Source organism: Dendrobates tinctorius, unplaced genomic scaffold, assembly GCF_039654945.1.
Source record: "Dendrobates tinctorius isolate UK_male_01 unplaced genomic scaffold, ASM3965494v1 ptg000014l, whole genome shotgun sequence".
Taxonomy (NCBI): domain Eukaryota; kingdom Metazoa; phylum Chordata; class Amphibia; order Anura; family Dendrobatidae; genus Dendrobates; species Dendrobates tinctorius.
Window position 1 is genome coordinate 7,025,873 of NW_027361682.1, and position 64,092 is coordinate 7,089,964.

At 42.1% G+C, this 64,092-nt stretch overlaps 1 protein-coding gene across 1 annotated transcript; it reads left to right on the top strand.

Annotated features, from left to right (window-relative positions):
* The first annotated feature begins 16,416 nt into the window (after positions 1-16,416).
* On the top strand, positions 16,417-43,560 carry LOC141070647 (uncharacterized). Its single transcript, XM_073559569.1, has 9 exons — positions 16,417-16,590; positions 28,614-28,877; positions 35,454-35,717; positions 40,838-40,987; positions 41,117-41,296; positions 41,379-41,502; positions 41,591-41,688; positions 43,215-43,305; positions 43,481-43,560. The coding sequence occupies exons 4-9, from the start codon at positions 40,931-40,933 to the stop codon at positions 43,558-43,560; spliced, it is 630 nt and encodes a 209-aa protein (XP_073415670.1). The 5' UTR covers positions 16,417-16,590; positions 28,614-28,877; positions 35,454-35,717; positions 40,838-40,930.
* Positions 43,561-64,092: the final 20,532 nt, after the last annotated feature.

The window sequence follows — 64,092 nt, forward strand, 5'->3', positions numbered from 1 at the left end:
CCTCATGCGTTGTTTTGACGGTGCGGGTACCTGCGCCAAACACAGCGTGTTGGATTTTGTTGCAGTCGCCGCACCGTCAGAACGACGCATGCAGAGGCATCCACATACATCGGCATGGCCTGCATACCCAATGCTAAAGATAGGGTACGCAGGCCACATGCCGACGTAGGCGGAGCTGAACAGAGGAGGCGCGGCAGGAGGCGGAGCTTCATGGAGGAAGTCCACATCCCTCCGCAGCTCCTCCATACGCTAGTGTGAAGCTAGCCTAAGTCTGCAGGATATGATTTAACAACTTACCCATTGTAAAGCTTAGATATTTTTTTAAAAAGGGTTAGTTACTACTTTATAAATGCCTTTCCTGTGAACAAACTGCAATAGGTAAAATCTTTTCTAAATACCTTACTTTACCAAATCTTTCTGTAAGCTGAGATGTTCTCCAGGTAACATGATGCCACAGGCGGGAATCTCATGACTTTCTGTGATGTCCCATAAGAATTTCATTGAGACACTGGCTCAATTATCTGAACTGACATCACAATTCTGTAACTTTGTATGTTGAGTGGGTGGGCAGGGCTCTATACACCAGTGTTCTGTGCATGCTGCTGCAAACACAACTCCCTGAAACATTTCACACTACAAAGCTCTCCCTTGTATCTATATGTACACATCACAGTGTATTGAGCCAAAAGTAGGTACACAGCTGAGTCCATGACATTTACAACAACAGATTATGGGCAAAGATACACAACAAAATAAGTTTATTTGCATTCTATTATATTTAAATTTTGTTTAACACTGTTTAATCTAATTTCATCTGATCTGTTTAATCTAAGTGCTCAAACTGTCTTTTATCAATGATTTAACATTCCTATACCTAATTTTAGGGTACCGTGTCTATGTGGTGGATATATGTGTGCATATGTATATACATCGGGGAAAATAAGTAATTGATACTTATTTTTGACTATTCTGCAAGTTCTGTAACCTTCAAAGAATGGAGAGGTCTATAATTTTTATCGTAGGTACACTAGAACTGTGAGAGACAGAATCTAAAATTAAAAAAACAAACAGAAAATCACATTGTATGATTTTTAAATAATTAATGCATTTTATTGCATGAAACAAGTATTTGATCACCTATCAGCCAGCAAGAATTCAGGCTCTCACAGACTTGTTAGTTTTTGTTTAACCCCTTAACGACCGCCGATACGCCTTTTAACGGCGGTAGTTAAGGGTACTAAAACCACAGCGCCGTTAATTCACGGCGCTGTGATTTAAGTGAATAGCGCCCCCCAGTGTCGGATTTTCTCCGGGGTCTTGGCTGCCAGGGGTAGCCGAGACCCCAGAGAACATGAATCGGTCGGTTTTTACCGACCCCCGCTTTTGCGATCGCCGTTATTAACCCTATAACGGCGACCGCAAAAAAAAATGGCGCGATTTTACATTTAATTTCTCTCTCCTCTGATGTGATCGCACATCAGAGGAGAGAGAAATAGGGTCCCCGATCCCCTCCGGTACCTCTCCGTGGCCCTCCGTCCCCTCCCGGTGGTCCCACGTCCCGCTGGCATCCTCCGATGGGCGCCGCCATTTTGAAAATGGCGGGCGCATGCGCAGTGCGCCCGCCGGGAATCTGCCGGCTCCGGCTGGCAGATTCCATTCATTATTTTGATCACTATGATAAACGATCATAGTGATCAAAATAAAAAAAATAGTACATAACCCCCCCGTTTATCACTCCCTTATATAAACAAATATAATGAAATAAAGAAAATATTTTTTTTTTCAGTTTTCCATTAGGGTTAGGGTTAGGGTTGGGCTAGGGTTAGGGTTGGGCTAGGGTTAGGGTTAGGGTTGGGCTAGGATTGGGGTTGTGCTAGGGCTAGGTTTGGGCTAGGGTTAGGTCTCTGGTCACGGCTAGGGTTAGAATTAGGGTTAGGGCGAACTAGGATTAGGGTTAGAATTAGGATTAGGGATTAGGGTTGGGATTAGGGTTAGGGTTGGGATTAGGGTTAGGGGTGTGTTGGGGTTAGGGTTGGAGCAAGAATTGAGGGGTTTCCACTATTTACCAACTTTGGGGGTCTAAAAATTGGGGTCTAAAAAATCACTTTTGTGGAAATAAAAAAGACTTTTTATTTTCACGGCTCTGCGTTTATAAACTTTTGTGAAGTGCTTGGGGGTTCAAAGTGCTCACCACACATCTAGATAAGTTCCTTAGGGGGTCTAATTTCCAAAATGGGGTCACTTGTGGGGGGTTTCCACTGTTTAGGCCCATCAGGGGCTCTGCAAGAGCAACATGATGCCCGCAGACCATTCCATCAAAGTCTGCATTCCAAAATGGCACTCCTTCCCTTCCGAGCTCTCCCATGCGCCCAAACAGTGGTTCCCCCCCACATATGGGGTATCGGCGTACTCAGGACAAATCGCATAACAACTGTGCAGGTATGATTTCTCCTGTTACCCTTGTAAAAATAAAAATTTGGGGGCGAAAAGATCATTTTTGTGGAAAAAAATAGATTTCTTATTTTCACGGCTCTACGTTATAAACTTCTGTGAAGCACTTGAAGGTTCAAAGTGCTCACCACACATCTAGATAAGTTCCTTAATGGGTCTAGTTTCCAAAATGGGGTCACTTGTTGGAGGTTTCCACTGTTTAGGCACATTAAGGGCTCTCCGAACGCAACATGGCATCCGATCTCAATTCCAGCCAATTCTGCGTTGAAAAAGTCACGGCGCTCCATCCCTTGCGAGCTCTGCCGTGTGCTGAAAAAGTGGTTTACCCCCACATATGGGGTATCGGCGTATTCAGGAGAAATTGTACAACAAATTTTGTGGTTGATTTTCTCTTTTAACACTTGTGAAAATAAAAAAAATTGGTTCTGAAGTAAATTTTTTGCAAAAAAAAGTTAAATGTTAATTTTTTCCTTCCACATTGCTTTAGTTCCTGTGAAGCACTTAAAGGGTTAATAAACTTCTTGAATGTGGTTTTGAGCATCTTGAGGGGTCTAGTGTTTAGAATGGTGCCACTTTTGGGTATTTTCTGTCATGTACACCCCTCAAAATGACTTTAAATATGATGTGGTCCCTAAAAAAAATGGTTTTGTAAATTTTGTTGTAAAAATGAGAAATTGCTAGTCAACTTTTAACCCTTATAACTTCCTAACAAAAAAAAATTTTGCTTCCAAAATTGTGCTGATGTAAAGTAGACATGTGGGGAAATGTTATTTATTAAGAAATTTGTGTGACACATCTCTCTGATTTAAGGGCATAAAAATGTAAAGTTTTAAAATTGCAAAATTTTCTAAATTTTCGCCATATTTCCATTTTTTTCATAAATAAACACAAGACTTATCGAGGAAATTTTACCACTAACATGAAGTACAGTATGTCACGAAAAAACAATCTTAGAATCAGCGGGATCCATTAAAGCGTTCCAGAGTTATAACCTCATAAAGGGACAGTGGTCAGAATTGTAAAAATTGGCCTGGTCATTAAGCTGCAAACTGGCTCTGTCGCTAAGGGGTTAACCCCTTCACGACCAATGACGCCACATAGGCGTCAAGAAAACTGGTGCAAATCTGACCAGTGACGCCTATGTGGCGTCATGACTTTAAAGCCCCCCTGCGTGTCGGGTGACCTAGGTCACTGAAAGGTCACCCGACCCGCAGATACAGGGGGCTTTGTTCTTCAGCATAGGGGGCGTGGCTTCGCCCCCACGTGACTACGATTGCTCTGATTGGCTGTTAAAAGTGAAACAGCCAATCAGAGCGATAGTAATATTTCATCAATGAAAATTGATGAAATATTACAATCCAGCCATGTCCGATGCTGCTGTAGCATCGGACATGGCTGGTGACAGTGATCCGACCCCCCCACCCGTTAACGGGGGCGATCTGCCCCCCGCCACTGAATGACAGCGGTGATGTGCCGCCGCTGTCATCATCTCCCCCCCGCCTTCCCTCCGCTCCCCCCGGCTTCCGATTGCCCCCCCTCCCACCTCTCGGTACTCACCGAGTGCCGTTATGGCTCCCAGTGTCCCGCGGGCCATGGGCGCCGCCATATTGGAAAATGGCGGGCGCATGCGCAGTGCGCCCGCCGGCTCCAATTTCCATTCATTCATTTTGATCACTTTCACAGTGATCAAACTAGAATGAAATGTAAATAAACCCCCCGTTTATCACCCCCATAGGCAGGATCAACTGATAAAATAAAGAAATTATTTTTATTTTTCCATTAGGGTTAGGGTTGGAAAGAGGGTTAGAGTTGGAAAGAGGGTTAGGGTTGGAAAGAGGGTTAGGGTTGGAAAGAGGGTTAGGGTTGGAATTAGAATTAGGGTTAGGATTGGAATTAGGGTTAGGCTTGTCGTTAGGGTTATGGTTAGGGTGGGGATTAGGGATAGGGGTGTGTTGGGGTTAGGGTTGGGATTAGGGTTAGAGATGTGTTGGGGTTAGGGCTGTGGTTAGGGGTGTGTTGGGGTTAGGGTTGAAGTTAGAATTGAGGGGTTTCCACTGTTTAGGCACATCAGGGGGTCTCCAAACACGACATGGTGCAACCATTGATTCCAGCCAATTTTGCGTTCAAAAAGTTAAACGGTGCTCCCTCCCTTCCAAGCCCTGACGTGTGCCCAAACAGTGGTTTACCCCAACATATGGGGTATCAGTGTACTCAGGAAAAATTGCACAACAACTTTGGGGGTCTAATTTCTCCTGGTACCCTTGGGAAAATAAAAAATTGGGGGCTAAAAAAATATTTTTGTGGAAATTTTTTTTTTGTATTTTCACGTCTCTGCGTTATAAACTTCTGTGAAGCACTAGGGGGTTCAAAGTGCTCACCAGGCATCTAGATAAGTTCCTTGGGAGGTCTAGTTTCCAAAATGGGGTCACTTGTGGGGGGTTTCTATTGTTTAGGCACATCAGGGGCTCTGCAAACGTAACGACGACCGCAGACCATTCCATCAAAGTCTGCATTTCAAAACGTCACTACTTCCATTCCGAGCCCTTATGTGTGCCCAAACAATGGTTCCCCCCATAAATGGGGCACCAGCGTACTCAGGACACACTGTACAACAACTTTTGGGGTCCAATTTATCCTGCTACCCCTGTGAAAATAAAAAATTGCTGGCTGAAAATCTTTTTTTTGAGGAAAAAAAATATTTTTTATTTTCGCGGCTCTGCGTTATAAACTTCTGTGACACGCTTGGGGGTTCAAGGTGCTCACCACACATCTAGATAAGTTCCTTGGGGGATCTAGTTTCCAAAATGGTGTCACTTGTGGGGGGTTCCACAGTTTAGGTACATCAGGGGCTCTGCAAATGTTACATGATTCCCGCAGACCATTCCATCAAAGTCAGCATCTCAAAATGTCACTACTTCCCTTCCGAGCCCCGACGTGTACCCAAACAGTGGTCCCCACCCACATATGGGGTACCAGCGTACTCAGGACAAACTGGACAACAACTTTTGGGGTCTAATTTATCCTCGTACCCTTGTGAAAATAAAAAATTGCGCACTAAAAGATAATTTTTTGAGGAAAAAAAAATATTTGTTATTTTCATGGCTCTGCGTTATAAACTTTTGTGAAGCACTTGGGGGTTCAAAGTGCTCACTATGCATCTAGATAAGTTCCTTAGGGGGTCTAGTTTCCAAAATGGGGTCATTTGTGGGGGAGCTCCAATGTTTAGGCACACAGGGGCTCTCCAAACACGATATGGTGTCCGCTAACGATTAGAAGTAATTTGCATTTCAAAAAGTCAAATGGCGCTCCTTCCCTTCTGAGCCCTGCCGTGTGCCCAAACAGTGGTTCCCCCCCACATATGGGGTACCAGCATATTCAGGACAAACTGGACAACAACTTTTGTGGTCCAATTTCTCCTGTTAGCCTTGTGAAAATTAAAAATAGTGTGCTAAAAAATCATTTTTGAGGAAAGCAAACATTTTTTTATTTTCACTGCTCTGTGTTATAAACTTTTGTCAAGCACTTGGGGGTTCAAAGTGCTCACTACACATCTAGATAAGTTCCTTAGGGGGTCTAGTTTCCAAAATGGGGTCACTTGTGGGGGAGTTCCAATGTTTAGGCACACAGGGGCTCTCGAAACGCGACATGGTGTCCGATAACGATTGGAGCTAATTTTCCATTCAAAAAGTCAAATGGTGCTCCTTCCCTTCCGGACCCTGCCGTGCGCTCAAACAGTGGTTTATGACCACATATGAGGTATCGGTGTACTCAGGAGAAATTTTTTAACAAATTATAGGATCCATTTTATCCTGTTGCCCATGTGAATATGAAAAAACTGAGGCTAAAAGAAAATTTTTGTGAAAAAAAGTACTTTTTTTTTTTACAGATCAATTTGTGAAGTACCTGGGGGTTCAAAGTGATCATTATGCATCTAGATAAGTTCCTTGGGGGGTCTAGTTTCCAAAACGGGGTCACTTGTGAAGGAGCTCCAATGTTTATGCACACAGGGGCTCTCCAAACGTGACATGGCAACCGCTAAATATTCCAGCATATTTTCCATTCAAAAAGTCAAATGGTGCTCCTTCCCTTCTGAGCCTTGCCGTGCGCCCAAACAGTGGTTTATGATTTTTTATTTTCACTGCTCTGCCTTATAAACTTCTGTGAACCACTTGGGTGTTCAAAGTGCTCACCACACATCTACTGTAGATAAGTTCCTTCTGGAGTCTAGTTTCCAAAATAGGGTCACTTGTGGGGGCGCTCCAGTGTTTAGACACACAGGGGCTCTCCAAATGCGACATGGTGTCCACTAAGGATTGGAGCTAATTTTCCATTCAAAAAGTCAAATGGCGCTCCTTCCCTTCCGGGCCCTGCCATGTGCCCAAACAGTGGTTTATGACCACATATGAGGTATCGGTGTACTCAGGAGAAATTGCCCAACAATTTTTAGGATCCATTTTATCCTGTTGCCGATGTGAAAATGAAAAAATTGATGCTAAATGAAAATTTTTGTTGGAAAAATTAAAATGTCCATTTTTTCTTTCCACGTTGCTTTAGCTCCTGTGAAACACCTGAAGGGTTAATAATCTTCTGGTTAATAATCTTCTTGAATGTAGTTTTGAGTAGCTTGAGGGGTGCAGTTTTTAGAATGGTGTCACTTTTGGGTATTTTCTGCCATATAGACCCCTCAAAGTGACTTCAAATGTGAGGTGGTCCCTAAAAAAATGGTTTTGTAAATTTTATTGTAAAAATGAGAAATCGCTGGTCAACTTTTAACCCTTATAACTTCCTAACAAAAAAATATTTTGTTTCCAAAATTGGGCTGATGTAAAGTAGACATGTGGGAAATGTTATTTAGTAACTATTTTGTGTCACATAACTCTCTGGTTTAACAGAAAAAAAATTCAAAATTTGAAAATTGCGAAATTTTCTAAATTTTCGCCAAATTTCTGATTTTTTCACAAATAAACGCAAAAATTATCGACCTAAATTTACCACTAACATGAAGCCCAATATGTCAGTAAAAAACAATCTCAGAATCGCTAGGATCCGTTGAAGCGTTCCTGAGTTATTACCTCACAAAGGGACACTGGTCAGAATTGCAAAAAATGGCCTGGTCATTAAGGTCAAAATAGGCTTGGTCATGAAGGGGTTAAAAAACACCAATACCCCGTAATACATTCAAATATAGAATAAAAAATACGTATATATATCTTTTTGCATTAAGAAATGAATATGCACACCACACACCACCAGACACCTGTAATAGTAACATAGTTATTAAGGTTGAAGGAAGACTTTAAGTCCATCTAGTTCAACCCATATCCTATCCTAACTTGCCCTAACATGTTGATCCAGAGGAAGGCAAAAAAAACCCCATGTGGCAAACAGTAAGCTTCACATTGGGGAAAAAAATTCCTTCCCGACTCCACATACGGCAATCAGACTAGCTCCCTGGATCAACGCAATATTAAGGAAACTAGTGTATATACCCTGTGATATTATACTTTTCAAGAAAGGCATCCAGTCCCTTCTTAAATTTTAGTAGGTAATCACTCATTACAAAATCATATGGCAGAGAGTTCCATAGTCTCACTGCTCTTACAGTAAAGAATCTGCGTCTGTGATTATGCTTAAACCTTCTTTCCTCCAGATGTAGAGGATGCCCCCTTGTCCCCGTCACAGGTCTAAGAGTAAAAAGATCATTAGAAAGGTCTTTGTACTGTCCCCACATATATTTATACATTGTAATAAGATCACCCCTAAGCCTTCGATTCTCCAAACTAAATAACCCCAAGTGTAATAACCTGTCTTGGTATTGCAGACCCCCCAGTTGCCTAATAACCTAGCTCTTCTCTGCACCAGCTCCAGTTCAGCTATGTCTTTCTTATACACCGGAGACCAGAACTGTACACAGTATTCTAAGTGTGGTCACACTAGTGACTTAAATAGAGGTAAAATTATGTTCTCCTCATGAGCATCTATGCCTCTTTTAATGCATCCCATTATTTTATTTGCCTTTGCAGCAGCTGCCTGACAATGGCCACTAAATGTGAGTTTGTCGTCCACCCATATACCCAGGTCTTTTTCAGTGACGGTTTTGCCCAGTGTTTTACAATGAAGCACATAATTATACATCTTATTCGTTCTACCCAAGTGCATGACCATACATTTATCCACATTAAAGCTCATTTGCCATTTATCAGCCCAAGCTTCTAGTTTACATAAATCCTCCTGTAATATAAAATTATCCTCCTCTGTATTGATTACCCTGCAGAGTTTCGTGTCATCTGCAAATATTGAAATTCTACTCTCTATGACCCCTACAAGGTCATTAATAAATATGTTAAAAATAATTGGGCCCAAAACTGACCCCTGTGGTACCCTACTGCCAACCGTGACCCAGTCGGAGTGTGCTCCATTAATAACCACCTTTTGGTTACTGTCACGGCTATACTTAGGCGCTCGCCTCCCCGCTCTGTGCCCGCCTCCTCCTCCTCTGTCCGGCGCGTGCCTGCTTCCTGCGGGCGCCTTAGGCCGCTGGCGCGCGCTCTCCAGGTCTCTTAACCCTGGAGCGCCCGCCCAGAAGTCTAGGTGCCCAATCAGCCGGCAGCACAGGTTATATCAGGCGTCTCCAACATGGTGGAGACGCCTGATTATCGTGTGCCTTTCTACGGTATCCTGACCAAGTGTTTAGGGGTTCCCCTTCACACTCTCTGTCGCCGTCCTATACTCCGTGTCTCCGTCCTGTACTCCAGTGCTCCGTCCTGTACTCCAGTGCCCAGTCCTATACTCCGTGTCTCCGTCCTATACTTTGTGTCTCTGTACTGTACTCCAGTGCCCCGTCCTGTACTCCGTGTCTCCGTCCTATACTCCGTGTCTCCGTCCTGTACTCCAGTGCCCCGTCCTGTACTCCGTGTCTCCGTCCTGTACTCCAGTGCCCAGTCCTGTACTCTGTGTCTCCGTCCTGTACTCCAGTGCCCTGTCCTGTACTCCGTGTCTCCGTCCTATACTCCGTGTCTCCGTCCTGTACTCCAGTGCCCCGTCCTGTACTCCGTGTCTCCGTCCTGTACTCCAGTGCCCAGTCCTGTACTCTGTGTCTCCGTCCTGTACTCCAGTGCCCCGTCCTGTACTCTGTGTCTCCGTCCTGTACTCCAGTGCCCAGTCCTGTACCCCGTGTCTCCGTCCTGTACTCCAGTGCCCAGTCCTGTACTCTGTGTCTCCGTCCTGTACTCCAGTGCCCTGTCCTGTACTCCATGTCTCTGTCCCGTATTCCCCTCTCAGTGCCTGGTCCTATACTCCGTGTTTCCGCCCTGCTCCCACTCCGTACTTCCTACTCCCTTCAGCATTCCGTGCCTCAGTCCTGCACCCCTCACTCAGTCTTGTGAGCCGCCCCTCTTGGGTCTAGCAGTCGCGGCATCTGTCTTCCGAGGGCCTGCCCCTAACGGCCCCTGTATAGGGGTCGGCACCACCTGGCGCGCTTGCCCCTGGGAGCTCCAGTGCTGCGATCCAGAGGGTCCACTCTCGGGCGTAACCTACCCGTGGTCAGTATACGTCACAGTTACTATCCCTGAGCCAGCTCTTAACCCACTTACACATATTTTCCCCATCCCCATTGTTCTCATTTTATGTATCAACCTTTTGTGTGGCACCATATCAAAAGCTTTTGAAAAGTCCATGTACACCATGTCCACTTCATTCCCTTGGTCCAGTCTGGAACTTGCCTCTTCATTAAAGCTTATCAGATTAGTCTGACAGGAACGGTCCCTTGTAAACCCATGTTGATATTGGGTCATGAGGTTATTCTTCTCCAGATACTCCAGTATAGTATCTCTTAGAAAACCCTCCAGAATTTTACCCACAGTTGAGGTTAAACTTACTGGCCTATAATTTCCAAGTTCAGTTTTTGTCCCCTTTTTGAATATTGGCACCACATTTGCCATACGTCAGTCCTGTGGTACAGACCCTGTTATTATGGAATCTTTAAAGATTAAAAATAATGGTCTATCTATGACTGTGCTTAATTCCTGCAGTATTCGGGGGTGTATCCCATCCGGGCCCGGGGATTTGTCAATTTTAGTGATTTGTAGATGCCGCCGTACTTCCTGCTGGGTTAAGCAGGTGACATTTAATGGAGAATTTTTTATCCCTGATCATGTTATCCGTCATGGGATTTTCTTGTGTAAATACTGTTGAAAAAAAGTCATTTAGCATATTGGCTTTTTCCTCATCCTCATCCACCATTTCACCCAGACTATTTTTAAGGGGACCAACACTATCATTTTTTAGCTTCTTACTATTTATATAGTTAAAGAATATTTTGGGATTATTTTTACTTTCTCTGGCAATGAGTCTCTCTGTCTCAATCTTTGCTGTCTTGATTTGCTTTTTACAGAATTTATTTAATTTTCTGTATTTATTTAATGCCTCATCACTACCTACTTGCTTTAATTCTCTAAATGCTTTATTTTTGTCACTTATTGCGCCCCTTACAGCCGTATTTAACCATAGTGGTTTCCTCCTATTTCTCGCATGTTTATTCCCATACGGTATATATTGTGCACAGGTCCTATTCAGGATGCTAATAAACGTCTCCCATTTTCTTTGTGTATTATAATGTCTCAGGATTTCGTCCCGTTGGAAATTTGCTTTCCTGAAGTTTAGTGTCCTTGTAACCCCTCTACTACACATCTTATTAAAGGATACATGAAAACGTATTATTTTGTGATCACTATTACCCAAGTGACCCTCAACCCTTATAATTGATATGCGGTCTGGCCTGTTGGTTAATATTAGTAATGCCCTCTTGAAATGCCTGATACTGGTACTACCTAACCGCGGAGGTTGGCACTAGAGATGAGTCAACCTTTTAGGCTATGTGCACACGTAGATTTTGGTCCTGCGGATTTTTACGCGCGGATTTGGAAAAATCTGCAGGTAAATTCTCAAGTCAAAAGACCTGCAGATTAGCCTGCGGTTTAGCCCTGCAGTTTCACACCTCTAGAATGGAGAAGGTGTGAAACCGCTGCGGAATCCACACAAAGAATTGACATGCTGAGAATTTGAACCCGCAGCAAATCTGCCTGGAAAAATCCTCAGCATGTGCACAGCGTTTTCCAGTTTACCATTGAAAACAATGGTACTGTACACCGCACCTAAATCTGCTGCGGACCCGCAGAGCCTGAAACGCTGCGGATCCGCAGCAGAATCCGCACCGTGTGCACATAGCCTTAAGGTTTGGTTCTGCTATGTTTGGCAAACTTCCCAATCTTCACACAATATAACCGAACCCCATTGAATTTAATGGGAGGCAAAACCAAATGCATAGATAACACCTTCAGGGGGGCCCAAAAGCTGACAAAAGAACTTGAATTAGGGGCAGACACCAGGAAGAATGGCATCAATTGACCAATCAATTGCGCTATAAATAATAATAAAAAATAATAATTTAAAAAATCAACATGGGTTCCCCTGTATTTCTGATAACCAGCCAGTCAAAACTGACAGCTTCGGGCTGCAATCCTCAGAAGTCATCTTTAGCAAAGCCGGTTATCAAGGATTTAGGGCTCACCACACTGTTTTTTTAATTATTTAAATAATTAAAAAAAACGGTGTGGAGTCCCCTTCATTTTTAACAACTAGCTAAGCTAAAGCTAACAGCTAGGGGCTGGCATTCTCAGGCTGGTAAGGGACCATGGATATTGCCCCCCAGCCTAAAAATAGCAGCCCGCATCTGCCCCAGAAAAGGCGCATCTTTGCCTGGCTCTTCCCTCTTGCTCTGTGGGCTTGGTGTCACCTTTGTATTGTCCGATGACATCAAGCCCAGAGTTTAGTAATGGAGAGGTGTCTATAAGATGCCCCCATTACTAAGCTCATAGTGATTTTATATAAAAAAATCACACCCAGTATTATGTTCTTTATTTGAAATACTGACACAGACTCCTTTATTGACTCTAAATTAAACCACAATCACTTAGTCGCCCACTCCAGTGAAGCCAATGTCCCCTGCAAATGAACTAAAATTATAAATAGCCATATTCCTCACCTGTTCAAAGTGAAAAGATAATCCATAATCTCCTGTTATGATCCTGATTACTTTGAGCAACCAGTGACAAACTGACAGGAGTGTATAATCACTCTTGCATTGTGTAGCGCTGAGCTACGATGAGAAAGCTCACCAGAGTTCATCTGCTGATGAGCCCCAGTGATCTCACGGCACCTCTGCAAGAGACACAGTGGGTCACAGTCACAACTGCGGGGTCTGACATTTGACAGCATGACCTCACAGCACTTTGACTTTAGTTTTGTGCCATGTCTGTGATCTGCTTTTTTTCTACAAAATTAAACAACTAAATGAACATCCTCCAAGGCCGATGATTCCATAATTTTTGCCAGGGGTTGTATATATTAGATATACATATACACACACACATATATATATATATATATATATATACACACATATATGTATATACATATATACGCACATTAAACAAAACGTGTTTAATGTCAAAAACTCACACAGTGCACAGCGCGCTGTATCTTCCGGATCGCGGCAGGGGACCGGTTGCCATGAGTGGCTGCACTGCCATGTACGAAGGGATGCCAGACCCTTTGGCTCTGCTCGACCCTGTGTTGCCTGACACAGGGAGTGCTCTGCAGACCAACTGCTCTGTCTGTTTGCAAGACCAAAACTGACACACCCAAACTCTTCCTGCAGGTTTTTTTTTACCTTTCACTCTACTCTGTGACCCCACTACCTTCCTGCAGTCCATTTCAAAATAAAGCCCATACTGGGTTTTCCTGAACAAGCTCCTTGGTCAAAATAACTTGACCAGGTTCAAACTAAAGGCCCTCTCACACTAAGCGATATTGCTAGCAATATCGCTATAACATCACTGGTTTTTGTGACGTTATAGCGATATCGCTATGTCTGATACCTCCGACCGCTCCCCGCTGGTTATCGCTGATCGCGCGAGAACGTCCTGGACCGTTTCTCGTCGGGCGCTTCCTGCTGGGATTCCTGTGATGCCGATGAGCAACGCGTGGACGCGGGCGGGAGGACGTCAGGATCTCCTTGTCTGACAGGTAAGTAGCGACCCCCGACCCCTGCTATGTCGCTGGTGAGATCTGCCTGTGTGGCAGCTCACTAGCGACCACTTAGCGATGCACCAGCAATCCTGACCGCATCATATCGCTGGTCGGGATCGCTGGTGCATTGCTAAGTGTGACAGTACCTTTACTTTTATTCTGCCTTGTGACTCACAGGCACCCTGCTGTGACCACAAGGCACTACAACGGATCTAATATGCTTCTGAGCGCATCCTGGGGGACACATAGCGATCCTTACATATGACTCCGTTCCAGTGGCGTAGCAACTGTTTGTGGCGCCCAGGGCGGTCGAAAAATTTGCCGCCCGTTTGGCATCCAAAGAGCCCACACTACACTCAAAGATCTAATTTTTAGTCTGCTACTAACTCTGCTGTTATTATTTCTACTTTTCTAGATTTTCATCTTCTTGCAGTTCTCTATATATATGTAAGAGATCTCTGGGCGCATATACATCTACAGTGACACCCCAGGACCAGGTGGGCAGAGATCTCTGGGCAGTGCCCAGTGGGCACTTACACATCTACAGTCCCTGCCCAGGCACATAGTCCAGAATCCTGGTGGCCATTCCATAAGACTATTCATTCCTTGTAGCCAGATGTGCCCATCAGCCCGGGTCAGCACAGAGCCCACCCACACCAGTGCCACACCACACACCCACATAGACAGCGTCAATGTGACATGCACACAATGGATGTACGTACACAGTCAGGCAGGCACTGACTCCTGTGCCCTCTTACCTAAAAGCGGGCGGGTGGATCCGGTGCCCTGATCGATGGCCCCCCGACCCAGGACAAGTCTGTTGGTAACTTGGTAGCTGCCATCAGCGGTGTTCGCCGGGCCGGAAGTGCACTGCCACGCCCACGGTGGAGACACACAGAGACAGGTCCTGCTGGCTGCTGCTGCTGCTGCACTGTCCCTCCACGCTTCTCCCACAGAGGAAAAGAATTGCTGCTGCTGCCGCGCCGCCCCCACACACGTGCCGCCTGGGGCGGACCGCCCCCCCACGCTACCCCCCTGGGCTGCTGTATAGACATCACAGGAGACATGGGGCTGCTGTATAGAAGTCACAGGAGACATGGGGCTGTGGTATATACATCACAGGAAACATGGGGCTGCAGTATAGAAGTCACAAGAGATATGGGGCTGCGGTATAGATGTCACAGGAGACATGGGGCTGCGGTATAGATGTCACAGGAGACATGGGGCTGTGGTATAGACGTCACAGGAGACATGGGGCTGCGGTATAGATGTCACAGGAACTGCTGCTGTCTTCTTCTTTGGGACAGGAGAGTACAAAGTATTTCCTTGCACTGACATTGGTTAGCTGTCAAATCGTAGCTGCTGACCAGAGCACTGCCATCTGGCGGTATCTGCCTGGGGTCCGGTGAAAAGATCATATACAGCCTGTGGGGATCCCCAGCCCTGGGCTAGATAGTCATAAATACCAGACTGACCAAACATCATGGACCACTGTGATAAATCTGGGACATTTAGCCTGCCTATTCTGCAGCTGTTATCATTCCACCAGCTTCACTCCCTCACTAGGTTGAGGCTGGAGCTACATGGGACTTTAGATCGCTCTGCGCTGCAGCTACATTGCGGTGCCTTACAGGTGAATGGAGTCAGATTCCCGGCTTTAATAAAATGCCAAGATCAAAAATAAAAAAAAGTGTGGTAGTTTGCTCCTTTCATTAGAAGTTACATTGTCTCCACAGCTGATTCCTGTGATGGTGAGCTTATCCTCTTATCCTTCCACTAAAGAAAATTAATAAACGTGGCCGAGCAGCAAAGCACAGACGAGAGAGCTGTGTGCGTCCGCCATGTTTGTGAAGCCACTAAGTAAAAGCAGACACAGCTCAGTTCACTTTTCCCTCTAGCGACAACTTCCTGAAGTGGAAACTAGCAATCTCGGCTCCTGTTTGAGCATGCGTGGTAGAGACTTACCTTTACAGCGGGACAGTTTGAAAGGAGGAAGCGGCTGTATCTCCAAGGTAACGGTGCAAGAAAGCCTGCAGGAGCATTAGGAGCTCAGACGTCAGAAGCCGCTTATGTATCAGGAGGAGACGTGTCAGCAGTGCGCACGTTGGGGAACCTTCTGCTGCTGTAAGTCCGGCATTGCCTCTATGATACATACGGAGAACATTTGTGCAATTCTCGGCCGAGAAAATCAGACCGATTTTTCATACGGCAAATGTGACTCCGGCCTAATCCAGGGTGTATCGGAGTCCCTCTTCCTTCTGGCAGTTCTTGCATTGTCCGCATAGGCTTTGTGAGTTACAGAGTCCTTCTGTCATAAATGAAATAGGTTGTGTCCATGTCACACACACTACCTGCCCAAATAAGATATGAAAATGTTAAAATTACATTCACAGGTGACTACCGGTGCGTATAGTTTTATTTCCCCCTCTACCATGTCATCTACTGTAGTCATAACAACAAGCAACGGGGAAATACGGTTAGGGATGGCCCCGGCTATTAAGGGGTGGAGGATTCAGGTTTTTTCTCTTTTTTTATTTTGCCTTATATACAAGTCATTATACCAGAATGTTTCCTGATATTTTTTCCTGTAAAATCCATTTTATCTTCGGTTTTGTATGTTTTATTGTCAGTCCGTAAAAATAGAGTAATACAACATTGTTCCTAGCAGCGACCTGGGAGTCAGAGGGGCAGCCAAGCAGCTTCCCATGCTTTTCTCTTTCCAGTTCAGCGATTTTCCTGTCTTCTCAACCCTTCTGTTAGGATTTTCCAGAAAAATGCTCTAATTTCCCATTGACTTCCATTATATTCATTACTCAAGTCAAGACTGTCTGAGCGTCCGTCCTGCTCGATTCGAGTAATGAGTACTCGGGCATTTTAGCGTTCACTTATCACTACTCCAGACCCCACACATGACAACCAGCACAGCAGAGTCCTGCACACACACTGAGGCCCTGATCATGTGACCCCTGACTCCTCCCCTCCTGTGACCTCATCCCAGGTCCTGTGCACACAGAACAGCCATATATGTGGTGTGCGGCTCTGCAGGTGGAGGTAGGTGCTGGAGATTCCCCATTACTGGGGACATTAACCCCCTCAGTGCTGCGACCCCGCCTGTGTCGCTATATCAGGGTCTCTGTCTGTGTTGGATTACATTGAGTCACTTCCCTCCTGACGGCGCTCGCTGCTCTGTTACTCTACAGTCTCCATTATGGCCATCGCCCGCTCCATGTTGTCACTGTCAGGGGACATTAGCCCCTTTCCAACATCGGGTGTAATAGTACTCCAATGTCAAACTCCCCTTGACTCCCTCTCCCCCCGCTGAGCTCGCACCATTTCGGGCACATGACAGCTGACGTGTGCCCACAACAGCCTCGGCTGGAGTCTCGATCTGCTGTTAGTTAAATGCCACTGTAAATTTCTGACAGCAGCATTAAACTCGCGCTTACTGTAATCGAGTCACTAGTCCTGCTCATCGGTGACCCTGTCACATGATCGCGGGTCACCGATGGGTTGGCATGACAACCAGAGGTCTCCAGAGGTCTCCAGCAGACCTCTATGGTTGTCATAGCCAGATTGATATGAGCACCACCCCGTAAGGCTACGTTTCCACGATGATCTGGACACCTCACATCTATGGCACAGCTAGGTTCCTATCGGGCCTCCTAATGAACCGCATGGAAGGGGAAACGCGTCGAGGCTAGAGCTAAGTTTGGGCTAACCCCATGCTTGTTTTCTGACTAATCATGCTGTGAATCTTGCTAGTTTTGCTCTCTATATGTGGCCATTTCTTTGGGTATAGGGATATCTCATGCGATATTATCATAACCCTACTGTTGGCTCTCTTTTGAATCATGTTATTTTGTTAGAGCTACTTACCTTTAATCTATGAGAAGCTAGAGCTGATCTTTGTATTGGGACTAACCCCCACTGATTTTGGATTCTAATCATACTATGAGTCTTATCTATTATTAGCTTGGCTCTGGATATATGGCCATATTTATGATTATATGAATAATTTATGCTGTGTGATCCTAACCCTATTGTTGGCTCTTTCCAGAATTACGCTGTATTTTTAGAGCTACATACCTTTGTTTATAAAGGTTTTTTTGACAAATTATGTCATTGTTGACAGGGAAAGATCTATTTTTTGACACATAAGAGCATTACTATATTATACTAACCTGAGGTCCTTTTTAGCCTATTAATCAAGTAGTCTCTAATTTCTATCCTTTCATCTCTTTTTATCGCTTATTGTTTTCTGCATCATAAGGAAAGTTTGGGACAGCCGTCGCGGAGTTAGGCACCAGAAAGCTGTCTCTTTATAGGACGCCTACCTTCACAGTCAGGCAGGGATAGTAGGGCATTGTCAAGGTGAGGAGACTTAAAGCCGCAATGCTTCTCTGGGAAATATGCTAATTATGCAAATTGTCTCTTCAGAGAGGAAGAGGACTAGAACTCTAGTGCTGCCGATTGGAAGTAGCAATCCTAAAAGTCAATGGACATCAACCCTTTAACGAGCCTTGTTACATGACTTAGGATAAAAGCCAGGCCAGATTCTCAATTTGCAAATACTGTGTTTTGGGGTACTGCCCCTCATCAGTGCATGACTTAGGCTTTTATCCTGTAACAAGGCTCGTTAAAGGGTCAACATTGATTTCTAGGATTGCTACCTCCAATAGGTGGCACTAGAGTTCTAGTCCTCTTCCTCTCTGAAAAGACAATTTGCATAATTAGCATATTTCCCAGAGAAGCATTGCGGCTTTAAGTCTCCTCACCTCGAAATGCTTAGCATGTCATTCTCCGCAAGGAGAAATGATACTTCTTGGATATCGATCAGACGCCTCTCACACAGCCAAACCAGATCTCACACTTTGCACTGACGAGGGGCAGTATCCCGAAACACAGTGTCTGCAAATTGAGAATCTGGCCTGGCTTTTATCCTAAGTCATGTAACAAGGCTCGTTAAAGGGTCAACATTTACTTCTAGGATTGCTACTTCCAATCGGTGGCACTAGAGTTCTAGTCCTCTTCCTCTCTGAAGAGACAATTTGCATAATTAAGAATTCTCTAATAAAGTTTTATGCTTTTATGGGAATATATGTTTACACTACAAGTGGACAAATTGACCTCATAAAGTGAGGTAATATCTCAACAGATCCTACTGATTCCCAAACTGTTTTTTTGCGTGCTTCATGATAGTGTTAAAATTTCTTTGATATGACTTGCATTTATTTAGTTAAAAAAATGAAATTTGGCAACAATATTCAAAATTTGGTAATTTTCAAACTTTTAATGTTTGTGCCCTTAAATCAGAGTTATGTTACGTCTTCCATAGCGTGTCCACATCGGACGTTGCCTGCTTGAATCCTGCTTATACAGGGACTATACACCTGGTCAGGCTTTTAAATACATCAGTTAGAACTGCCCTAAGATGGGTATACCTTGTCATTTGGTAGAGCAGCTTAGTATACATTTTTTTGCAAAAAAACGTATCAACCAAATACCCTGTTTTGTTATCATCTTTTTACTAGCACTTGATGTTTACTGTTACTTTTTTACAACAGAGTATTTTTACGTTTGTTTTACTGTGTTTTTCTGTGCTTCAGTCTTTTGGTGGTGTGAACACTGTCCTACAGACTTGTTTGCTGTGTGCATGGCCCATGGGTTTTTGTGTCTAATTGGTTTCTTGCTTTTGCAAGTTTGGGGAGGTTCCACCCCTCCCTTATGGGCCATGCACACAAAAGCCGTCTTCCATAGCGTGTCCACATCGGATGTTGCCTGCTGGAATCCTACTTATACAGGTACTATACACATGATCAGACTTTTAAATACATCAGTTAGGACTGCTCTAGGATGGGTATACCTTGACGTTTGGTAGAGTGGCTTAGTGTTTTTTTGTACTTTAGTCTTTTGGTGGTGTGAACACTGTCATACAGACTTGTTTGCTGTGTGCATGGCCCATGCGTTTTTGTGTCTTATGTTACACAAAGTAGTTAATAAATAACATGCCTCACATGCCTACTTTTACATCAGCACAATTTTGGAAACAATTTTTTTTAGTTAGGAAGTTAGAAAGGTTAAAAGTTGACCAGCGATTTCTCAGTTTCCAACGAAATTTATAAAACCATTTTTGTGCATGCGACCACCATCTTTTTCCATGAAAATGATGCTGAGGGCAGGGGACGAAGCAGGAGGGACTGGGGGATGGCCCCATTTTGTTAGATCATATCAGAGGAGAGAGAAATTAATTTTAAATCAGACTTTTTTTTAATGTGATCACCTTTATTTGATGAGGACAGTAAAAACCAGCCATGATCATGTTTTAGCTCAGACCCTGGAGGTTTTCCCACGCTGGGGAGTGCTATACCCTTATTTCTCAGCGCATTGCCATCATTAAAAGGAGTATTGCCTGTCATTAAAGGGTTAAAAGGTTTTCCAAAATGGTTGCCATCACATAACTGAAAACAGAACCCTTCTTATTCACACAATGGGTCAGATTGTAAAAGTGGAACAAGGTGGCACAGGGTGGTAGTTGTGGGCGAGTCCATTAAGCAACAGTCATTGAGCACCCTGGCACCTTGTACATGAAAAGATAAAGTCCTGGTACTGCTATACAGTTGGTTACCTCTGTTACTTCAGCTTCTTGCTCCTAGGTTCCTTGAAACACCACAAAGTTACAGTTGTTTTTCAACAGTTGAACTTTACTAAACAACAAGGCATCCATCACATCAGCAGCACAGTTCACACAGGGCAACGTTTCCTGTACTTTCACTTCTTCTGCCACACGGGCAATCCTTTTGACAGTCCATGTCCCATCTGTACCTTCAGTTTCACCAGCTCTTTGTCAGCCCCTTGTCCAGTTCCAAGGGGGAAAGGTGCTGGGAATGCCATCTCAGATTCTCCTGTCCCGGTCTTAGACCACAAATCCTTCCTGGGGATGATTCCTTTAAGCTGGTGCCCGTTCACAGTATTCTTCACCTGGAGCCCCTTAATGCCATCCGCAGACTTATCCCCACAGCTGGCTACTGTCCACAGCATACTTCCTGCCCAGGCGTCTGATTCTGAACAGGATGTGCCTTTTCCCTTTCTGTGCTGCGTGTGACTCATCGATGGCGTCGGGTCATCGCAATTAGACCAATCGGCCCCACTGGGCATGCGCCGCTTTGATTATCAACACCGGGGATGCCGCAGTTATATATGGGTAGATGACATAAGACAAGCACCTCCCCTTGAGAAAGCCGTGGCGAAACGCGCTTCTGGGTCGGGCGAAGTGTCTCCCCTCCTTTGTAATCCCGTTATGGGTAAGTGACATTGGCGTTATGTGCACCGGGTTTTGATCCCAGTATCTATTGAGAAGCTTTTTGGAGCCGCATTTTGTTGCTATGGATTGGCACTTAATTTTATGGAGCACCTTTTGTGTCCTGTAGATGGATATATTCCTGTGATAACTAGATAGTGCACTTGGGTAATCTGTCTGCAATAACCTTATATTACCTATTCGTTTCATTGCCTATTGTCAGTGTTATTATGTGTGGGGGTGACACTTTGCTCTCTGGAATGCTTTTTTCCTATTTTCACCTCATATATGTACTTACAAATGTCTGATACTTTTTTAATGTAAGATAATAAAGGTTGTTTTTATCTTTTCCTTACCTTTGTTTGTGGTTGATGGTTACTCCACTTTTTCTTGAAAATCGCATGCTATTGGGAGTACTCCACTATTATTAAATTAGTCCTTATGGCTGGTGGGGGAACTACTATTGTTTTTGTTAAACTGGTTCCTGGCCACGTATGATAATTATGAAGGTTTTGAATTTTTTCTCAATATTGTTATTTACTGTGTTATTCACAGCTGGCGATTCAAAACAGATGGACTTTCGTGCCAGCGACCAATCTTGGCTGACGTGGCTTAATGAGGTGTTTAAGGAATAATCTCCGGTGGTTTTAGATTCACAGTTAAAGGACACTAAGGAACAGACTACACATTTAAAAAGTCTTTTATTAAAAAGAACAAAGTCATGGTGGAAGAGAGCATTTTTGGAAAAATATCTCAGTAAAGGGTTGATACCTAGGGGATTGTGTATTCAATTGTTCCCCGCCTTCCCTGTAGATGACGTTTCCTATAGAGAAAACTGGGAAACGATCTCTACAAGATCCTCCAAGGAATGTATGGAGCTACTAATTAAACTTGATAGTGCCAAACTAAGTACACTTGAGACTGAGATTGAGACCCTTCAATCTGAATTAAAAAAGAACCTTTCCTCCGAAGCCCTTATCAAACTCCAGGAGGAATTAGATGGAGATTTTGTTAATTGGGAACAAGATATTTGTACAAATAAATCTAAAATATTCCAGAGGGATATTCTTGATTTTCAGGACAATAGAGTGTACAGGTGGAAGGCGACACCTAAACGCGACCGGTCACCATCTGTTGCCAGGTCCGAATCTATGTCCTCTTTTACCTCAGTTGAAGATTCAAGACAGAAATCAAAATTTGAAGCGAGTACTAAGGATAAAAACACGCATAGTAGAAGTACACGCAATACCAGAAGTCGGCATGCAGGGAGGAGGAAGGTGAATTCATCACCCTCTTATGTTAAATCCAAGCCCAAAACCACGGAGGTAATAAATCTTTCAAATCATATTATTTCTGATGATCAACGTGACCTCCTGAGTTTGGGCTTGTCTTTTGCGCCTAGTAACGACTTTAATTTCTTTACAGCCGTAAAAGATATACATCTTTTTTGTCAGCAATTAATACTCACCAAGTTGCATAATGCACGTCGGTCGCACACAAATTTGGATGATGTTATTGAGCACCAAGCACTTTTGGCCCTTGAGGACCTTTTAAGAGAGCAACAGGCCGAAACTACAGGTATGTTTCCCGAGAGTGTGATGCCCAGATCTACGACTTTTCCTGCCCTGTCTGTATGCCTTCAGGTTGAGATATTCTGCAAAATGGTGATTGAGGAATTTAAAAAGATCCCTACCAATATCTATAGGGACAATCTGTCACCTAAGCAGAGGAAAGCATTAAAAGAGCTACAACAAATTAATGATGTGGTAATTAAGGCAGCAGATAAGGGTGGAAATGTTGTGATCTGGTCCATTGAAAAGTATGAAAAGGAAGCCTTTAGGCAGCTGAAAAACAAGAAAACATATCAGCAGCTAGCCAACAATCCTACTGCGGTATTTACTCAGTCTTTGGAAAAGATTTTGTATAGTGCATTTGAGGCGGGTTTAATTCCCCAAAAAAATCTTGATGGACTTATGACTAGGAATCCAAGGGTACCAACCTTTTATTTGCTGCCCAAGGTCCACAAGGATCCGGTCAATCCCCCCGGGTCATCCCATTGTTGCTGGCATAGGGGGGCTGTGTGATATGACATGCAAATTTATTGATTATTATTTGAAACCTATTGCCGAGACATTGCCCTCCTATGTCAGGGATACCACTGATTTGTTGAACAAAATCAATGGGATCACCCTGGAGGATGACATGATCCTTGTGGCCATTGACATAGAATCTCTGTACACATCCATCAACCATGTGGATGGACTGGCAGCAGTACATTTTTATCTGGAGATGACGAGTCGGGATGGCCACTGGTGCGAATTCCTTGTGGAACTCCTGGAATTTGTTTTGTATCACAATTATTTTGTTTTTAAAGACCGTTTTTTTTTTTGCAGAAGCGCGGCACTGCCATGGGTGCGGCCTGCGCACCGTATTACGCTAACCTGTTTATTGGTTTCTGGGAGAGGCAGGTTTTTCTAGGGGACGGGCTGACCATGTGCAGTGCTGGCACCGTTATATTGATGATGTCTTCGTCATTTGGCAAGGGTCATCATCTGGACTCCAGGAGTTTATGTGCCACTTAACCCCTTTCTGACATCAGACGTACTATCCCGTCCATGGGACTCGGGCCCCTATGCCCATGGATGGGATAGAACGTCTAGCGTGATCAGCGGCACCCACGTGGAGAGCGCCGCTGATCGCGGCCGGGTGTCAGCTGATTATCACAGCTGACACCGGGCACAATGTGTCAGGGGCGGTCACGGACCGCCCCTGACACGTTAACCCCTTGCACACAGCAATCAAACATTATCGCGGTGTACCGGGGGTTAAAGGGAAGCATCGGCAGGGAGGGGGCTCCCTCCGTGCTTCCCTGAGCCCCCCACGGCAGTGCAATGTGCAGCGCTGCTGCGGGGGGCTCCTTCCCTGCAGGCCCCCGAATCCAAGATGGCGACGGGGGCCTTTGGGGGCCTGCAGGGAGCTGACTTCCTCAGTGCCTGCAAAGCGCAGGCATGAGGAAGTCTGCAGCAGTGCCTGTGACAGATCGCTGATCTGTCACAGTGATCTGTGATGTGACAGATCAGCGATCTGTCACAGGACAGTGATGTCCCACCTGGGACTATGTAATAAAGTTAAAAAAAAGTGTTAAAATAATTTTTAAAAAATCGCCAAATTAGAAAAAAAAAAAAATTCCAATAAATCCATTTTTTGGAAATAAAAAAAAAACAATAAAAGTACACATATTAGGTATCGCCGCGTCCGTAACGACCTGCCTTATAAAACTGTCCCATTAGTTAATCCCTATAGCGAACCCCTTAAAAAATAAAAAACGAAGCAAAAAATAATGATTTATTATCATACCACCAAACAAAAAGTGCAATAACGCGCGATCAAAAAGACACATATAAATATCCATGGTACCGCTGAAAACGTCATCTTGTCCCGCAAAAAACGAGCTGCCATACAGCATCATCAGCGAAAAAATAAACAAGTTATAGCTCGCAGAATAAAGCAATGCAAAAATAATTATTTTTTTATATAAAATAGTTTTCATTGCATAAAACCGACAAAACAAAAAAACGACCTAAATGAGGTATCGCTGTAACCGTACCGACCCGAAGAATAAAACCGCTTTATCAATTTTACCGCACGCGGAACGGTGTAAACGCACCCCCCCAAAAAGAAATTCATGAAACGCTGGCTTTTGTTCATTCTGCGTCCCAAAAATCGGAATAAAAAGCGATCAAAAAATGTCACGTGCCCGAAAATGGTACCAATAAAAATGTCAACTCGTCCCGCAAAAAATTAGACCTCACATGACTCGGTGGATCAAAATAAGGAAAAACTATGCAAAAACTATTTTTACAATAAAAAGTGTCTTTTAGCATATGACAGCTGCCAAACATAAAAACCCGCTATAAATAGTAAATCAAACCCCCCGTTATCACCCCCTTAGTTAGGGAAAAATAATAAAATTAAAAGAAAATGTATTTATTTCCATTTTCCTGTTAGGGTTAGGGCTAGGGTTAGGGCCAGGGCTAGGGCTAGGGTTAGGGCTCAGATTAGGGTTAGGGGTGTGTTGGGGTTAGGGTTGGAGTTAGAATTGGGGGTTTCCACTGTTTGGGCACATCAGGTGCTCTCCAAATGCAACATGGCGTCTGATCTCAATTCCAGCCAATTCTGAGTTGAAAAAGACAAATGGTGCTCCTTCCCTTCCAAGCTCTGCCATGTGCCCAAACAATGCTTTACCCCCACATATGGGGTATCAGCCTACTCAGGACAAATTGCAAAATAACTTTTGGGGTCCAATTTCTCCTGTTACCCTTAGGAAAATAAAAAATTGGGGCAAAAATATCATTTTTGTGGAAAAAAAATGATTTTTTTATTTTCACGCCTGGGCATTATAAACTTCTGTGAAGCACTTGGGGGTTCAAAGTGCTCAACACACATCTAGATAAGTTCCATGGGGGGTCTAGTGTCCAAAATGGGGACACTTGTGGGGAGTTTCAATAGTTTAGGTACATCAGGGGCTCTCCAAACGCACATGACACCCGCAGACCATTCCATCAAAGTCTGCATTCCTAAACATCACTACTTCCCTTCCGAGCCCCGACGTGTGCCCATACTGTAGTTTTCTCCCACATATGGGGTGTCAGCGTACTCAGGACAAATTGGACAACAACTTTTGGGGTTCAATTTCTCCTGTTACCCTTGGGAAAATAAAAACATTGGGGACTAATTGATTATGTTTGTGGAAAAAATACGATTTTTTTATTTTCATGCCCTGGCATTATAAACTTCTGTAAAGCCCTTGGGGGTTCAAAGTGCTCACCACACATCTAGATAAGTTCTTTAGGGGGTCTAGTTTCCAAAAGGGGGTCATTTGTGGGGGTTTTCCACTGTTTAGGTACATTAGGGGCTCTCCAAAGGCAACATGACACCCGCAGACCATTCTATCAAAGTCTGCATTCCAAAACATCACTACTTCCCTTCCGAGCCCCGAGATGTGCGCATACAGTAGTTTTCTCCCACATATGGGGTATCAGCATACTCAGGACATATTGGAAAACAACTTTTGGGGTCCAGTTTCTCCTGGTACCCTTGGGAAAATAAAAAAAATTGGTGACTAAAAGATCATGTTTGTGGAAAAAATACGAATTTTTTATTTTCACGCCCGGGCGTTATAAACTTCTGTGAAGCACTGGGGGGTTCAAAGTGCTCACCACACATCTAGATAAGTTCCTTGGGGGATCTATTTCCAAAATGGTGTCATTTGTGGGGGGTTTCCACTGTTTTGGTTCATCAGGGATTTTCCAATCGCAACATGGTGTCCGATCTCAATTCCAGCCAAAAACGTCAGATGGCGCTGCTTCCCTTCCGAGCTCTGCCTGGCGCCCAAATAGTGGTTTACCCCCACATGTGGGGTATCAGCGTACTTAGGACAAATTGCACAATAACTTTTAGGGTCCTGTTACCCTTGGGAAAATAAAAATTGGGGGTGAAAAGATCATTTTTGTGGAAAAAATATGATTTTTTAATTGTACTGCTGTACGTTATAAACGTCTGTGAAGCCCTTGTGGGTTCAAAGTTCTCACCACATATCTAGATAAGTTCCTTGGGGGGTCTAGTTTCCAAAATGGGGTCACTTGTGGGGGTTTCCACTGTTTAGGTACATCAGGGGCTCTCCAAACGTGACATGGCGTCCGATCTGAATTCCAGCCAATTTTGCATTGAAAAAGTCAAACGGCGCTCCTTCCCTTCTGAGCTCTGCCATGCGCCGAAACAGCGGTTCCCCCCAACATATCAGGTATCAGCATACTCAGGACAAATTGCACAATAACTTTTGCAGTCCAATTTCTCCTGTTACCCTTGGTAAAATAAAAAAAAATTGAACCTGAAGTATTTTTTTTGTGAAAAAAAGTTAGATGTTCATTTTTTTTTAAATATTCAAAAAATTCCTGTGACGCACCTAAAGGGATAATAAACTTCTTGAATGTGGTTTTGAGCACCTTAAGGGGTGCAGTTTTTAGAATGGTGTCACTTTTGGGTATTTTCTATGATATAGACCCCTCAAAGTGGCTTCAAATGTGATGTGGTCCGTAAAAATAAAATGGTGTTGCAAAAATGAGAAATCGCTGGTCAATTTTTAACCCTTATAACTGCCTAACAAAAAAAAAAATTTTGGTTCCAAAATTGTGCTGATGTAAAGTAAACATGTGGGAAATGTTACTTATCAATTTTTTTGTGTGCCGTATCTCTGTGATTTAAGGGCATAAAAATTCAAATTTGGAAAATTGCGAAATTTTCAAAGTTTTCGCCAAATTTCCATTTTTTTCACAAACGCAAGTTATTTGAATGAAATTTTACCACTATCATGAAGTACAATATGTCACGAGAAAACAATGTCAGAATCCCCGGGATCCATGGAAGCGTTCCAGAGTTATAACCTCATAAAGGGACAGTGGTCAGAATTGTAAAAATTGGCCCGGTCATGAACATGCAAACCACCCTTGGGGGTGAAGGGGTTAAATTCCAACACTTTTAATCTTAAATTTACCTACAAGTGGCACAGGTCGAACATTGAATTCCTGGATGTTCTAATTAAGGTCGACCCGGATGGGCTGATCCAGACGGATCTGTTTCGTAAGGAAACAGCAGTAAATCCTTTGCTACACGCGTCTTCTGCGCATGTTCCACCGGTTATTCGCGCCATTCCTACTGGCCAATTTTTAAGAACCCGACGTATCTGCTCTACATAGAAAATGTTTGAACATCAGGCCAGGGATTTGGGCCAGCGGTTTAGCGCTAGAGGTTATAGTAACCGATGCATTAAACAAGGGTATCAGAGGGCTAAACGGACTTCACGCAATGACCTATTGGTCAGTTCTGCTAATGGCTGGCAAGATAAGAGTAAAGACACTATTTGCTTTGTGTCTACATCAAACTGCCAGTGGGACCGTATTCGAGAGATCTTTGCTAAATGTTGGCCCATTTTACATACTGACACCACTTTAAAAGCATGTCTACCACGACAGCCCCAAATAATTCCCAGACGTAGTATGAACCTAAAAGATCATTTGGTGAAAAGTCATTATGTACCTGGAATACCAACTGTCAGGAGTTCTACTCGCACACAAGGATGTTTTCCTTGTGGTAGATGTGTTGCATGTCCTAATATTTATAAAACTGCGCCCTTCACTACATCTGATGGGAAGAGAACTTTTCATATACAAAGTTATATCACATGCAACACATCTAATGTGGTATACTATGCCACCTGTCCATGTAATAAAATTTACATTGGACTTACATCTCGCGAGTTTAAAGTCCGGGTACGAGAACATGTCAGGGACATAATGGCATCCAAAGACATTCAGGATATCTCTGTTCTAAAAACTCTCCCCAAACACTTCAAATTATTTCATAATGCCAATCCCAGGGGCCTGTTGGTCTGTGGGATTGACAGAATTGATTGTGGCATTCGTGGCGGTAATGTCAAAAAGATCCTTGCACAACATGAGTGCAGGTGGATCGTGACATTAGATACTTTGGCACCTGCCGGTTTGAACGAAACTAATAGTTTCGTACCTTTTTTATGAGCAGGGGTATCCAGTTAATATAATACACGCTGGGTTTTTGACCTATTGGTATGCTTTTTTGGGATCTGTTCCGTGATTGTTCCCTATTTTGGATTTTAACCTCTCTTGCTCTATTGTTACTGAGGTAATATGTGTGTATGTCCTTGCTGTGATTTTAATTTGTTTTGTGTTTGTGTTTTCAGTTTCATACATTTTGGATTCTTCTTGATACCCATATTTGTATATGGGTCGGCTCTTCAGTGCACTTTTTAAGCGTATGGATCAGTGGACTTTCTTGGATGCCATTTTTTTGGAGACGGTACAGCGGCCAGTTTTTTGAAACATTGACAGCACCCCGTTGGAGTAAGGATGATCTGGATACCCCATGAAGTAGAAGAATGAAATATCTTCAAGTCTTCTCAAGCAACAACAAAAAAAATTTCTGAAGAGACGTAATTTTGAAATAGGTGGGGGGAGTGTGTTTCACATTTATTGGTCTTTTGGGATTAGTGCAATAATATTGTACCTATTTACTGAATTTATATCAGCCATGCAAATGTTTTTTAAGAACTTGTTTACGGTTATCCATGTGTTGTTAGTGCGGTCTATTACTATATACTTTGTATTGTTAGCTCTATACCAATAGCATGTACTATTGTGATCACTCATATCAATGATCATGTATTTTTGTGTTTTGTACTATTATGGGGTATGTTTTGCCGTATTATAAGGTCCAGTGATCTGTAATTTAAACATCATAGATGGGTTATTATTATTTGGCATGACGTTTTGAGCCTATTAATACTGCCATTGGTGGTCTGTAATGGGTCCCCTTTAATAATGGCGTTGAAACTGTACGCCTGTGCATTTATTTCTAGGATTGGGGATATATCGCCCCGTTTATTTTGGGCTGTATATGTATTATGATCTCCTACATATATATACATAACCTTCTTCATTGTAGCCTCCCTTCAATGCGTATTTAATTTATGATCACAGGTTAATATTGCATTTCGCTGGACATCATTATTATAGCTGCTGTGAGTTCCCAAAAATGGTTTCCTGTATATTAGTGCTGAAACTGCGCATTTGCATACTTCCCATGGGGGAGTGGACTTATTGTCCTGGTCAATTACATTATAGGTATTTTAGATCATGATTATATATATTCTTTCATGACTGTAATTCCCCCTCTAGTACATACCTTCTTAGCTAATTTTATTCTATTTTGAGTGAGAATGGTACTATATGTTTTTTGTTAGACCCCACTATTATGACTGCTCACAGTGAGTCTTCTTTAAAATGGCGCTGATCTTGTGCACATGCGCAGTGAGCCCGATTTTGGTGCCCCATGCCCCGGCCATCATACTGTGGGTCGCGCACATGTTTATGACGTCTCAGTGGTGTTTTTACCACACGTACGTGTGACTCATCGATGGCGGCGGGTCATCGCGATTAGACCGATCGGCCCCCTGGGCATGCGCCGCTTTGATTATCAACACCGGGGATGCCGCAGTTATATATGGGTAGATGACATAAGACAAGCACCTCCCCTTGAGAAAGCTGTGGCGAAACGTGCATCGGGGTCAGGCGAAGTGTCTCCCCTCCTTTGTAATCCCGTTATGGGTAAGTGACATTGGTGTTATGTGCACCGGGTTTTGATCCCGGTATCTATTGATAAGCTTTTTGGAGCCGCATTTTGTTGCTATGGATTGGCACTTAATTTTATGGAGCACCTTTTGTGTCCTGTAGATGGATATATTCCAGTGATAACTAGGTAGTGCACTTGGGTGATCTGTCTGCAATAACCTTATATTATCTAGCGGTTTCATTGCCTATTGTTGGTGTTATTGTGTGTGGGGGTGACACTTTGCTCTCTTTTCCTATTTTCACCTCATATATGTACTTACAAATGTCTGATACTTTTTTAATGTAAGATAATAAAGGTTGTTTTTTTCTTTTCCTTACCTTTGTTTGTGGTTGAAGGTTACTCCACTTTTTCTTGAAAATCGCTTGCCCATAATACTGTATGGAGGACTATGTGGTTGCCCATAATACTGTATGGCGGACAATGTGGTTGCCCAAAATACTGTATGGCGGACTATGTGGTTGCCCATAATACTGTATGGCGGACTATGTGGTTGCCCATAATACTGTATGGCTGACTATGTGGTTGCCCATATTACTGTATGGCGGACAATGTGGTTGCTCATAATACTGTATCGCGGACTATCTGGTTGCCCATAATACTGTATGGCGGACTATGTGGTTGCCCATAATACTGTATGGTGGACAATGTGGGTGCTCATATTACTGTATGGAGGACTATGTGGTTGCCCATAATACTGTATGGCGGACTATGTGGTGCCCATAATACTGTATGGCAGACTATGAGGTGCCCATAATACTGTATGGCGGACTATGTGGGTGCTCAAAATACTGTATTGCGGACTATGTGGTTTCCCATAATACTGTATGGTGGACTATGTGGGTGCTCATAATACTGTATAGCAGACTATGTGGTTGCCCATAATACTGTATGGCGGACTATGTGGTTGCCCATAATACTGTATGGCGGACTATGTGGTGCCCATAACACTGTATTGCGGACTATGAGGTGCCCATAATACTGTATGGCGGACTATGTGGGTGCTCATAATATTGTATGGCGGACTATGTGGTTTCCCATAATATTGTATGGCGGACTATATGGTTTCCCATAATACTGTATGGCGGACAATGTGGGAGCTCATAATACTGTATGGAGGACTATGAGGTGCCCGTAATACTGTATGGCGGACTATGTGGTTGCCCATAATACTGTATGGCGGACAATGTGGTTGCCCATAATAATGTATGGCGGACTATGTGGTTGCCCATAATACTGTATGGCGGACTATGTGGACCCAATCGGCAGAATGTGGAGCTTTTATCCCCATTAGACTGGAGTGGCATGTCTGACTTGATCACTGATCCATTCATTCCCTCCATGGCTGCACTTGTTTTTTTATAGAAGCCCCAAAGAGAATGAATGGAGCTTCGGTCAGATATCCCACCTGCCGCTCCATTTTAAAATGGGGATAAGTGTCCTATGAGGGATAAAACTTCCTCATTCTTCCGATCGGTGCAGTTTCTAATGGTCGGACCTAAGTAATCATCTTTCCTGTGGAGCCCATGGATCGGTGATAACTTGTTTTAACCAAAGAACCTCATTATTGTAAGCTACTGTAATTATACATCCAGTTATGCGGGCGCACAGTAGATGTGCAGGAGTCGCCTGTGTTTTACAGCCGAAGCTCCACTATAATGGGGATAACGATTGACAGATATTTGCATATAACTGTAGGGTGGGCCCCTAGAGTCCATTCCCCTGATGGTCCCCAGACACCCCAGTCCGGCCCTGGGTGCTACACAGCACTTTTATTCTACTAAAATGTTAGTTTAGTCTTAAGTTTTGCATTTTTACAAAAGTAAGAGAAGAAAATTGACCTCACAACTTGTTTTGCAATTTCTCTTGAGTACGCCAATACCCCATATGTGTTCAGTAACTACCATTTCATAATACATCAGGGATCCAAAAGGAAAGAGTGTTATTTGACTTTCGGAGTGCAATTTTGGCTTAAATAAACTTTGGATAAAATGGTGTCGTTCAAAAGTACAACTTGTCCCACAAAAACAAACCCTCAAATGACCATATTGACAAAAAAAATAAAAAAGTTATGGCTCCTTGAAAATAGGGGAGCGAAAAACAAACGTGAAAAGGGCTGCGGCGTGAAGAGGTTAAAAAAGCTTTTTTTCTCTTGAAGAAACTTATTTTACTTATTCTTTACTAGCTGAAGAGACCAGCGTTGTCCGGGCATAGTAACTAACTGTGGTTAGTTATAACAAATTATAATGACTATCATCCATCCCATAGTCCAGTGCCCATATACCCATCATACATATCCTCCAACCCATAGTCCCGTGCCCATATACCCATCATACATATCCTCCATCCAATAGTCAAGTGCCCATATACCCATCACACATCCTCCATCCCAGAGCACCGTGCCCATATACCCATCACACATCCTCCATCCCAGAGCACCGTGCCCATATACCCATCATACATATCCTCCATCCTACAGTCCCATGTCCATATGCCCATCATACATATCCTCCATCCCATAGTCCAGTGCCCATATACCCATCACACATCTTTCTTCCCATAGTCCCATGTCCATATACCCATCATACATATCCTCCATCCAATAGTCCAATGCCCATATACCCATCACACATCCTCCATCCCATAGTCTCATTCCCATATACCATCATACATATCCTTCTATCCTATAATTTGTGCCCATATACCCATCACACATCCTCCATCCCATAGTCCCCTGTCCATATACCCATCATACATCCTCTATCCCGTAATCCAGTGCCCATGTACCCATAACACATCCTCTATCCTATAGCCCAGTACCCATATACCCATCATACAATAATGTATGTAAAGCGCTGTGGAATTAATGGTGCTATATAAGTGAGTAAAATAAATATAAATACATATCCTCCATCCTATAGTTCAGTGCCCATATACCCATCATACATATCCTCCATCCCATAGTCCTGTGCCCATATACTGCTTCCCTTCCGAGCTCTGCCAGGCGCCCAAATAGTGGTTTACCCCCACATGTGGGGTATCAGCGTACTTAGGACAAATTGCACAATAACTTTTAGGGTCCTGTTACCCTTGGGAAAATAAAAATTGGGGGTGAAAAGATCATTTTTGTGGAAAAAATATGATTTTTTAATTGTACTGCTGTACGTTATAAACGTCTGTGAAGCCCTTGTGGGTTCAAAGTTCTCACCACATATCTAGATAAGTTCCTTGGGGGGTCTAGTTTCCAAAATGGGGTCACTTGTGGGGGTTTCCACTGTTTAGGTACATCAGGGGCTCTCCAAACGTGACATGGCGTCCGATCTGAATTCCAGCCAATTTTGCATTGAAAAAGTCAAACGGCGCTCCTTCCCTTCTGAGCTCTGCCATGCGCCGAAACAGCGGTTCCCCCCAACATATCAGGTATCAGCATACTCAGGACAAATTGCACAATAACTTTTGCAGTCCAATTTCTCCTGTTACCCTTGGTAAAATAAAAAAAAATTGAACCTGAAGTATTTTTTTTGTGAAAAAAAGTTAGATGTTCATTTTTTTTTAAATATTCAAAAAATTCCTGTGACGCACCTAAAGGGATAATAAACTTCTTGAATGTGGTTTTGAGCACCTTATGGGGTGCAGTTTTTAGAATGGTGTCACTTTTGGGTATTTTCTATCATATAGACCCCTCAAAGTGGCTTCAAATGTGATGTGGTCCGTAAAAATAAAATGGTGTTGCAAAAATGAGAAATCGCTGGTCAATTTTTAACCCTTATAACTTCCTAACAAAAAAAAAATATTTTGGTTCCAAAATTGTGCTGATGTAAAGTAAACATGTGGGAAATGTTACTTATCAATTTTTTTGTGTGCCGTATCTCTGTGATTTAAGGGCATAAAAATTCAAATTTGGAAAATTGCGAAATTTTCAAAGTTTTCGCCAAATTTCCATTTTTTTCACAAACGCAAGTTATTTGAATGAAATTTTACCACTATCATGAAGTACAATATGTCACGAGAAAACAATGTCAGAATCCCCGGGATCCATGGAAGCGTTCCAGAGTTATAACCTCATAAAGGGACAGTGGTCAGAATTGTAAAAATTGGCCCGGTCATGAACATGCAAACCACCCTTGGGGGTGAAGGGGTTAAATTCCAACACTTTTAATCTTAAATTTACCTACAAGTGGCACAGGTCGAGCATTGAATTCCTGGATGTTCTAATTAAGGTCGACCCGGATGGGCTGATCCAGACGGATCTGTTTCGTAAGGAAACAGCAGTAAATCCTTTGCTACACGCGTCTTCTGCGCATGTTCCACCGGTTATTCGCGCCATTCCTACTGGCCAATTTTTAAGAACCCGACGTATCTGCTCTACATAGAAAATGTTTGAACATCAGGCCAGGGATTTGGGCCAGCGGTTTAGCGCTAGAGGTTATAGTAACCGATGCATTAAACAAGGGTATCAGAGGGCTAAACGGACTTCACGCAATGACCTATTGGTCAGTTCTGCTAATGGCTGGCAAGATAAGAGTAAAGACACTATTTGCTTTGTGTCTACATCAAACTGCCAGTGGGACCGTATTCGAGAGATCTTTGCTAAATGTTGGCCCATTTTACATACTGACACCACTTTAAAAGCATGTCTACCACGACAGCCCCAAATAATTCCCAGACGTAGTATGAACCTAAAAGATCATTTGGTGAAAAGTCATTATGTACCTGGAATACCAACTGTCAGGAGTTCTACTCGCACACAAGGATGTTTTCCTTGTGGTAGATGTGTTGCATGTCCTAATATTTATAAAACTGCGCCCTTCACTACATCTGATGGGAAGAGAACTTTTCATATACAAAGTTATATCACATGCAACACATCTAATGTGGTATACTATGCCACCTGTCCATGTAATAAAATTTACATTGGACTTACATCTCGCGAGTTTAAAGTCCGGGTACGAGAACATGTCAGGGACATAATGGCATCCAAAGACATTCAGGATATCTCTGTTCTAAAAACTCTCCCCAAACACTTCAAATTATTTCATAATGCCAATCCCAGGGGCCTGTTGGTCTGTGGGATTGACAGAATTGATTGTGGCATTCGTGGCGGTAATGTCAAAAAGATCCTTGCACAACATGAGTGCAGGTGGATCGTGACATTAGATACTTTTGCACCTGCCGGTTTGAACGAAACTAATAGTTTCGTACCTTTTTTATGAGCAGGGGTATCCAGTTAATATAATACACGCTGGGTTTTTGACCTATTGGTATGCTTTTTTGGGATCTGTTCCGTGATTGTTCCCTATTTTGGATTTTAACCTCTCTTGCTCTATTGTTACTGAGGTAATATGTGTGTATGTCCTTGCTGTGATTTTAATTTGTTTTGTGTTTGTGTTTTCAGTTTCATACATTTTGGATTCTTCTTGATACCCATATTTGTATATGGGTCGGCTCTTCAGTGCACTTTTTAAGCGTATGGATCAGTGGACTTTCTTGGATGCCATTTTTTTGGAGACGGTACAGCGGCCAGTTTTTTGAAACATTGACAGCACCCCGTTGGAGTAAGGATGATCTGGATACCCCATGAAGTAGAAGAATGAAATATCTTCAAGTCTTCTCAAGCAACAACAAAAAAAATTTCTGAAGAGACGTAATTTTGAAATAGGTGGGGGGAGTGTGTTTCACATTTATTGGTCTTTTGGGATTAGTGCAATAATATTGTACCTATTTACTGAATTTATATCAGCCATGCAAATGTTTTTTAAGAACTTGTTTACGGTTATCCATGTGTTGTTAGTGCGGTCTATTACTATATACTTTGTATTGTTAGCTCTATACCAATAGCATGTACTATTGTGATCACTCATATCAATGATCATGTATTTTTGTGTTTTGTACTATTATGGGGTATGTTTTGCCGTATTATAAGGTCCAGTGATCTGTAATTTAAACATCATAGATGGGTTATTATTATTTGGCATGACGTTTTGAGCCTATTAATACTGCCATTGGTGGTCTGTAATGGGTCCCCTTTAATAATGGCGTTGAAACTGTACGCCTGTGCATTTATTTCTAGGATTGGGGATATATCGCCCCGTTTATTTTGGGCTGTATATGTATTATGATCTCCTACATATATATACATAACCTTCTTCATTGTAGCCTCCCTTCAATGCGTATTTAATTTATGATCACAGGTTAATATTGCATTTCGCTGGACATCATTATTATAGCTGCTGTGAGTTCCCAAAAATGGTTTCCTGTATATTAGTGCTGAAACTGCGCATTTGCATACTTCCCATGGGGGAGTGGACTTATTGTCCTGGTCAATTACATTATAGGTATTTTAGATCATGATTATATATATTCTTTCATGACTGTAATTCCCCCTCTAGTACATACCTTCTTAGCTAATTTTATTCTATTTTGAGTGAGAATGGTACTATATGTTTTTTGTTAGACCCCACTATTATGACTGCTCACAGTGAGTCTTCTTTAAAATGGCGCTGATCTTGTGCGCATGCGCAGTGAGCCCGATTTTGGTGCCCCATGCCCCGGCCATCATACTGTGGGTCGCGCGCATGTTTATGACGTCTCAGTGGTGTTTTTACCACACGTACGTGTGACTCATCGATGGCGGCGGGTCATCGCGATTAGACCGATCGGCCCCCTGGGCATGCGCCGCTTTGATTATCAACACCGGGGATGCCGCAGTTATATATGGGTAGATGACATAAGACAAGCACCTCCCCTTGAGAAAGCCGTGGCGAAACGTGCATCGGGGTCAGGCGAAGTGTCTCCCCTCCTTTGTAATCCCGTTATGGGTAAGTGACATTGGTGTTATGTGCACCGGGTTTTGATCCCGGTATCTATTGATAAGCTTTTTGGAGCCGCATTTTGTTGCTATGGATTGGCACTTAATTTTATGGAGCACCTTTTGTGTCCTGTAGATGGATATATTCCAGTGATAACTAGGTAGTGCACTTGGGTGATCTGTCTGCAATAACCTTATATTATCTAGCGGTTTCATTGCCTATTGTCAGTGTTATTGTGTGTGGGGGTGACACTTTGCTCTCTTTTCCTATTTTCACCTCATATATGTACTTACAAATGTCTGATACTTTTTTAATGTAAGATAATAAAGGTTGTTTTTATCTTTTCCTTACCTTTGTTTGTGGTTGAAGGTTACTCCACTTTTTCTTGAAAATCGCTTGCCCATAATACTGTATGGAGGACTATGTGGTTGCCCATAATACTGTATGGCGGACAATGTGGTTGCCCAAAATACTGTATGGCGGACTATGTGGTTGCCCATAATACTGTATGGCGGACTATGTGGTTGCCCATAATACTGTATGGCTGACTATGTGGTTGCCCATATTACTGTATGGCGGACAATGTGGTTGCTCATAATACTGTATCGCGGACTATGTGGTTGCCCATAATACTGTATGGTGGACTATGTGGTTGCTCATAATACTGTATAGCGGACTATCTGGTTGCCCATAATACTGTATGGCGGACTATGTGGTTGCCCATAATACTGTATGGTGGACAATGTGGGTGCTCATATTACTGTATGGAGGACTATGTGGTTGCCCATAATACTGTATGGCGGACTATGTGGTGCCCATAATACTGTATGGCAGACTATGAGGTGCCCATAATACTGTATGGCGGACTATGTGGATGCTCATAATACTGTATGGCGGACTATGTGGGTACTCAAAATACTGTATTGCGGACTATGTGGTTTCCCATAATACTGTATGGTGGACTATGTGGGTGCTCATAATACTGTATAGCAGACTATGTGGTTGCCCATAATACTGTATGGCGGACTATGTGGTTGCCCATAATACTGTATGGCGGACTATGTGGTGCCCATAACACTGTATTGCGGACTATGAGGTGCCCATAATACTGTATGGCGGACTATGTGGGTGCTCATAATATTGTATGGCGGACTATGTGGTTTCCCATAATATTGTATGGCGGACTATATGGTTTCCCATAATACTGTATGGCGGACAATGTGGGAGCTCATAATACTGTATGGAGGACTATGAGGTGCCCATAATACTGTATGGCGGACTATGTGGTTGCCCATAATACTGTATGGCGGACAATGTGGTTGCCCATAATAATGTATGGCGGACTATGTGGTTGCCCATAATACTGTATGGCGGACTATGTGGACCCAATCGGCAGAATGTGGAGCTTTTATCCCCATTAGACTGGAGTGGCATGTCTGACTTGATCACTGATCCATTCATTCCCTCCATGGCTGCACTTGTTTTTTTATAGAAGCCCCAAAGAGAATGAATGGAGCTTCGGTCAGATATCCCACCTGCCGCTCCATTTTAAAATGGGGATAAGTGTCCTATGAGGGATAAAACTTCCTCATTCTTCCGATCGGTGCAGTTTCTAATGGTCGGACCTAAGTAATCATCTTTCCTGTGGAGCCCATGGATCGGTGATAACTTGTTTTAACCAAAGAACCTCATTATTGTAAGCTACTGTAATTATACATCCAGTTATGCGGGCGCACAGTAGATGTGCAGGAGTCGCCTGTGTTTTACAGCCGAAGCTCCACTATAATGGGGATAACGATTGACAGATATTTGCATATAACTGTAGGGTGGGCCCCTAGAGTCCATTCCCCTGATGGTCCCCAGACACCCCAGTCCGGCCCTGGGTGCTACACAGCACTTTTATTCTACTAAAATGTTAGTTTAGTCTTAAGTTTTGCATTTTTACAAAAGTAAGAGAAGAAAATTGACCTCACAACTTGTTTTGCAATTTCTCTTGAGTACGCCAATACCCCATATGTGTTCAGTAACTACCATTTCATAATACATCAGGGATCCAAAAGGAAAGAGTGTTATTTGACTTTCGGAGTGCAATTTTGGCTTAAATAAACTTTGGATAAAATGGTGTCGTTCAAAAGTACAACTTGTCCCACAAAAACAAACCCTCAAATGACCATATTGACAAAAAAAATAAAAAAGTTATGGCTCCTTGGAAGTAGGGGAGCGAAAAACAAACGTGAAAAGGGCTGCGGCGTGAAGAGGTTAAAAAAGCTTTTTTTCTGTTGAAGAAACTTATTTTACTTATTCTTTACTAGCTGAAGAGACCAGCGTTGTCCGGGCATAGTAACTAACTGTGGTTAGTTATAACAAATTATAATGACTATCATCCATCCCATAGTCCAGTGCCCATATACCCATCATACATATCCTCCAACCCATAGTCCCGTGCCCATATACCCATCATACATATCCTCCATCCAATAGTCCAGTGCCCATATACCCATCACACATCCTCCATCCCAGAGCACCGTGCCCATATACCCATCATACATATCCTCCATCCTACAGTCCCATGTCCATATGCCCATCATACATATCCTCCATCCCATAGTCCAGTGCCCATATACCCATCACACATCTTTCTTCCCATAGTCCCATGTCCATATACCCATCATACATATCCTCCATCCCATAGTCCAGTGCCCATATACTATCATACATATCCTCCATCCAATAGTCCAATGCCCATATACCCATCACACATCCTCCATCCCATAGTCTCATGCCCATATACCATCATACATATCCTTCTATCCTATAATTTGTGCCCATATACCCATCACACATCCTCCATCCCATAGTCCCCTGTCCATATACCCATCATACATCCTCTATCCCGTAATCCAGTGCCCATGTACCCATAACACATCCTCTATCCTATAGCCCAGTACCCATATACCCATCATACAATAATGTATGTAAAGCGCTGTGGAATTAATGGTGCTATATAAGTGAGTAAAATAAATCTAAATACATATCCTCCATCCTATAGTTCAGTGCCCATATACCCATCATACATATCCTCCATCCCATAGTCCTGTGCCCATATACCCATCACACATTCTCCATCCCATAGTCCAGTGCCCATATACCCATCACACTTCTTCCATCCCATAGTCCAGTGCTCATATACCCATCACACATCCTCCATCCCATAGTCCAGTGCCCATATACCTTTCATACATATCCTCCATGTCATAGACCCATGCCCATATACCCATCATACATATCCTCCATCCCATAGTCCTGTGCCCATATACCCATCACACATTCTCCATCCCATAGTCCAGTGCCCATATACCCATCACATTTCTTCCATCCCATAGTCCAGTGCTCATATACCCATCACACATCCTCCATCCCATAGTCCAGTGCCCATATACCTTTCATACATATCCTCCATGTCATAGACCCATGCCCATATACCCATCATACATATCCTCCATCCCATAGTCCCGTGCCCATATACCCATCACACATCTTTCATCCCATAGTCCCGAACTGGGTGGCGCTCAGCAGGGAGTTCCTGGAGATGTGCTGTTATGTAACCTGGCAGTGCGGCTCTGTGTGCGGCCACTGATGATGCGATTTTCTACACCGGTAACATTAGAGCCTGGCAGTAATAGAGGAGGGGGTGATTCATTTCTGTCATGTGCTTTCTGCTCCTTTCTGTGGGGCAGACAATGGCTGGGAGCTTATGTTCCCCGGGGATGTTAGATTTCTCCCACCCGGTCAGTGTCTACAGTGTCTGAGATATCATGTGATTAATCTCTGTATTTAGGAATAATTGGATTTTGTGTTATACCGGGGGCAGCACGGGGCCATGATTGGATGTAGTGATCATGTGAAGCCGGTAACAACTCCAAAGATTTGTTACATGGGATCTTAATGATGTCATCTTCTCCCCATTCAGGTCCCTACAATATCAGATTCTCTCAGTGGAGATATTCTATATATGAGAATTTTCCTAATCGACCTATAACGTCTGGATAGGGACAGGGACAAGATGATGGAGAGGATATTACACCTCAGCCTAGAGATTCTCTTTCGGCTTACTGGAGAGGTGAGAGATTCTAATGACGCCACATTACATCATTCTTATCTAAAGGAATGATAGATGGACAACACTGGAGAGGTGAGGACTCTGGAAATGTTTGTATTGAGATTTTTTAATGTGTCTCTCCATAACCAGGATTACACAGTTGTGAAGAAGAAAGCTTGTGAGCGCAGTCATTCCCAAGTGTCTGAGGGATGGGGAAGAACCCAGATTCCAATCACGGGGCCTCCACCTCACCGCCTGATACATGAAAACTTCAATGTCCAGAAGATCCTAGAGCTCACCTACAAGATGGTTGAGCTGCTGACTGGAGAGGTGACACTTCAGGGAATGCTGGGACTTTATACATTAACGTTATGAAGGGATCGGGGGATGACTGTATCATTGTATGTGTCAGGTTCCTATAAGGTGTCAGGATGTCACTGTCTATTTCTCCATGGAGGAGTGGGGGTATTTAGAAGGACACAAAGACCTGTACAAGGAAGTCATGATTGATGTTCCCCAGCCCCTCACATCACCAGGTAATAGATAGGACTAAATAGACACGGTGTATAATAATTGTGATATTATATAAAGAATGAATTCAGTCCCTGTATGTGTTTCCTTCAGTTCTAACCAGTGAGTGGACAACACCAGAGAGATGTCCCCGTCCTCTTCTACCACACGACTGTAAACAAGAAAATCTCAATGTTCCTCAGGATCATCAGGTAGATGGAGAGAAGGTGTCATGAAATCTCTCCTATGATGTGTAGAAGCTGTGAAAGTCAAAAAAGAGCAAAAATTGTATTACTGAGAAATGGAAAACATTGGTCAGATGAATCCAGATTTTTGTCGCGCCGGTCTGAAGGGAGGGTAAGACAGCATGAATCCACATACTCTTCCTGACAGATATCAATATTTCAGTCTAAGTAAGGTGGATTAATGGGTTGGGGAATGTTTTCTGGGCACAACCTGAATCGTCTGATACCTGCGGATGGATGTTTTGACACTAGAACTTACCTAAGCATTATGCCCAACCAAGTTCTTCCATTTATGGCAGCTGTTTACCATATGGTAGAGGATGATGCACCACATCACTAGGGTTACACACTCATGGAATGCTGCCAGAACCATAACAGTGAGTTGTTCTTGCTTCACTGATTTTTACAATCCTCATGTCATGACTCTAGACAGGATGGTTCCGCCTTCGTCCAGGTCAGGGTTAATTTTAGTCCGCCTCTCTTTGGTTCTGGGGCCACTATTTAATGTTGGCAGCACCTGGATTAGGTGTCGGTGATACTTCCGTAAACTCGGTTTGTGGTTGCTGACCCAGGTTACTCATTAATAAATATTGTGCCTCTGTGCTTGTGTGCTTTGCTGTGTATGACCCCGTTTGTCTCCTGACTTTTGCCTCTGCATCCTGCGTTGTATTGCCCAGTCCCTCCTGGTTATCTGACCCCTTGGCTTGTCTCTGTTTACTCTTTGTCTTATCCCTAGATACTACACTCTTGTCTGGCTTTTGACCCTCAGCTCTGCTTTGCCACATTTACTGTGTCCTGCACTCTGCATGCTCTGTTTTTTTTTCCCCTGTACTCACGCGTGGTGACTCCGCCCCCCAGTCATGTGACTGCTTAGTACCAGGTCCTGTGCTCACTGCATTAGTCTCAGGTCCTTGCACACTGCGTGCCTTGTTCCTGCACTCCCTGCACTTGTTCACGTGCCCCCTGATAGCGCCCCCTAGGCAGCGCCAGTGACACCATAAGTGTCATCACACTTCAGATGTTAATTCTATAGAGCATCTCTGGATTAAGGTAGAATGCGATGTTCAGTACCTGTAGCAACTGCCAGAAGCTATCCTGTTGGCATGGGACAATTTTTCTGCACAACTGTTTCAGCTCCTAATGAAATCTGTGATGTGATAAATTGCCGAAGTTCTGAAGGTCAAAGGAGATACAGCACAATGTTAGGGGGAGTCTAATGAAATGGCCATTCACTGTACGTTTTATACTTGGTGGAAATGATAGAATAAATCTGAGCATAGACATTAGATGTCTGGATCTCACAATTTTATGGTTCTGAAAACTTCTGGTTAGAATTAGGAGCCGACAGGTTGGATTTATACAGGAGACCAGCCGCTATGGGACAACTGCTGCTGTCATGTAATTTTTGATTGTCATTTGATCTTATCTGTTCTTTGCAATCATTTCTTACGACTTTTCCCTCTGTCTGTAACTTTGTACAATATTTGTTTCAGGGTGAAGATCTGCCCCATATTAATACTACAGAGACATATGTGTGGGGTGATGAGCGGTGTAAGGAGGAGATTCTTACAGATATCCGCACAGGTGAGTAGTGACCACTAAATGCAGGAAAGTCACAGATTATACAGTAACTGGCTTGTAGAGTTACATGTTGACATTTTTAGAGTATGTTACGCAGAGTTTTCTTATGCTGACTTTATGCTGAAACATAGAAACACTTTTTTCCACATTATTTTTTATGGTTCTTTCTCTGTTTCAGAAAACATTTATCTGTGCTCAATAAATGTCTCGAAATATATTTTTAAAGTTTGTCAGTGGGGACTCGAGCTCATATCCTGATATGGAAGGAAGAAACATTGTTACTGAGCCACAGGCTGCACTGTTATGTACATGAGAATTTTCTCAACCTTAGAAGTCATACTCAACTGGGTTTAGAAAATCGGGCCAAAGTTGGTCCCGAAAAGTCGGGCGAGTGTCATGAAAGTACAATGCGATTTTTCTCACCTAGCATCCGTATGACATGCGCATGCAATCTGTATGCATTGCGCTTTTAACTTCAGCTTTTACATACAGGAACTCTCTGTCATTTCAAGCTAGTTTAGCAACTAATAAAGCAATACTAGATACATATATAGAAAGATAGATTATAGATACATAGATGTATTTGAGATATATAAACATATAATCAGCGCAGTGCAGCTTAGTGGTCATGTATTAAGCTCATAATTTTTTTAAATCATTTTTTTTCCTTATTGAATTTTATAAAGAATAACGCAAAAGGAAAAACAACAACAACCAGACCAACATTGGAGAAACACAGCTCTCCACCCCCAACCTTAAGAAACATTATTCATGTGCTATGTATACATCTTGGCTCTAGAAAACCAGTATAATTGGATGAACAAATATTTGAACAATAGTCAAACCAATGACATATAGCTTGTGAAAACACTAATAACATTTTTATTAAATTTCAAAGAAGTTTAATTTGAGGCATCATATACACACAGCTCAAAGCAAGGCGAGGCAAAATCTCTTCAATTCCCTAGATGTCGAACCAGGGCCATCAATCCATAGGCCCCATATCTTGTCAAATTTAGAGATAGCATCTCTTTTTAGGTATATGTTTTTTCCAAATTTACTAACCAGTTAACTTCATCAATAAATTCTGATATCATAGGCTCCTGATCTGCTATCCATTTTTGGGCTATCAATTTTCTTGCCATATATATAGCATACGTGCCGCCGCAATTTTGGCGTACTCATCAATAGACGGATATCCCAATATACATACTAATTTTGTAAGCTCTACATCAACTGAATAAACCCTGTTAATCAGTGCTACAACACTCCTCCTAAAGGACACCAAGTTGGGACAGTTCCACATCATGTGAAACATATCTGCTATGTTAGTGTTGCATCTAGGACAGTGGGAACTTGACCGAAATCCTATATTAAATAATAATTGAGGTGTCCTGTAAACCTGGTGTATCACATATATATGGGAGAGTCTGTGGGATTCGCTCAAAGACAGCTGTGGAACTCTTTCCAGTATATCTGACCAGTGGTTTTCATCTATGGGTCCCATTACACTCTCGCATTTCTCTTTTGATCGCATCGGCTGATTTGTCAATATAATGTCTAAGAGAATGTTATAAAGCAATGAGATCAGTCCAGAAGAACTGTGTAGATTAGCTATTCTGTGTATTATTGAGTTTCGAGGTACCCCTCCTTCCAAAACAATTCTGTCTGCCCGATATGCGTGTCTAAATAGTAAGTATTTATAGAATTCAGAGGAAGGTAACCCATATTCACTTTGCAGCTGTGAGAATTCCTTAATCACATCACCTATCAGCACTTGATTAAGTCTGTTTAAACCCTTGGTGCTCCAGGAGCCAAATCCCACCATTTAGCTCATAATTAAATACGTTAGAAAAAATAGCTAGCCTATTAATATCAATCCGCAGCTGTCTGCCTTGACTTTGCTGATTATTATAATTATTATAATAACCAGTAAAGGCTAAGTAGACAGCTCTGAGCTAATATTAATAGCATGTAAAGCTCCATGTTTATTACCCCCTTCCCAGGCTCTCGGCTTGCCCCCAGCTATCGACTTTCCTTTAGCTGGTTATTAAAGCGGCATTTTTGTTGTTATTCTATATATGCAACACTTCTATTCTGAGAGTTTGGGTTGTGAATTTACTGCACTCGTCTGATGAAACGTTGGGTTTCCTTAACCGAGATGGGTAAACATGAAGCTTCCCAGGCTATTAATATCCGCTCACAGTGGTCTACTAAGCCTTTACTGGTTATTAAAAAGGTGGGACGTGGGTTCCCCTCTACTTTTAATAATCAGCAAAGGCTAAGAAGGCAGTTGGGGGCTGATATTAACTCCTTAACGACCACCGATACACCTTTTAACGGTGGTCACTAAGGGTACTTAAACCACAGCGCTGTTAATTAGCGGCGCAGTGGAAAAAGTAAATAACGCCCCCCACAGTCGGATTTTCTCCTGGGTCTCGGCTGCCGGGGGTAGCCAAGACCCCAGAGAACATGATTCGGGTCGGTATTTACCAACCTCGGGGTTGCGATCACCGTTATTAACCATATAACAGCGACGGCAACAAAAACTAACGCGATTTTACATTTCATTTCTCTCCCCTCTGATGTGATCGCACATCAGAGGGGAGAGAAATGGGGTCCCCGGGTCCTCCGATGCCCCCCACGGTACCTTATGTACCGATTCTGCGTTCCCCCGCTCTTCTGGTCCCTCCTTCCTTTGGCAGAAAGAAAATGGTGGGCGCATGCGCAGTGCGCCTGCCAAGATCTTCCTGCCTGCACCCGGCAACCAGTGAGAATTTTCTCATTGGCTGCTGGGTTTTGATTACTGTGATAGACCCTATCACAGTGTTTAAAACCCCCAATATTAGTAAATATGGCAGCACTTGGGCTGTACCTCTCTCTTCTCTTCTTGTAGTTGTTCTGGGAGAGAAGAGAGACTACAGCTGAAGTTCTGCCTGTCAGTGAACAAAAATCATATTTTCTGTGTCCGCAAGCGTCCTAAAGATCAAATTACCCACCCCCGTTCTCCATAATCTCCACATCCCCATCCCCTTTGTCAGGGGATTATAAAAAAAATATACTTTTTTTTATAATTTTTAAAAAAAGTTTTTAGGGTTACACATGCTAGGGTTAGGGTTACACATATTAGGGTTAGGAGGAAAAAAAATACTAGAGTTAGATTAGGGTTAGTATTTCATTAGGTAGGGAAATAAAATGGCTCACAGAACTTACAGCGCGGAGCAAGCTTACAGCTTGCTTTGCTCCGGCAGCTCTGGCAGGGAAACAGAATCTGCCTCTGAAGCTGAGCAGTTTTCAGACAGTGACGATGACTCTTCCTCCACGGGATCCCTCAGCCCGATGGTAGCGGAGTCGGTCCTCACTGCTGAAGATTCAGAGGCAGGACCAAGTACCACAGTCCCCCTGGAGCGCCCTCACTCACCAGGGCCGTGGGGTACTCGGTACCGGGCCGGTTGATCTTCTCAACGGGGGTTGTCACGGCAGCGGTGACCCGGTCCGTGGCCTTGGGGCTCCATTGCAAAGGGGGTTGTTTCAGTGTGCTTATGGTGGTGAAAGTTTATAAGTGATTCGTGATGCCACCTGTGGTGTTCGGCAATAGAGATGTAAGCCGACGCTGCAGACAGATCCTCTGGGACAGATGGTGTGGTGCAGCAGTGATGTTATAGCCCTCCACAGGCAGGGCTGTAGTCCCAGGGCAGTGTAAGTGAAGTGACACGTAGATGGTGTAGTGTAAGGCGCAAGGGGATGTAGCAGTGCTGGGCAGGTTGGCGCCGGAATAAGCTGAGGACACCAGGGCATGTAGTTCCAAAGCTTTACTCACAGTCTGTTGCAGGTACAGGTGCCCGCATCCATGCCGTGTCCTCCGGATCAGGAGCTCAGCCAACTTCCAGACAAGATGAAGTACTCCTTTCCAACACTCCGCCAACATATGTGCCTTTTCTGAATGTCTCCTCTTATAGCGCCTAAGAATGAAGTACTCTCAGTACTGAGTTACACTGGAGTGCCTCCTGTCAGATGTTCCTATGAACTCTACTTGTACGGCAGACAGCTGTAGCCTGCTTCGGGGACTCCTTGCTACTAAGTCCCGGCTCACTAATATGTTGCTGTTGTGCCCCCAAGTCTTGTGTGGGAATAAAGTGGTCACTACTTCTATTCCTCCGGTGTCTGCTGCTGGACCATTAGTATCCGTACAACCTCGGGGACCGGACCCCGGCCTTGCGCTTAGAACTTGAAAAGGGTTCTCCGCTAACCCTGGTCCTTGTTCTCTTTTTCTCCTCACGTTCCGTGCTAATCCTTCTTCCCAATGGAGAATCAAGCTTCATTTCTCTGTCTCCTTCCTGTGCCAGCAGACCCAGATCACTGTGGCCTGCTGCAGCACTTCCTTCTTCCATCCCTCTCCCGGGGATCTTCTCTGTCTCACACTCCGTCCGTCTACATCCTCACTCTCTGACTGAGTGCAGGACTGACTGACTGACTCAACTCTTCCCGCACTTTTATGTGAACTAAACTTCACCCACCTCCCTACACGTTTCGTGTTCCAAGCAGGGAGCCACCAAGGGGTGCTATGCTATACTCCAAGCAGGGAGCCGCCGAAGGTGCTTTGCTACACTACTTCGTGGTGTGGGGGGTGCAAGTGTTGGAGCGTGGTCAGGTGTCTCCACCTTACCTGGATAGTGGAGTACCACACACCTCAGGAGGAGGTAGAGTACCTCTGTGGCGACTGAACCCTCAGAGACGCCACACCCCCATCACTGTGGTATAATGACACCTCATTTTCCCCTCAAATTCCCCCTTTTTCTGCTGTCCCTGGAAGATGTCACATTGTTTTTTTCCAAATTTTCATTAGCCTCGAAGTCCTAGAATTAATCATCCACCGAACAAACCTATATGCCCGACAATACATTTCCCAAAAACCCACTGCCTTTCATTCCCGTTCCTGGATCCCCACAAATGACCCTGAAAAAGAAAACATTTTATGCATTACCCTGAATATGGGTTTAGTAAAAAAAAAGCACTCCGCTCTTACTGGGCAACAAAAGCTGTCCACAGCACCCCTGTATTTGCAGCCATCGTGTCCCGAGTCCGTTATGAAGCCCTGATGAGATTCCTCCACTTCAGTGACAATTCCCAAGCCCCCCCAATAACGGACCCCAATTATGATCAGCTAAATAAATTGCGACCCTTAATTTCCCTCCTGCAAAATTCATTTCTAAATTCCTATACCCCAGAGAAAAATGTGGCAGTCGATGAGTCCTTGATGAACTACAAGGGCCGTCTGTCATTCCGCCAATTTATCCCCTCAAATACGGAATCAAATTATACAAAACTTGTGAGAGCTCATCAGGGTACACTTCCACCTTCCTAATTTATGAAGGTAGGGACCTCCAAATAAACCCCCCAAACGGCCCCCTGGCAATTGGCATCCCAGGCAAAATTGTGTGGGAGCTAATGATGCCCTTTCTAAATCAAGGGTACCATGTGTATATGGACAACTATTACACAAGCGTCCCCCTATATAAATCCCTACACACTGCAAATACAGGGGCCTGTGGGACAGACAGGAAAAACAGAGTGGGGTTTCCGTCACAGTGAGTTGGTGTTTGGAGAAGGAGGCGTCATTCACATTGATCAATCACATACCAAACTACTATTCCAACAAATTCTCATCCACGTACCCACGTCTGTACAACCCAGAATGTAGAACCCACAAATGTTCTTGAAAAATCAGGTCATCTGAAAATTAATTCTAGGACTTGATTACTCACAAATATTTTTGGCCATTTATCGAACTTTGACTGCTTTTACGACTGTCTTGCTACACAAAACTTTGGCTTCCATGTATATTACTTATATTTATGTTGCTGATACGGGCATGATCATTTTATTGGAGGATTTCTAAAAATGAGGAAGTTCTGTACCTATACACTATGGACTTTACCGTATGGTTCTTGCCGAACCTCTGGTACCAGACAATACTTTACAGATTCTGAAGAGGATTGGTTGTTTTGTGCATATAGCGGTTCTGACTTTGGCAGGTGGGAGCTTGCTATGGTGTACCACGTCTATTGGCACATTCCATTCTTATATAGGGATTGATGGAGCTAAAAGGACGTTGTACGACCAGTCTCTGAAAGTGCCCTGCTGGTGTTCTTTCATCTTTGGAACAAACTCAGCTTTGCCATATAGTTGGCTCCATTTTCCTCCACATTTTGCCCTTCATTCCAGTACAGTTTATTCTTCCTGCTACAATATATGCAAATGTGGGACAGCTGTTTAGTTAGCAAGACCACATTTTATAATCAGCCAATGTATTTTTAGGATCCTTATGGATAAGATATTTTTCTCGGACTTACTGTGCGCTGCTTGACAAAGTTCAATTGGTACAACATGAAAAGTTTTAACTGTTTAATTCCCAACGCGTTTCAAAGTGTCTACCACTTCTTCCTCAGGGGAAGAGTAAACTGGGAATAACGAACCCGTTAAAAAAGGGGGAAAGACTCCAAGTCCAGAGTCAGAACCCTTATACTGGAAGAAGATGTTGGGGAAAGAGGACTATTTATGTGTATATAAAAAAATGGGTTAAAAATTGTTTATTAAAATGAAATAAAAAAATATGAAATAAAAAATATATATACAAAAATCGTATATATATATAAAACATGTGAAATAAAAACTGTGAGATTAAAAAATAAAAAAATATTAATTGTGATCTAAAAAAAGAGAGTATGACTCTGGTTAAATTTCTGACCGGATTTCAAGAGGATCCATTGGTACCAAGTATGAGGCAAGGACCTACAAAGATATCACTAAAAAAGACCATGTGGGAGCCGGATCGCTACCAGGGTGGGATGAAAACAGAGAAAAATTGTATAGAATTATTTATATTATTTTTGTGGGAATATCAAATGAAATGTAACCAGAATTCATTCAAAAAATGTGGAAAAACATCTATTGGTCTAATGCTCCTATAGAAATGCTCTAATATAAAAAAAGGGAAATTATATCTATTATTGGTCCAATGCTCTTATGGAAACGCTCTTATATAAAAAAAGGAAATTATATCCAGTACTGTATCAGAAAAGTCATTAGAAAATTATTAAAAAAGAATTACACTGTGAAAAAGTAAAATTATAGAAAAACTTCAGTAATCTCGTTGAGTCCATTTGGTTTCAGTGTGTTCAATCTATAAATCCAGAAGACTTCTTTACGATTCAATTGCCCGATTCTGTCGGGATGATCATTGGGAATATGCTCAATAGGGCTTATTTTGAATCCATTAAAATTTCTGTTATGCTCTAAAGAAAAATGTCTACAAAGACCATGTTGTAAGAAACCTATTCTGATGTTGTGTCTATGGGAATTAACCCTTAGATGCAAGGGTTGCGTGGTTCTACCCACATATTGCTTTTTGCACTCACATTCAATTACATAAATCACGAATTCTGTAGTACAATTCAAAAAACTTCTAATAGGAAAACATTCATCGGTGGTGGTTGATTTAAAGGTATTTTCTTTATGTGAAATGATTTTGCAGCATAGACAATTTCTTCTACCACATTTATATATTCCTTTTAAGGGATTTTGTGAGGAGGACAGATGATCTGTTCTAAGACGACTAGGAGCCACTAAGTTCTTAATTGTAGGGGCTCTTCGGAAGGTGATACCTGGACTTCTTGGGAGAATTTTATTTAAAACAGGGTCATTTAGTAAAATATGCCAATTATTCGTTAAAATCTGTCTGATTTTAATATTCTCAGCACAATACTGTGTAATGAAATTACTTGTGAACCTTTTATTATCAGTTTTAGTAATCTTGGATCCATTAACCAGTGAATTTTGGGATAGATTTTTACATTTATTGTAGGCATTTTTAACCAAATCCACAGGATATTTTTTATTTAAAAAACGATTCCTTAAAATTTCTGCCTGTTTTTCAAAGTCCTCCTGATCAGAACAATTTTTCCTTATTCTTCTGTACTGATTGTCAGGTATGTTTATTAGCCATTTACCAAAATGCCCACTGCTGAAGGGTATGTAACTATTTTTATCAACATTTTTAAAAAAGGTTTGGGATAAAATGTTATTGTTTTGGATAAAAATGGTAATATCCAAAAAATTAATCATGAAAGGATTATATATTGAGGAAAAAGAAAGACCCCACTGATTATTATTCATGTCCTTAATAAATTCATCAATGTCATTATTTGAATTATCCCATATGATGAATAAGTCGTCAATAAATCTCTTATATATAATTATATTATGTTGTAATCTGGAATTAAAAATGTAAAAATCCTCAAAGACCCCCATAAAAATATTTGCATATGTAGGTGCGACTTGGGAACCCATCGCGGTCCCAAGCCGCTGATGATACAGACACCCATCAAAAGTAAAATAATTGTTTTTTAAAACAAACTCCATACCCTTCAATACAGGAAAGATGTATATCTTTGTACCGTGTTAGCCAGTGTTAGCCGTGTTCTGCTTCACGTCACTTGTCTTATCTATTGCATTTTTTCTAGGCTGTATTGTGCATAAATATGTGACTTCAGATTTTGTATTAGTCTAGCCTGATGAAGAGACCTGAGTAGTCTCGAAAGCTTGCAATGTATTACCATCTTTTCAGTTAGCCATTAAAAGGTATCAACTACTGAGGACTCTCAATCCTGAATATTTTTCTACCCTTCAATAAAAACCTTTTTTGAGCAGCGGATAATCTCTTATCACCTACTAGAACCTTATTGAAGCATGCAAGTCCCAAATCATGGGAAATATTGGAATATAAGGAGGATACATCCATAGTTAAAAAAACATATTGTGGTTTCCATTTAATATGCTGCAAGATTTGGATAAGATGTGTAGAATCTTTGATGAAACTCCTAAGTGCAGGGACATGTGTCACATGATTCTATCAACATAATGTAAACTGCACTTAGGAGTTTCATCAAAGATTCTTTTGATGGGTGTCTGTATCATCAGCGGCTTGGGACCGCGATGGGATCCCAAGTCGCACCTACATATGCAAATATTTTTATGGGGGTCTTTGAGGATTTTTACGTTTTTAATTCCAGATTACAACATAATATAATTATATATAAGAGATTTATTGATGACTTATTCATCATATGGGATAACTCAAATAATGACATTGATGAATTTATTAAGGACATGAATAATAATCACTGGGGTCTTTCTTTTTCCTCAATATATAATCCTTTCATGATTAATTTTTTGGATATTACCATTTTTATCCAAAACAATAACATTTTAACCAAAACCTTTTTTAAAAATGTTGATAAAAATAGTTACATACCCTTCAGCAGCGGGCATTTTGGTAAATGGCTAAGAAACATACCTGACAATCAGTACAGAAGAATAAGGAAAAATTGTTCTGATCAGGAGGACTTTGAAAAACAGGCAGAAATTTTAAGGAATCGTTTTTTAAATAAAAAATATCCTGTGGATTTGGTTAAAAATGCCTACAATAAATGTAAAAATCTATCCCAAAATTCACTGGTTAATGGATCCAAGATTACTAAAACTGATAATAAAAGGTTCACAAGTAATTTCATTACACAGTATTGTGCTGTGAATATTAAAATCAGACAGATTTTAATGAATAATTGGCATATTTTACTAAATGACCCTGTTTTAAATAAAATTCTCCCAAGAAGTCCAGGTATCACCTTCCGAAGAGCCCCTACAATTAAGAACTTAGTGGCTCCTAGTCATCTTAGAACAGATCATCTGTCCTCCTCACAAAATCCCTTAAAAGGAATATATAAATGTGGTAGAAGAAATTGTCTATGCTGCAAAATCATTTCACATAAAGAAAATACCTTTAAATCAACCACCACCGATGAATGTTTTCCTATTAGAAGTTTTTTGAATTGTACTACAGAATTCGTGATTTATGTAATTGAATGTGAGTGCAAAAAGCAATATGTGGGTAGAACCACGCAACCCTTGCATCTAAGGGTTAATTCCCATAGACACAACATCAGAATAGGTTTCTTACAACATGGTCTTTCTAGACATTTTTCTTTAGAGCATAACAGAAATTTTAATGGATTCAAAATAAGCCCTATTGAGCATATTCCCAATGATCATCCCGACAGAATCGGGCAATTGAATCGTAAAGAAGTCTTCTGGATTTATAGATTGAACACACTGAAACCAAATGGACTCAACGAGATTACTGAAGTTTTTCTATAATTTTACTTTTTCACAGTGTAATTCTTTTTTAATAATTTTCTAATGACTTTTCTTATACAGTACTGGATATAATTTCCTTTTTTTATATAAGAGCGTTTCCATAAGAGCATTGGACCAATAATAGATATAATTTCCCTTTTTTTATATTAGAGCGTTTCTATAGGAGCATTAGACCAATAATAGATATTTTTCCACATTTTTTGAATGAATTCTGGTTACATTTCATTTGATATTCCCACAAAAATAATATAAATAATTCTATACAATTTTTCGCTTTTTTCATCCCACCCTGGTAGCGATCCGGCTCCCACATGGTCTTTTTTGGTGATATCTTTGTAGGTCCTTGCCTCATACTTGGTACCAATGGATCCTCTTGAAATCCAGTCAGAAATTTAACCAGAGTCATACTCTCTTTTTTTAGATCACAATTAATATTTTTTATTTTTTAATCTCACAGTTTTTATTTCACATGTTTTATATATATACGATTTTTGTATATATATTTTTTATTTCATATTTTTTATTTCATTTTAATAAACAATTTTTAACCCATTTTTTTATATACACATTAATAGTCCTCTTCCCCCAAGCGCATCTTCTTACAGTATAAGGGTTCTGACTCTGGACTTGGAGTCTTTCCCCCTTTTTTAACGGGTTCGTTATTCCCAGTTTACTCTTTTTCATATATCTTCATTTTTTTCCTCTCCCTTTTCTTTTTTTCTTTTCTTTTTTCCAATATAATGTCTTGTCTGTAGCAAAAAACAAAAGAAAAAGCATTTAATACGATTGCAAATGGATTAATATACCGTGCGTAGTTCTAACCTGTGAACTTTGACATTTGTCTCCTTGTCACATGTGCTTTTGGCGCCCAATTTCAAATAAAGTAAAAGAACAGAATAATCCAGCTCACCGCACTGCCTTGCTGGTAGGATCCAAATCCTGCGCACGGATTTGACTAGGCAGTCAATCAATAGTAGAAAAAAGGGAAGAAAGTTCCAGCGCAAGGAATGGAAAATTAAAAATCCATTTTATTGTGCCAATGCATATTAAAATTCCAGCAGGTACAGCATATCAGTCGGATGACTGCAGAACAACGCGTTTCGACGCCTCAGAACATGATTAAGACCTGAGGCGTCGAAACGCGTTGTTCTGCAGTCATCCGACTGATATGCTGTACCTGCTGGAATTTTAATATGCATTGGCACAATAAAATGGATTTTTAATTTTCCATTCCTTGCGCTGGAACTTTCTTCCCAATTTCAAATAATGTATGTATATAACTGGAGATGGCTGTATCTGTTCACTTCATGTCATCCCCTGAGGAAGAAGTGGTAGACACTTTGAAACGCGTTGGGAATTAAACAGTTAAAACTTTTCATGTTGTACCAATTGAACTTTGTCAAGCAGCGCACAGTAAGTCCGAGAAAAATATCTTATCCATAAGGATTCACATTGGCAGTCACGTAGTGGACCTTCGGGCATGCAGCAAGCTGACAGTCGGTTTATGTGCTTTTATCTCCCCTGGAAAAGGTGAGTGAATTTCTTTATATTTCTTCAAAACACCACCCGGATAAGACCCTATTGCGCTTTCTTATTTCCTTTAGCCTTTTTTACAATGTATTTTTAGGAGCATTCCTCCCTCTGTGAGTAATAATTCCTGTCTGAGCACTGCGGTTTGTCCAAACAGAACTTTTTTACTACATATGGGATATCACCGCGCTCATAAGAAAGTGGGTAACAAATTGTGGTGTCCACTTTTTGGTGTAATTTCTGATAAAAGTGAGAAATTCAGGTCTAAATCAAGATTTTTGTGGAAAAAATGAACTTTTTCAATATGACGACCTCATTTTTTTTACTTGAATAAATTTTTATTGCATATTTTCGAAAAAGAAAAAGAAAACATATAAGTAACAACACCCCCAACGTAAGGGTTTAAACAAGGGAAACATAAGCATAAATGCGCGTACACATAGATTGACATAATGTTTAAAACCGAAAATATATCGAGATTTGCATTAAAAAAATCATATGAAAAGACATATACCTTCAATGCAAAAAGGCAGACCTCTGACTAAGTAACCACGGTTCTTTTTCTTGGTAACTGACGAGTGCGCCAGAGTTTGTTCATATTGACAATGTATATTAATTTTGTCCACCACTTCTCTCATGGTGGGAAGAGACATCCCCTTCCATTTAGGTGAGCCTAGCCGCAATCAGAATATGTGACACTATACCCCTGATATCTAAAGGAAAATCAGTTGTCCCTATATGCAACAGGTGTCAGGCATTGATGGTGTCAGGTTAACCTGAATCCCAGTCACCTCCCTTAACAACATATTTATAGTATTCCAAAAACTGATCACCACCGGACAGGACCACCACATGTGGCTCAACGATCCCAAACCTCCTCAACCTCTCCAGCAAGCTGAAGTCTGGTTTGGCCCATAATGTACCAGTTGACTTGGACACCTATACCACCTAAGATGCATCTTTTTTAACTGTTCTAGGTGACCAATACAAGATGACATTCTACGTATTTCTCTTAAACTACCTGAGGTTGATGACCTGAGGTTAGTATCCTCAATAGTCAGAACCTCCCACTCCCGTCTCCAAGACTTTACACGTGCCGCGCCAATTCTTTGGAATGCACTTCCCAGGTTAATACAATTAGTCCCCAATCCCCACAATTTTAAGCGTGTCCTGAAAACGCATTTATTCAGACTGGCCTATCGCCTCAACACATTAACCTAACCTATCCCTGTGTGGCAGAGCCAAAAGTTTTACCATAACCAGGTTCCCAGCATCATGTTCCCACATGCTTTATGCATCCATTAGCCCTCTGTGTCTGTACTGTTACACACTTAACATTATGGCTGGTCCATACAATCAGGGCAACTGTTACCACCCACCTTTCGTGTCTACCTCTTTCCTCATAGACTGTAAGCTTGCGAGCAGGGCCCTCACTCCTCTTGGTATTTGTTATAATCTACTGTATGTGATTATTGTTATGCTGTAATGTCTATTGTCTGTACAAATCCCCTCTGAAATGTAAAGTGCTGCGGAATATGTCGGCGCTATAAAAATAAAATTTATTATTATTATTATTATTATTATTATTATTATTATTAAACTATCCCTCCATTCCTCTGGATCCCAATTCCTCCTCCCATTTTAGCATATATGATAATTTAGCATCCACCGCTGGATCATTTAATACACTATAGAGGATTGAAACACCTTTGGGACCTGATTCAGGTCGTAGGAGGAATCCCATGGCTTTGTGATTCACAGGGGGTTAACCCCTTCACTCCCAGAGCTTTTTTTTTTATTTTTCATTTTCGTTTTTTCGCTCCCTTTATTTCCAGAGCCATAACTTTTTTATTTTTCCCTCAATATGGCCATGTGAAGGCTTATTTTTTTGAGGGAAAAGTTGTACTTGTAAACAACACCATTGGTTTTACCATGTCGTGTACTACAAATCGGTAAAAAAATTCCAAGTGCGGTGAAATTGCAAATCCCACACTTGTTTCTTGCTTGGCTTTTTTGCTAGGTTCACTAATTGCTAAATCTAACCTGCCATTATGATTCTCCTGGTAATTACGAGTTCATAGACACCAAACATGTCTATGTTCTCTTTTATCTAAGTGGTGAAAAAAAATTCCAACGTTTGCTAAAAAAAAAATTTTCTTTAAAATTGCGCAAAATTCTGAGACCTGTAGCATCTCCACTTTTTGTGATCTGGGGTCGGTTAAGGGCTTATTTTTTGTGTGCCGGGCTGACGTTTTTAATGATGCCACTTTTGTGCAAATACATTCTTTTGATAGCCCGTTATTGCATTTTAATGCAATGTCGCGGCGACCATAAAAGCGTATTTCTGGCGTTTTGAATTTTTTTCTCGCTACGCCGTTTAGCAATCGGGTTCATGGTTTTTTTTTATTGATAGATCGGGCGATTCTGAAAGCGGCGATACCTAATATGTGTATGTGTGATTTTTTTTTTTTATTGTTTTATTTTGATTGGGGCGAAAAGGAGGTGATTTGTACTTTTAGTTTTTTTTATTTTTAAACATTTTTTTTTTACTTTTGGCATGCTTCAATAGCCATGGGAGGCTTGAAGCATGCACAACTCGATTGCCTGTGCTACATATGGGCGATGAGCAGATCGCCCATATGTAGCAGATTTATTGCTGTGTTTTGAGCGCCGGCCACGGGGCGGCGCTTAAAGCGATCTGCCTGCAACAACCATAGAGGTCTCTATGAGACCTCTGGTTGTCACGGCAACTGGTCGTCGGCCCCCGATCACGTGACGGGGGTCGGCGATGAGCTCACTTCCGGCCCGTCGGCCGGAAGTGCTATTTAAATGCCCACTGTCAACTAGTTAATAGGCGCGGGTGGATGGCGATTCCGCTCGCGCCTGTTGCGGACACATGTCAGCTGTTCATAAATAAATGTTAATAAAGGGGATATGCATTTCCAAAGCTTTTAAGGAAATACTTCTTAAAGGAATATTTAGAAGCCTTGAAGCAAATTTCCTGCAATAACATATTGCTGTTGATGCGGTAGGTAGACACGGGGTGTAGTTTCTAAATTTAATAGCTTCCATTTCCAACGTAAGCCATGTCGAGGTCCATTTAAAATAAAATGACTCCATCTGAAGCCACTTATGTGTCCTGTCCACTAACCACCAATCTCTAATACCCATTAATATTGTCGCTTTATGATAAGCATGTAAGTTAGGGGCACCCATCCCCCCCAAATACATAAGGATAATATAGTAACCTACCAGCCACTCTTGGTTTTTTATATGCCCAAATGAAGTCATTAGCTATTTTTTGAAGGGATTTAACCCCTTAAGCCCCAAGGGTGGTTTGCACGTTAATGACCGGGCCATTTTTTACAATTCTGACCACTGTCCCTTTATGAGGTAATAACTCTGGAATGCTTCCATGGATCCCGGTGATTCTGACAATGTTTTCTCGTGACATATCGTACTTCATGATAGTGGTAAAATTTCATTCAAATAACTTGCGTTTATTTGTGAAAAAAGCAGAAATTTGGCGAAAGCTTTGAAAATTTCGCAATTTTCCAACTTTGAATTTTTATGCCCTTACATCACAGAGATACGGCACACAAAAAACTTGGTAAGTAACATTTTCCACATGTTTACTTTACATCAGCACAATTTTGGAACCAACATTTTTTTTTGTTAGGAAGTTATAAGGGTTAAAAGTTGACCAGCGATTTCTCATTTTTGCAACACCATTTTATTTTTACGGACCACATCACATTTGAAGCCACTTTGAGGGGTCTATAAGATAGAAAATACCCAAAAGTGACACCATTCTAAAAACTGTACCCCTTAAGGTGCTCAAAACCACATTCAAAAAGTTTATTAACCCTTTAGGTGCATCACAGGAATTTTTTGAATATTTAAAAAAAAATTAACATTTAACTTTTTTCACAAAAAAAAATTTCAGGTTCAATTTTTTTTATTTTACCAAGGGTAACAGGAGAAATTGTACTGCAAAATTTATTGTGCAATTTGTCCTGAGTACGCTGATACCTGATATGAGGGGGGAACCACTAGTTCGGCGCATGGCTCAGCTCGGAAGGGAAGGAGCGCCGTTTTACTTTTTCAATGCAAAATTGGCTGGAATTCTGATCGGACGCCATGTCATGTTTGAAGAGCCCCTGATCTACCGAAACAGTTGAAACCCCCCCACAAGTGACCCCATTTTGGAAACTAGACCCACTAAGGAACTTATCTAGTTGTGTGGTGAGCACTTTGAAGCCCCCAGTGCTTCACAGAAGTTTATAACGACCGGGCGTGAAAATAAAAAAATCGTATTTTTTCCACAAACATGATCTTTTAGTCCCCATTTTTTTATTTTCCCAAGGGTAACAGGAGAAATTAGACCCCAAAAGTTGTTGTCCAATTTGTCCTGAGTACGCTGACACCCCATATGTGGGAGAAAACTACTGTATCGGCACACGTCGGGGCTCGAAAGGGAAGTAGTGACGTCTTGGAATGCAGACTTTGATGGAATGGTCTGCGGGTGTCATGTTGCCTTTGGAGAGCCCCTAATGTACCTAAACAGTGGAAACCCCCACAAATTACCCCATTTTGGAAACTAGACCCCCTAAGGAGCTTATCTAGATGTGTGGTGAGCACTTTGAACCCCCAAGTGCTTCACAGAAGTTTATAACGCCCGGGCGCGAAAATAAAAAGATCATTTTTTTTCCTCAAAAATGATATTTTTGCCCCCAATTTTTTATTTTCCTAAGGGTAACAGGAGAAATTGGACCCCAAAAGTTGTTTTGCAATTTGTCCTGAGTAGGCTGATACCCCATATGTGGGGGTAAAACACTGTTTGAGCGCATGGCAGAGCTTGGAAGGGAAGGACCACCATTTGACTTTTTCAACTCAGAATTGGCTGGAATTGAGATCAGACGCCGTGTTGCATTTGGAGAGCACCTGATGTGCCCAAACAGTGGAAACCTCCAATTCTAACTCCAACCCTAACCCCAACACACCCCTAACCCTAATCTCAACCCTAACCCTAACCCTGGCTCTAACCCTAGCCCTGGCTCTAACCCTAGCCCTAGCCCTAACCCTAATGGGAAAATGGAAATAAATACATTTTCTTTTAATTTTATTATTTTTCCCTAACTAAGGGGGTGATAGCGGGGGGTTTGATTTACTATTTATGGCGGTTTTTATGTTTGGCAGCTGTTGCACGCTAAAAGACGCTTTTTATTGTAAAAATAGTTTTTGCTTCACCACATATTGAGAGCTATAATTTTTCCGTATTTTTACCCACTGAGTTATGTGAGGTCCTATTTTTTGTGGGACGAGTTGACGTTTTTATTGGTACCATTTTCGGGCACGTGACATTTTTTGATCGCTTTTTATTCCGATTTTTGGGACGCAGAATGAACAAAGACCAGCGTTTCATGAATTTCTTTTGGGGGGGTGCGTTTACACCGTTCCGCGTGCGATAAAATTGATAAAGCGGCTTTATTCTTCGGGTCAGTACGGTTACAGTGATACCTCATTTAGGTCTTTTTTTATGTTTTGTCGGTTTTATGCAATGAAAACAATTTTATATAAAAAATAATTATTTTTGCATCGCTTTATTCTGCGAGCTATAACTTTTTTATTTTTTCGCTGATGACGCTGTATGGCAGCTCGTTTTTTGCAGGACAAGATGACGTTTTCAGCGGTACCATGGATATTTATATGCGTCATTTTGATCGCGCGTTATTGCACTTTTTGTTCGGCGGTATGATAGTAAGTCATTATTTTTTGCTTCGTTTTTTATTTTTATTTTTTAAGGGGTTCACTAAAGGGGTTAACTAATGGGACAATTTTATAGGGCAGGTCATTACGGACGCGGCAATACCAAATATGTGTACTTTTATTGTTTTTTTTCTTTTTTTATTTCCAAAAAATAAATTTATGGGGGAATATTTTTTTTTTTTTTTCTAATTTATTTGGCGATTTTTATTTTTTTTTAAATTATTTTAACACTTTTTTTTTTAACTTTATTACATTGTCCCAGGTGGGACAGCACTGTCCTGTGGCAGATCGCTGATCTGTCACATCACAGATCACTGTGACAGATCAGCGATCTGTTACAGGCAGTGCAGCAGGCTTCCTCGTGCCTGCGCTTTGCAGGCACTGAGGAAGCCGACTCTCTGCAGGCCCCCGAAGGTCCCCGTCGCCATCTTGGATTCGGGGGCCTGCAGGGAAGGAGCCCCCCGCAGCAGCGCTGCACATTGCGCTGCCGTGGGGGGCTCAGGGAAGCGCGGAGGGAGCCCCCTCCCTGCCGATGCTTCCCTTTAACCCCCGGTACACCGCGATCGTGTTTGATCGTGGTGTGCAAGGGGTTAACATGTCGGGGGCAGTCTGTGACCGCCCCTGACACATTGTGCCGGGTGTCAGCTGTGATAATCAGCTGACACCCGGCCGCGATCAGCGACACTCACCACGTGGGCGCCGTTGATCGATATGACGTACTATCCCTTCCCTGGGAATTAAGTCCCAGAGCACATGGACGGGATAGTACGTCTCATGGCAGAAAGCGGTTAATTATCCTAAGAGGAATCTGGACAGGGATGCAACAAAAATAATATAAAACCTTGGGAAGTACCAACATCTTATAAATGTTAATCCTTGCTATCCATGACTTAGTAGCTGTACGTAATTCGTCCAGACTCCTCCTAGATTCTTGTATCAATTTTGAGAAATTCCTTTCCACCAATTGTGTAGAATTAGTGAGGACTATGCCTAAATATGGGAGTTCATCACTCACCCACTTAAAGGGATACTCCCGCTCCAAACATTCCTGAATTGTGGGTGGAACCAATACAGGAAAGACCAAAGATTTAGCAGCATTTAGTTTATAGTATGAGACATTAGCAAACTCCTCCAAAGCAAGGATAACAGCACGGAAGGAGGACTCTACATTAGTACAAGAGATAATCACCTCATCTGTGTATAATCCAATTTTGTGAGACACCTGTCCAACTCTAATACCTGCTATATCCTGGGCACTCATTTTTCCCACCAAAGGTTTCATGCGCAAGGCAAAAATAATAGGAGACAATGGGCAGCCTTGATGTGTGCCATTTGATATACAAAACGACTCTGAAAGGAACCCTGATGATAAAACTTTGGCAGAGGAATTCAAGTACATAGCACATATCGCCGAGTAAATGGGGCCCGTCAGACCAAATTTTCATAGAACACTTTTGAGATGCCCCCAGTGCACCCTGTCAAAGGCTTTTTCAGCATCTAGGGACAGGAATGCAGTGGGGACCCCACTCAATTCCGCTATCCAGATTAAATATATCATCCTGCGTGTTCCGTCCTTCGCTTCCCTACCTGCTACAAATCCTACTTGATCAGACAAAGCCAAGGAGGGGATCACATGGTGTAATCTAATTGCAAGCATTTTAGAAAAATTTTAACATCGCAGTTTAAGAGTGCAATGGGCCTAAAACTACTGGGACATATTGGAGGTTTCCCCGGTTTAGGCAGAGTTGTAATATTGGCCTCTATATTTGTGACAGATACAGATTCTGAATTTTGCCATGAATTAAATATACGAAGGAGGTAGGGAGTCAAATATTGATGAAATTGGCAATAGTACTTGTTTGATAACCCATCTGGGCCAGGGGATTTATGACATTTTGTAAGTTTGATGGTGTTCCGAATTTCCTCCTCTGTAAATGGGGCATTTAGTATGTTCAGCTGTTCCTGTGATATTTGGGGTAAGTTTATAGATTGTAGACATCTATCAATATTAGCTTGGAAGGGCTGCGGAGTGGTGGGATCAGTCACTAGATTATAGAGATGTTTATAGTGATTAGCAAAAACCTTTACTATTTCTAATGGATTTCTGATACATTTCCCTTGTTGATCTACTACATGGTCAATTCTAGCTCGTCCCTCTCTTTTTTTAACTCTACGCGCTAACAGCGCCACAGCTCTATCTCCTGTTGCATAATAATTACTTTTAAGTTTCCTAAGATTATATTCATATAGCGACAACAGGTTTTCATGTAGTTTGAATTGGATATTATAGATTTCATCAGACAGAGCTGGTGTGATCGCTGTTTTGTTTAAAGACTCTAATTGTTGAAGCCGGGCTAACAAAGTAAGCCTGCTGGATTCCCTTTTACGCTTCAGATAGGAAGCTTGTTGCAGAAAGATGCCTCTAATTACGGCTTTATGAGCCGACCACAAGGACTCGTCTGTGACTTCTCCATGGTTGTCCGACTGGAAGTAATGTTGGAGCTCAGTCTGTACTTTCTCTACCACCTTGCTGTGTAACAAAAAGGATGTATTTAACTGCCACCTAGCAGAAGGATTACACTGTTGACGTAGTTAGTCTCAGGAATATCGGGGCGTGGTCTGACCACATAATCATTTTAATATCCGCTGATCTGCATCTATTTAGAGTCGTATTGTCAACCAAGAAATAATCTGTTCTACTATATGACCGGTGACGGGAGGAGTAGAATGTATAGTCACGTTCTGTAGCATGGGATATCTCCAATAATCATGGAGATGATATTCCTTCACTACTACTTTCAGGTCCCTCCTAGAATGGGTTAATTTACTAGAGCAGTCCATCTCTCTATCTATAGGGGCATTGAAGTCTCCACATATAATCTTTTCTCCTTTAGCTAATTCAGTCATTTTCTGAAAACACCTTACGAGCAAACGTGCATTGGGCTTCATTAGGGGCATACACCACCACCAGCCTATGTAGTTCACCATTGAGACAGCAGATTAAAAATCTGCCCGTAGGATCCGCATACATCTCTAGATTTCTAAATGCCACAATGTTTTTAATCAATATACAGACTCCTGCCTTTTTACTGCCTTATTAGCGAAAAACCTACGAGGGAACTGTGGATGGAGGAGTCTACTATTATTAGCTTCCAATAAATGCGTTTCTTGCAAACATAAGACATCAGTACATGATTTTTTAACTTCCCTCCGTAACATGGAACGTTTAATTGGTGAATTGAGGTCTCTAACATTCAAGGACATAAACTGTATACT

What these genes read in the sequence shown, in the direction of transcription:
- LOC141070647 (XM_073559569.1), top strand. Translation starts at nt 40,931, where the DNA reads ATGATGGAGAGGATATTACACCTCAGCCTAGAGATTCTCTTTCGGCTT. An exon ending in TCTTTCGGCTTACTGGAGAG is followed by an intron (nt 40,988 to 41,116) that starts GTGAGAGATTCT and finishes CTCCATAACCAG; the next exon opens with GATTACACAGTTGTGAAGAA. An exon ending in ATGTTCCTCAGGATCATCAG is followed by an intron (nt 41,689 to 43,214) that starts GTAGATGGAGAG and finishes TATTTGTTTCAG; the next exon opens with GGTGAAGATCTGCCCCATAT.